This window comes from Rutidosis leptorrhynchoides, chromosome 4, assembly GCF_046630445.1.
Source record: "Rutidosis leptorrhynchoides isolate AG116_Rl617_1_P2 chromosome 4, CSIRO_AGI_Rlap_v1, whole genome shotgun sequence".
NCBI lineage: Eukaryota > Viridiplantae > Streptophyta > Magnoliopsida > Asterales > Asteraceae > Rutidosis > Rutidosis leptorrhynchoides.
In genome coordinates this window covers 100,444,231-100,516,319 of record NC_092336.1, presented here as the reverse complement: position 1 = coordinate 100,516,319, position 72,089 = coordinate 100,444,231, and the positions used below count along the sequence as shown (strand labels likewise).

The 72,089-nt window shown below is 30.9% G+C and overlaps 1 protein-coding gene across 1 annotated transcript; it reads right to left on the bottom strand.

The window, feature by feature from the left end:
- Window positions 1-14,879: 14,879 nt before the first annotated feature.
- LOC139840852 (secreted RxLR effector protein 161-like) lies at window positions 14,880-58,582 on the bottom strand. Its single transcript, XM_071831094.1, has 2 exons — window positions 58,372-58,582; window positions 14,880-15,355 (listed from the first exon to the last, which is right to left on the bottom strand). The coding sequence occupies exons 1-2, from the start codon at window positions 58,580-58,582 to the stop codon at window positions 14,880-14,882; spliced, it is 687 nt and encodes a 228-aa protein (XP_071687195.1).
- Window positions 58,583-72,089: the final 13,507 nt, after the last annotated feature.

The following is a 72,089-nucleotide window of genomic DNA, read 5'->3' as shown; positions in this document are numbered from 1 at the left end:
AATGAGTTATTAATATTTTATAATTTCTAATACTTACATATATAATTATATATATATATATATATATATATATATATATATATATATATATATATATATATATATATATATATATATATATATATATATATAGTTAGTTAGTTAGTTGTTTACAAACAATTATTCGTGAATCGTCGAGTACAGTCAATGGGTAAATGAACAGTTCAAAACTTTGAGACTCAACATTACAGACTTTGCTTATCGTGTCGAAATCATTGTAAGATTAAGTTTAAATTTGGTCGGAAATTTCCGGGTCGTCACAAGCGCGAAGCTCGTTGACTTCTTCTATTATTCCGGGATGTTTGGCGGTTCGAACGAGTGGATGAATAAGATCTAGAATTCTAGATATTATATATTCGTGACGGGATATCCTGGAAATGAGGGTGAAAATGGTGTTCCGGATTGGTTCACTGGTAAGTGCTTCAGGTTCTTTACCAATAGGACAATTTGATTGGTGAAAGGGATCTCCTTCTTCTCGCCTCCATTGATTAAGTCGACTACGAACCCATCCCCAATTCATCCAAAAAAGATGATGACTGATTGGTTCGTTCGTTCCGGTTACGCTGAGATTGGAGCTCAAGGAATCAAGTGAGAAATCCATATTATGTGGTTAGAATAAGGTTTGATATGAAATGGGTGTTGGATACTGAATGATATAATCGTCTTCTTGAATACGTATATATAGCAAAGAGATTTCCGTAATTTACGGAGGAAATTTGGGAAAAATGTTAGACAAAGTCTATTGGGATATATATGATAAGATATGATTTGTCTATACTCCATTTATGCAATAATTGCAGTATGACGTGTCGAGATAAAAATGATAAGTATGTAATCAGATAATCTTTCGATTAAAGACTTTCAATTCGTAATGGCCTATTCAGGTCTAGGGGCTTGAGCTATAGGATCCTTTAAATCGGTAATCCAAACCCTTCCGTTCTATAGTTTCGTAGACGCCATCCGTCAAGAAAGTTCAATGATAAAAAATAATGAGAAAGCAAAGATTTTGAAAGTAATGAATATGAATAGTAGAGATTTCAAGAATCATGGTTAACATTTCATGTAATACACAAAACCATGATAGATGACAAAGGAATGTCGAGAATGGTGTCGCATTTAAATGTGGTGGCGAAATTGGATAGTACTTAGGAGAGTGAGCAGAGTTCTTAGATTGGCTTGGCATTCTAAGAAAGATTAAAGAATTTAATAAGCATAGTTTCTAAGGTATAGTGTAGCATTTATCAATTAAAGGCAACAATTAAAAGCACTATAGTCAAGGAAAGTTGTAGTCCTACATTGCTAAGGTACCTAATAATATAAGGCACACTTAAAATGCAATCCTAGTTCTCTACAACAAACCTGCTCTGATACCAATCTGTCACACCCCCAAATAGGGCATGGGGTATTTGTGACTAATTATATCAAATCACAGTTGTATAAACGAGAACGACTCTATATGAGACGTTTTATTGAGTTTTGCAGCGGAAGATAAATAGATTACATTGTATTTAGAGCACTAAATGTGTTTAATTGATATGATATGTAATGAAGACTCCAAGCATAGCAAGCAATCATCATCAAAGCAGTAGATATACAGCGAAAGCAATATTTAAGTACCTGAGAATAAACATGCTTAAAAAGTCAATACGAGGCTGAGTGAGTTCATAGATTTATCATAAATCAATTGTTCAATATAGCATTAGACCACAAGATTTCAGTTTAAATTTGATTGATACCAATTATATCAATCTAAAAAGAGTTGATGCAGTTTGTAATATCGCTACTAGACAAAAGTTTACCCCGCGACACCTTGAACAGTCAGTGTCAGTTGAATCATTATTATGTAACCAAAGACCATTAGTCAAATAGTTAGAGACGTCACTCTCAGTAGCGCTATTCATAATAACTAAGTTTGCGTTCACCAAGCAATTAACGATATTACAGCAGGGATTTAGCATGACAAAGCACGTATTCAGCATAAATAATAACTGGGTACTTGTGTCTAAACGTAAAACAGTTATAAAAGTTGCGCATGTATTCTCAGCCCAAAAATATATATAAAAAGGGAGCTATGAAAACTCACGATACGATACGATAGTTTGTAGCAAATATGTGTATGATGGCACTGAACAAGTGCTGAGTTATCCTCGGATTCACGAACCTATATCAAGTATATATATTAACACATATACTCGTAATCGAACAAATTTATATATACATTTAGTTGTTATATATTTCTATATATATACTTTTATATATATATTCTATATATAAGTATTTATTTGATAAAATGATATTAATAGTTATAAATAAAAGTTGTATCTTTTTATGATAATAATAATAATAACTTAAATGAAATTTTAATAAAGATTATAACTTTAATTAAAATGATACTTTTAATAAGATGATAATAATAATAAAACGATACGAATACTAATATTAATAGATTGTGTTATTTTCATAATAATAATCATAATGATAATCTTAATAATGATAATAATATTTAAAATGATAAAATTAGTAATAATACAATAATAATACTACTAATAATAATAATATTAGATAATACTAATAATTTTTAAATGATAATACTTGTAATAATAATGATAGTAACAATAATAATACTAATACTTAATAATAATAATAATAATAATAATAATAATAATAATAATAATAATAATAATAATAATAATAATAATAATAATAATAATAATAATAATAATAATAATAATAATAATAATAATAATAATAATATAGAACAACTACCTTAGGAGCCCTTCTAAAAAAAATGCCACGAATCGGACTCGAACCCTTGACCTCTCGCTAACCCGCTAACACCCATAACCATTCTGCCAAGTCTGTTTTTCTGATTAAAACCCATATTCAGTTTTATTTAACCCGTATATTTTTGTTTTCTATTTCTTCTTCTTCTTCTTCTTCTTCTTAATTTATTCCAAGTACGAATCTTAACATCAATCAATCTAATAGTATGATTTATAATTCGTAAATGAAATATAAACAATCAGATTTTGTAGATTTAAATTACCAGAAAAAAATAAACACAACAGCAGTAGCTGAATACGCGAAAACTCAAGAACAACTCAAACCTCATTTTCGAATTTAAGACAGTTTTAGACAATGATTATAACATGAAAAAGGTGTTAAATCCTTATTAGAAACTTTCTGTAACCATAATTGAACTTAAAACATCAAATTGAACTCGAATTTTACGAAGAACAAATCAGTTGACTTTTTAAAATTTAAGTTTGACTTCAAAATTAAGAATCGTTACGAGAAATTGGGAGATCAAACTTTGCAGATAGTTTGATTAAATGATTCCGAACAAGACTGCAATATTAGATTTTTAAAAAATGAATCGAATTCGAGCTTTTGCAAAAACAATTACGCGTACAGAGTATTTATCTGTTTTACTTTTTTTTAACAAATTAAAAGCTAAAAATGGAGATTGAATCTGATAGTTGATAATGTGAGACTTGACTGGTATTCCATAATACTGAATTTATAATGCAAATTGTGGGTGTCCATATGAATATCACGATCAAACAAGATAATAAAAAAATTAAAAGCAGATGAAATAAAAAATAAAAACAGATAAAAACAGAATTATAACCAGTAGAAAATAAAATAATACATCACGAGATAAATAAATAATTAAAAGAAGATATCACTTTGATAAAAAAAATAGCTGATCACTAATAAGATTAAAAAATCATCGACCTAAATTAGGTATTAGGTTCTTGTCTTATAATTTAATTAATATTAATAATAAATAAATATATTAATAATAACAATTCTAATAATAATAATAATTATATTAATAATAATAATATCAAAATAATACTAATAATAATAATGATAATAATAATTATACATAATAATGTTAATAATAATAATAATAATAATAATAATAATAATAATAATAATAATAATAATAATATTAATATTAATGAAAATATTAATAAGTTGTTTTATAATGGTAATAATAATATTGATAATGATATTTCATTATATTAATATTAATGTTAAGTATTTATAATAATGATATTTATAATAATCTTAATAATTTTAGTAAAAGTGATATTACTAATAATAATAACAATAATATAAATTATGTTAATGATATTAATAATCATATTAATAATAATAATAATAATAATAATAATAATAATAATAATAATAATAATAATAAATGATGAATGTTAATAATAATAATTTTGATAATAGTAATATTAATAATAATGACAATACTGATAATGATATTTGCAACCAATGATAATATTGTTAATTAATAATAATAATAATATTAATATAATAAATTAATACTAATGCCTTATTATTTACGAATAATTGTTCGTGAATCGTCGAAATTTGTCGAAGTTTAGATAAATCATGTAAGGATTTTTGTTTAAATTAACTCGGAAATTTCCGGGTTATCACATATATTGTATAATTTTATATTATGTAGTAGTTGTCAGCTTAATTAATTATTTTGTATAATTACATAATTATACCATATACCATTATATATATTGCAATTATAGATTCGATCGAGTCGCTGACATAACTAGTATATCAAACTTTATTTATAGATAAATAGTTTCTCTAAATAAAAAAGCAGTAGTGATTGTAATCTCTTCTCCCTTATTGAGTTATGACATGGTTAAACAGAGCGAAACCCAAATTTTAAATTAGAGAATACTAGTTGATAAGGTAGTCTCTCAAAATTAAATTGTACATATTTTCAAATAAATGATTGACATAGCTACTTTGATATTTACACACATGTTATGAGTTGATAGATTATTATAAATATACTTAGGATTGAGTAACATAATAATTTCGGAGATCAAGTTTAGATTTAGATTTTATAAATATACTTTTCATATATTGTTGTATTGTATTGGATTTTGACCATAATTTCGTGTACTATATATTGATCAAAATACAGAAAATTCTAAAGGGTGCGAAGAATTATTTTCTAATATGATATCAGCCTTTCTACGATCCTTTCTCTATAAACCTTAACTCTAATTACACGATCCCCACTTTTCTTCCAAACTGTAGTCGATTCTCCACCCGATCATTGAGCAATCATGGCCATGATCGTACACTTTCTTTCTCTATCTCTATCTCTCAAACATAAACCCTTTGCCGAACAGTCTTTATTCTGAGACAGGGTCAGGCAATTAATCATCATGTCACCGTCTCTTTATTTCTAGACCGTGTCAGACCGTCTTCGTTTCACCGTCTCTTTACACTGTCGACGAATGTTCACCACATGTGTCGTTAGGATAACCTTAGAAGAAGCATCATCTGTTGTGCTCGGTTTGCATACCACTGGTGAAGTTAGGACATCATTTGAAGAAGCATTGTGCCTTGTCCGTTATTTAGGTCTACCAAGCTCTGAGTTGGTTCCCAACCTCTTCGTTTGAGGGGGTACTAGAGATATACTAAGGGACCAAATAACATAATAAACTTAAAGAACAAATTTAGGTTCAAATATTCTATAGATATAGATGTAATTTTCATATATTGTTGTATTGGGTTCTAACCCTAATTACTTGTATTATGTATTGATCAATATAAAACTTTAAAGGGTGTGGAGAAGTATTTTCTGTTACAAATTAAGTACACTAGGATTCATGAACTTGCAACAACAAGCAACATTTAACTGAGTATTCTTAGTAAGCTTCATGTCTGATTTTCTGATTCCGCTCTAATTACTTTAAAGTTGTAAGATGTTATATATTTTTTATATCATCTCAGCATCATGATTCATGACTTCTTCAGCTGCGTCTTTGACAGGGTTGAGCTTGCCTATAAGTCGCATGGGGAATGGCCCAGTGCTCCATACGAATAGGGGGCGCCATTATTCTCTAGCACACATAAAAAATTAGCTTCATTTTAGTCCAAATGCAATATTATTCAACATTAGAGTAATTGACCTTTAAGAAAACTTATTTTTACAATCTACAATATTAGCCAAAATTCAATGTTAGTCCACTATTTTATAATCAACATATATATTAGACGAGTCGCTAGCAACCAAGACCATTAACCTTTTAGTTAGATGGTCTTTTTGTCTATTCTCCCGTGTTCTATTTTTCTCTAATTTCATTATATTTTTGTTTAAACATTATTGAGTTATTATAAAATTGTTATCTGCCCGTGTTCACGACATCAAGTGCTTGAAATAAGACGAACAAGAGAAGTACATTATTAGCAAATTCACAAATTAATTGTTGATTTTTCTTCGAAAACTGCACAAAGACATTATTTTGGATGATGTATTTAGTTGTAACTGGAATTGATCTCCTCATATTGTAAAACTTTAATTAGATAACAACATTGGCGCGGGATTCCTTGTAGCCTTGACTAGATCCAAACACTAATCATAGTGTGTAATTTGTTTACAAGAGGGCATTTTTTCAGACTTGTTCCGGGCAAAAGATTACATCAGACCGGCCCTGATCTTTGAGTTTCTTTATTGAATCAGGGTTCCAAGTTGATATTTGAGACCATCGAGAATACTCGGGAGCAGACCCTCAAAGGAATGTAAGGTGGAAACGGAAACTCAACCTCATTTACTTATGTCAACCTCATTTACTTGTGTCACCACCGTACTAATTTTTGGACCAACTGTTGATTTTTCATCCTAGACACATGCATTTCCGTTTAATCAGATCGTCTATGGTATATTCTTATTATTAGTTTGTTGAAACAGTTGGTTTATATATCTTAGTCAAACACTTATAGTATAGCAGCAACATGTTTTTAATAAGATAATAATGCTTGCTAATGTTATGATTCTGTTTTCCTGATAATTAATTTACTAATAAAATGACACTAGACTTTATGAAGTCAGCCACATTTACTTTCCTTAAAATAGTATAATTGGGGTTCTGAGGGTTTCTTATATTGTCTTTTTTCCCATGCATTTTCTCATTATAGTAACTCTAGTAAGTCACTAGAGCAAGAAAATGATGCTAAATAGTTACGGAGTACATATCTAAATTTGACTTTAACTATCATAGTCTTATACTACACCGTATTATTTAAGATACAGGATAAAATTAAGATAAATAACATCCTATTCTTATTTTTCAATCGAATGAAACTAGCTTCATCATACATAGCTTTTGTTTTTCATAGGCTTTAATTTATTCAGAGCAAAATAGACGGATTACCATACATAGTCCCCGTTGATCTACAGTTCGTATGTTCTTCGTTGATGGATTACATACACTTCACAAAAATGTGACTTTCTAATATCCTATTACGAATGGAACAATGGATTGGACTAAGTGCATATTACTTGATTGTTTTCGTAGCTAGCTAATTTGAGAAACGAAAGGATATCGTCTGCCACTAGAAAAGTAAGTTTTGGCGCAGTTAAGGGGTATTTGAATTAGCGTTTGAAAATTGATTACTCATTTTAAATAATTAGAATCACACTTGTTTCAAAATGTGATTTTGATGAATAGTATTTAGTTTTATTTGTTGTTTGATATTGTAATTGTCTGATAATCATTTCTTGAGTGTTTATCGTATTATTTGATAGTTAATACGTAAAATTACTAAAAACGGCAATTTAAATATAAACAAATATAATTAATTTTTAATGAATTGCATATCTTCTCATGTAACATAATATAATATAATATAGTATATATGTAATATTATTATTATTATTATTATTATTATTATTATTATTATTATTATTATTATTATTATTATTATTATTATTATTATTATTATTATTATTATTATTGTGTTTTACTATACTGCATGTTTGCATGTTTAGCTGTTTATAGCAAACTATAATATAAATGTCAGACAAACAAAAATAGTACGGTAGACAGCTGAAGGAGTGATACTTAAAATTCACATTTTATTCATGGAAAATAATTTATAATATATCAAATTATCTTGAGAGATTTTCGTAATAATGTAAAACAACATACACACACACGCGCACATACACACACACACACACAACACACACACACACATATGTATATATATGTGTGTGATTATTTGTGATGACCCGTTCAAATCCACTTGGACGAATACATCATTCATTGATTTCATAGTGAGGTTTTGACCTCTATATGATACATTTTGTAAACATTGCATTCTTTTGAAAAGGTACACCATAAATGAATATATAAATCCAAGGTTTTTGACGTCTGATGATCTCTACGTATAGACAATCACAGTATATAATAGTTTACCATAATACATCCGTTGACAATGCAGTCAAAATAAGATACATGGTGATGATTTTGTGAATGCAAAGTTTTCTCGAATAAAGCATGTATGACTCCATGCACATATCTTGTATAACGTATAAGCAAACAGCGAAAGACTTCTATTAACCTGAGAATAAACATGCTTAAAAGTGTCAACACAAAGGTTGGTGAGTTCATAGTTTTAATGTTGCGCATAATCTGTATATAAAGATGGATCACAAGATTTCAGTTGTTTCATCCAGAAACGTTTATCAAAATATTCTACAAGATTGAGCACCCTGGTAACTAAACTTTAACGTCTATATAATAAGTACCCCTGTTTTAATATACATGCAACTAACATGTACAATACACGCAAACCAACGTGTACTAAACTCAAATAGCATACGTCTGTTTTATAGTTCAGGCTAGGGTTTCTATACCTGGAACAGACGGGGATGTCAAGCCCTATAGATCCATATACAACTACTCGTGCCCACCAGTTCTTATAACCGGCAGTTACTAGTTACCAAAGCTAATGGATTTTCGGTTCAAACTCAGTGTAGAATTAAGTATGTACTTGTATCCATTGCGTTTAAAATAAAGTGCATGTATTCTCAGCCCAAAAATATAGATTGCAAAAGCATTTAAAAAGGGAGCAAATGAAACTCACCTTAGCAGCACATAAATTCATTCACCGAAATGTGACCAAAACTCGGAATGCAAAATAACCGTAGATCTCAACCTAGAGAACATATGTTGGTCAATACATGTCTAATAAGATAGGTCGGGTCATAGTGTATCACAATCCTAATGCTCGAGACCGACATGCAAAAGTTAACAAAAGTCATCTCAAAAGTCAACCTGACCCAATATGATCTTTAAATCTATACATGTTTATTATCATAGTATAAGTCTTGATAATTGAACGAATTTATAGTTTATCAAGCTCAAAATATTATTTATTTCAGGAACTATATTATATTTGAATTATCATGGCAATCGAAAATATTTTATTATTTCACATAGCTTTCCAATACTTGTAAAATCAGATTATAGTGTTTATAAAGCTTTAAAACATGATAAGATAGTCAACTTTGACAATTGTTCAACAAAACGAGACGTGCTTTATATAGAAATTCATTTACTCGATTAGTAATATTTGAAAATCCAATTTATTAATCTCATAGACAAGTTGTTTACATATTAATTTACAGTTTCAAACACAATTTCAATTAACGTCAAACATAATTCAGTTGACCATATCTTTTAATCCGTTCATCGAAATCACGCGATTTCTAAATGAAAAGTTAATGATTTTTCGCCAGCTTTCCAAAAACATGCATATCATATACTTTATATCAGTAGCATATGTATCAAATTCGTGATTCATCATAAACTATCTAACGGCAAAATTAAAGCATACAAGTATGCATAAATATATATACTCGAGCACTAGACATGGATACACTATTAATATATAAAAGATAAGATATGAATGCTTACGTATCAATATTGTGATTCAATATTGCAGGAAAGTACGTAGACACTACGGAGATGATAAACACTAGGTTTGACTCACGAGCTATACCCTCGAACAATACCCATAACCTCTATAGCTATAACCTATAATTTCCTTAGTTCTATCCCTCTCGAAAATTCCATTTTTGTAAATATGCGAGCAGAACCTCGTCGTATTATTTTATGTATAATACTAATAATAATAATACTACTAATAATATTATTAGGATTAATAATAATAATAATAATAATAATAATAATAATAATAATAATAATAATAATAATAATAATAATAATAATAAAAATAAAAATAATAATAATAATACTTGTAATTATAGAGAGAGAGAGAGAGAGAGATCGAGAGATTGTAAGAATGAAATTGAATCAGAATTTGATCGAACTTTATAGCACCTTGCCTGTCCCTCACTGCCATGCGATCGCATGGAAAGCAAAGGGAGAAGCCATGCGATCGCATGGGCTTCATTTACAGCTCACACTCTTTTGTAAATCTCTGCCGACACTTATTATTTATTATTTTTAATATATAATATATTTAATCTTTAGAATTAATTAAATATTATATTATATTTACATGTATAGTTGATTTGTAATTTTTACACCGATTTGTAGTACATTGACCCTCTTCTCAAGTACCGATTTCGGTTTTTCGAACGCATTTTTGTATGCTTAGAAAACTTGTACTTTACATTTCGTGACGTGTACCTTTATCAATAATTAGACTTTTTTCACCAATGAGTATACTAATTAAAATGTAACTTATACTTTTGAGTGTTATGGTCATTTGCTTCCTAAAATCATCGTCCTAATATATATATATATATATATATATATATATAATAATAATATTATTATTTTAAATTTAAACGTTTTATGACTAAGTTATTATTATATTTTTATCACATTATAAAATATATATATATATATATATATATATATATATATATATATATATATATATATATATATATATATATGTATATATATATATATATATATATATATATATATATATATATATATATATATATATATATATATATATATATATATATATATATATATATATATATTCATGCCTAGTTACAAATATTTGTTCGTGAATCGTCGGTCAAAATCATATAAATTTTAAATTTAAATTTGGTCAAAAATTTTCGAGTTGTCACATTATCATTATTTATTATATATTTAATTAATTTTAATTTATAATCTCTATCTCTATTTCGATCATAACAAAAGTAATATTAGCAAATCATATTGCCAAAAATAAATCAAATTAACCATTGGATTGAAAAGTTTTATTAGATTATAACCATTGAATTAAGATTAATAGTATTATTTGGCAATATATGGAGACTTGGATATAATTGAATAACAATAGTTAGTATAGTATACGGAGTACTTGCATTTATTATTATAATTATTATATAATAATAATAATAATTATATTGTTATTGTTATTATTAATTATTATTATTATTATTATTAATTATAATATAATAATTATATTAGGGGACTCCCATCGGTAGTGTCCTCCTGTCCGCCCAGACCTCCGCCCAGGAGGATGTCGATGGCAGCAAAAGCGCCCAGGTGCCGACCAGGAAGCCGCCCTCCAGTTGGTCTCTTCATTCGTGCTTTTTTGACATATTTGAGGACGGAGGAAGGGGTATATTATGTAGCACTATTTGCTTTTAAACTTGTACATTTAATTAATTAATGGTAGGAATGAGTGTTATGGTTGGGAGTGTTTAGTCCTGGGTTTAATCCTGAAAAGGAAGTGGGAAGGAAGTGCTGATGTGGCGCTGAGGACTTAGATGGAGGAGTGTCTCCATTGGGAGCACTCTTATTATTATTATTATTATTATTATTATTATTATTATTATTATTATTATTATTATTATTATTATTATTATTATTATTATTATTATTATTATTATTATTAGAAATTATTTAGGTGAGTAACAGATATAATATACCTGTTGAGGTTAAAATTCGGCTCGTGAATTCATAATATCCGTTAGTACAACTCGCGGTGTTAGCCCGTGTTCTTATATATAATTACGCGTCAATATTAGTTATAATTGTATATTTGAACCAACTGCATATATTTATTAGTTTTACTGTTTATTGTTATGTTAGCTTTCTTTTATTAGATTGATACTATATTTTTTTTTATTTCGTGGATTGTTGGTATTCACGGATTACAAGTATGGGCGTAAAAATTAACATGTTAACAGGTACATAGGCCCCCACGGGTAAAGGAATTTGTTTGTAGACGGGCGTTGATATAAGTTATTTGTGTAACGCCGGTGCCATATACACAATACACTTAATACCAATTTATAAATGGTTCTAATAATTTACTCCAGTACTATAAATTATGACCATCAAAATCATCGTAAAAGAGTACTTGACCAGACTTATGACATTATTCATATACATTTCTTTTGAAAATTATGCGTTAAATCCCGAAAAAACGTGAGTTTTGAACTAGTTAATAATCAATTTCAAACACAAAAGTATTTGCGCTATTTAATAATTTTGTAACAGAATACTATAATTATATGTAGTGATTGAATGCAGTTCATCAATACGACAATAAGTAGAAATAAAATTTCGTAGGCTAACTTTAAAGAAAATTACTATACTATTCCATTGAAAATGAAATGTATTCTAAAACCGACGAATTGGTAGAATTTTGTAATTTAATCTATGAAAAAAAGGAAGTGGGTATCAATAATCAATCAATTGGTTTCATGCCCAAAAAGCTGGTTAGGTTAAATTTGGCCTTTGCTTCACGTGTAGTGAAATTATGTATTAGATTCTTATTAAATAGATCATTAGACCTATAATGCTCCCATAGTTGATAGATTAAAAAACTGTGTAATCATAACCCAAAATTTCATTTTATTCAAACAGTATTCCGCACAATAATACTTTATATAATATGAATTTTGGTGAAGAATTAATGTAACATATTTAATATTGTCAATTTTACATACAGGATCGAGAGTAATATCAACTTCACTGGATTAGTGCCCTAAGTTTCACCTAGAAGTCACGATGAAACTTATTAGTAACATACAACATTAAACTTATAAGAACTCAACTCAAACTTTATCTATACATCTATGTGGGACGGTTTTCTATATAATAATCTTTTCATCTAACAAAAAGAGGAATATTCATTTGAGTCCATAAATTAAGTTGAGATTCAAGGGACCAATGAGAGCGCGACACGTGTCGCGAAAATCACATGTGATTGAAAAAAATTCAAAAATTTTTTTTTAAAATTTTCGAAATTTAAAAAAAAAAAAAAATTAAAATTTTTTTTTTTTACAATCACATGTGATTTACCTGCACAATCACATGTGATTGAATTGTACAATCACATGTGATTGGATTTGCCATGCATAATCACATGTGATTAGGTTTACAATCACATGTGATTGACATGCATAATCACATATGATTTTTTTTTTTAAAAAAATTTTCGAAAAAAAAATTTTCGGAAAAAAACTTTGAAAAATAAAATTTTCGAAAAAAAATAAAAAAAAAAATTTTCGAATTTTTTTTCCCAATCACATGTGATTTCCGCGCCACATGTCGCCATCTCATTGATCCCTTTGTTTTCAAGCAAATTTATGGATGCAAGTGATTACAACTCCTAACAAAAAATGTTAACGTTCATTTCATAATTCGATAAAAACATAAAATACTCTCAGGTTTTTCTAACGACGGTAATAAGGATTGTCGTTAGTGCACATGACAGTTTATTTTGACTTTTGTAAGGTGTTTATTGAAGTTTATAAGCAAAATTCATGGATGGATATTTAATTTGACAACTATATATGTGTTTATAGTAGAGTTTAAAAACTTTTTTTATTTATTTATCAAAGTGTATATTTTTATATGGGAGGTGATCCGTACATCACCTCTATTTTGCCATACACCACTAAATAAATTTTTTGGACATTTTTACCCTTCCTTTTGTTCACCACCAACTCCCCTTAACTTCTCAAAAGAAGGGTAAAACTGTCTAAATAATTGTTTTAGTGGTGTATGGCAAAAACAAGGTGGTGTACAGATTAACTCCCTTTCTATATATACTAAAACACCAACCAAGTTTGGTCGTTTGACAAGCATTAAACGACAATAAATGAAAATTACAAAACATCTCCCTAAACTATGCTTAATTTTCAAAAAAAATTCGGGTAAAAAATGTAAAAACACTATTCTATTAAAGAAACTTAAACAAACTACACCCAAAATTTTAACGGGCTGTATCTTCCCGCTTGCCAAGAGTTAATTTTCTCTAACATTACCGTTCGATTCGAAATAATTTCATGAACGCAACGCAACTAACTACACGCGAAACGGACGCGTTTTAAAAAAACTAAATATTTCGGGCTATCTGCCGTACATATGTATACACGTATGATAAACAACTCAAACTAACTACATCATAACGATAACGATGGTTCCATCCCCCTTTTTACGCAATTTCCCGGCATCAAAAAAACGCACGCCATTAAGTATACTAGGTACTACCCACGTGTATCCAAACACACCCGCAACAACGCGTTTTTAATTCTGTAAATACATAACGCTACGTTAAATATGAATATGAAACCCGAAAGACCCCGCTGCATCGCGCGGGCCGATTCAGCTCTAGTTTTAACCAAGACAGAAGAACTATGTATGAATGGCAAGATATGTTATTTAAGAGAATTAAAGAGTTTAAATGTAATTGTAATGATCAGTATTATTTCATAAGCTTGAATTGTTACAGGTTACATTGGCCATGTGTTGCATATATGAACACAAAAGCTAACAGCTAATTCCTAAAAAGGTTAGGCTCCATAAATACTTTAGGAACCCCTTTATCATTTGAGGAAATGCTGTCTGATTTGGATCCGTTAGTTTGGCATATTGTTGTTGTTGAAGTAATCATGTGACTTGTCTAAACTGGGAAAAGATGAAACTAGTTTTCTGATCCCAAAAGTCAAATTACCAAATAAGTTAATTTGAATCTTTTATTGATGCATTCTAACACTCTACCTCAAGTTGAATAGTGGGGTTTTCAATGTTCAACTTGCCGAAAACTTCGCTAAAGAGTCTTCCGTTGACTGATTTGGTGAGGATGTCGGCTAGCTGATCTTCTGATCTGATTGATGGTAGAGAAATGATTTCACCATCTAACTTCTCTCTGATAAAGTGTCGATCAATTTCAACATGTTTAGTTCGGTCATGTTGAACAGGGTTCTCCGAGATGGCAATTGCGGCTTCATTGTCATAAAAGATTTGAATAGTTTCTTTTGGCGGGAATCCAATTTCTGTCAAAAGTTTCTTTATCCTCAAGGCTTCGACCATGCCTTTTGCTATACCTCTAAATTCTGATTCTGCACTTGATAGAGAAACAACTTTTTGTTTATTGCTTCTCCATGCAACTAAGTTTCCTCCGACTATTGTAAAGAAACCCGATGTAGATCTTCTATCTCCTTTTTCTCCAGCCCAACTTGCATCTGTATAAATTTGTGTTTCAAGATGCCTGATGTTAAAGCAGAGGGGTACGAAATAGTTATATTTTTATTACGAAATACTATTAAATATGATACAATTTTACACAAGTTATTTATTTATTTATAGAGTGGATATACCTAAACCTTGCTACAACACTTATAGGCAGTGTACCTAATCGTACAGTAGTGTAGTTTTTAGTAAGTCCGGTTCGTCCACAGGGAACTAACCAAGTTTAACGCTATATTTTTAAAACTAAATTTGTATATATATATATATATATATATATATATATATATATATATATATATATATATATATATATATATATATATATATATATATATATATATAAGTAGTATTATTATTATAAAAGGGGGTTTTTACTGATCAATCCTTAATTAGCCATGTTACTTAATTACGGATTGAGTGCAATAAGAATGTAATGGAGGATGGAATGTTTGATGATTATTTTGGGCCCCGATGATTGTTTTTCACTTTAACTATCAAGTGATCAACCACCCCGACCCGGTCTTGATTGTTAATTAGCTTAATTCACCTTTACGCGGTGTAAAAATCCCTTGGGCAAGATCACAAGTAGAAATTACAAAGGCTTAGGCAAAATGACAGAGAATCAACAACCTATAAATGAGAGGTCAAGCTCCCTATTTATAGGATTCGAAATATCCGCGGTCTGCGAGTTACTTAACTATCCACGGAAACTCAGCGGATTAAACCGCGGTCTTGCATTAATGCGAAAACATAACCGCTGCACTTATTTTCAGCGAATGTTGCATAGCTTTGCCTTTGGCCTTTAGCCAATAAAATATACATATACAATGCTATGTATATGATCATTTACCGTTTAATGACCGGTTTGTCGAATTTATGTCTTAAGTCGCAGTTAAAACCTAATGTAAAATATTAAAAATAAATATAACTTAATTTAAAACGTAAAGTAAATGACGATAAATAAAATGCGATAAAGTAAATGACGATAAATAAAATGACAGTAAATAAAGGTTGCGATAATTTAAAAGTACGATAATTAAAAGTGCGATAAATAAAATGACAGTAAATAAAAGTGCGATGAAATATGAAATAAAGAAATTATGCTTATTTAAACTTCCGTAATCATGATGTTTGACGTGTTGATTTTAGTTTATTACCATGGGTTAATTGTCCTTTGTCCTGGATTATTTGATATGTCCATCTGATTTTTGTCCATAACAGTCCATCAATCATAAATATAAAGTGCGAGTGTCCTCGTCAAATTATTCTTATATCCGAAGTCAACTATTCCAACTAATTGGGGACTTAAACTGTAATAAGGTTTTAATACTTTATTATCAATTACACCAAGTGTCCTTGCATGTAATCCACCCATGTTTTAATGAGTCCGTTGACTATTAATCCATTTACGTGTCCGGTCAAATGAACGATTATTAGTACTTATAAATATCCTGCCCATCGTGTCTGATCGAGTGTATATGGTTATTTATAGGTACGTCCAATTGTAAATCTTTATATTAAATTAACGAACTATCATTCAATTAAACAAATATAAAGCCCATTAATAGCCCATAGTTCAATTTTTACAAGTGTCGGTCTTTTGTCCAAACTCCAATTATGGTCCAAAGCCCAATTACCCCGTCTTTAATTTTTAGCCCAACATCACGATTACTTCAATTTAAATAAGCATAATAATAACTTAGCTACGAGACATTAATTTAAAAAGGTTGAACATAACTTACAATGAGTATTAATGGCGTAGCGTTACACGGACAGAATTTCGACTTACACACTTACAACATTCGCCAACATACCTTATTATTATTAATCTTAAATTAAAATTATAATATATATATATATATATATATATATATATATATATATATATATATATATATATATATATATATCGTGAGAGAGAGATTGAAAAAGGACTAAAAAATTCATCCAGAACTCGTGCTTTTTATAGAATGTGGGCAGCTACAGGACTCCATGCGATCGCATGGAGTTTCTTCTTTATGGCCATGCGATCGCATGGCTGCTTAGGACAGCTCATATTACTTTGTTTTCTTGTTTGCCGACGGTTTTAATATATAATATAATATATATATAATTTTAAGAGTTAATTATATATTATATTATATTCATATGCATAGTTGACTTGTAATTTTTAGTCCGTTGCGTCGCGTGTTGAGAGTTGACTCTGGTCCCGGTTCCAGATTTTCGAACGTCCTTGCGTACAATTTAATATCTTGTACTTTGCGTTTTGCGGCTCGTACTCTTGTAACTTTTAGATGTTTCTTATCAATAAATTGAACCAGTTGAATTGTACTTTGTACTTTTTAGCTTTTTGGTCGTTTGCGTCTTCAAATCGTCAAATCTGTCTTTTGTCTTCACCTTTTAATATTTAAATGAATATCACTTGTAAATAGAACAATTGCAACCAAAAGCTTGTCTTTCTTGAAGGATAATGCTATGAAATATATGTTTGTTTTTAGCATTATCAAATATTCCCACACTTGAGCGTTGCTTATCCTCAAGCAATATAGTCTTGAAATAAAAATACTAGAATCACTTATTTATTCTTGACACTTTGTACATCAGTGATTTTAATACGGCGGTATAAACAATGATAGTAACGTTGTGGTTTAGAGTCCCACATGACTATAAAAATTTAGATCCTTTAGGAAATTGGATCTTTATGAAAACATTTGATCTTTTTGAAAATTCAATCTAGATTTTAGCCTAGACAAGTTTTCCGGAATAACCCTTCACCGGTGTTTGCAAAATATTTTTGTGGGTTTTGTGGGTTTCAGATTTGAAAATTTTAGCTCAAAACTTATAGTTTTGTGTCACCCACTTACTAACCTTGTATTGGGAAAGCAACACGTCCAGTTTACTTGCTCCGTATATTAGCTTTTGGTAAACTACCGTCCGGTTGTAAAGGAAAGCGTTGAACAAGCAAATGTTAAGGCAATGTCCCGTGACATGCTTTTGATTATGGTCTATATCGTGTCGAATGCAATTACTATCCTTTGTAGGAGCAATAGTAAAGATCACCCTATAGTTTTTTGGTCTGGCACAAGGTCCCGTCTTTGACCATGCTATGCAACCAACGTTCTTACGGTTGACACCCGATTTGGTTCAGGTGACTTAATGAATTCCGGTGAATTCTTAGGATTTTACGTTCAATGGTAATGAACGTATTAAAAATGGGTTTTCAGAAAACAAATCGGTTTGTAATTTTGATCAAAATATTTTCTCGTTCAAGCTCGAGTTTAGATATCATCGAATTCCATGAGTTTGTAATTCTCAATCTTTAAGGTCAATCTCAAGGATTGAGTAATATCAGGCTTAAAAGCTGATTTTTGATCTTTAAGGAGATTATCCTTTCTGGGGGTCTGATTCATTAGTCTTATCAAGCGAATTTGCACGGCGCCCTCCCTATTTTACGAGACAGATCCTCTCATGGTTAGGATAAGTCTGACCACTTGGCGACCCTGTTTGATGCTGAGGTCCGTGGATTTTCAGCTGATTTTCGAGAAAACTTTTCAAGGTTTTTCGTAGACTCTACAACTGGTCTGGACGACAACTTCCTGACCTAAATCAAGAAGCGCGTGTCTTTTTCGGAAGACTTTACTTCCTTTTAATGATGGAATTGATTCATCGTGTAGATCCATCTTTCTTTCAAATATAATATAGTATATCGGGTAAAACTTATTAGTATTGTCCAAAACAAAAGTACCTACAATAAGCTTATACAAAATATGTGATATATGTTTTAAAGAACTTAGTAAATTCTTCTCACACTTAGCTTTTATTTATATTTTTCTTTGCCTTTTATTCTCCTCTATTCCATTCTTAAATGAATTCTAACGTTTTGGTTTGTTTCTCAATTTATGTCCTTTCCGAGGTAACAATAATTTCGGTGTTGACACCTAGTTTTATCATTCATAAATATGTATAAACATAATTTTTAAATTCATTTAGTTGAAATTTTTGAAAAATTTTACTAGAATTGGGTAGTCAGTATATATAGGACTAGGGCCGTTCTTTATTATCAGAGAGCACTAGATTCTAATACAACTACTGCGTTACTAGTATTTTTAATGATAACTTTAAAATTTTAAAAATCCGAAAGAATTTAACCCCTTCCCACATTTAAGATCTTGCAATGTCCTCATTTGCAAGAAATCAGTACAATTTAAATTATTGAGGGTGATTAGCGTAGAAAAATGATTAAATTTTACCAAAGTTTCCAAACATATTGGCGTTTGTTTGTTGAATGATAAATGGTGCACACCATTTGTTCATTCCGTCTTGTTGTTACATCACATTTGTTTTTCGTTTTGTCGTCAAAATTAGTAGCATTTGCTGAACTTAATGCCAGTCTTTGAAAGTTCGCTATTTTACCCTGTTGTGTACAATTGACAATATACATACATACAAATAATAACATGCATGGTAATTTTAAATGGGACTTAACATCTCACTTTCAAATTATAAATACGAAGTATTAGTAACAAAATAAAAAAAATTGTTAAATATTACATAAAAGTATCACAATATTATATGTTTTAAACATAAGTAAATAAAAATAACAAAAGATAAAAATCACCAACGGGAACTGTATCAATCTGGATAGGGGTTCCAGTTCATGTCGTCGGTCGGGTTCTACGATTGGTTATAGGTGTACTGATAGGCTTGGTTGGGGTCGTAGAGAGTAAATGGTGGTCGCATATCGAGCTGGTGTGGCTGATAGTAAGCAGGTCGGGTTGGTACGTAGTTATTTGGTACCTGAGGTGATAGCTGGCTCATGATCTGATGCTGATGATAGTGCCATCTGTCATGCTGTCGTTGCCTGGAATGCTCGTACACATTCTCGGCGTGCCACTGCTCGAACTGACTATGTCTAGCCTCGTTTGTCATTTCTACCTCATCTATACGCTGGTAAACGTCAGTAACATCCTCCCTAATGACATCTCTAATGTCATCTGGTTCCTCCATTTCCTCATCTGAACCTCTCTCTACCTGTGGATGACGACCCTCATATGGTACTGCCTGATTGCGCCTGATCTTTAATACCTTTGCACCCTGATAGACCCGCAATCCTAAAGTCTCAACCTGTTCCCTACACACCGTCAGTGGACCCCCTTGATTCCTATCTACGCCTAAATATTCTCCAATGATAATAACAAAAATACCCCCTCCTATTATTCCCCCGTCCTGTATTCCTTCCACCATTTTGGACAGATAAAAACTAACACAGTAGGGAATATTAACAAAGCTTCTAGTGTTTCGAATACACTTAACGTAAAATAAATCGTGTAGAGTCATTTTCTCCTTGTTATTACCTCTTTGTGTAATCGAATTAGCTAAAATTCTATGTATAATACGAAGCTCTGCTTTGTTAATATCTAAATAGGAGTGTCTTCCTCCCCGCGTAAAAACATTATAATTTGACATACGCCTCCAGACGGCGTCAGCGTCAAAATTCCTATCTACCCTTTCATCATGATAAATCAAATTTGTGCAATCAGGTAGTAGTAATTATGAAGGATGGTAAATCTGTAAAGCCCTGGCCATGTCCAGCATGGACATCCTATACATCCTACGGCCAAGTAAAAATATAAGAAAATTCCTATCGTCTAACCTAACTACATCCGTATCAAGTGATATAGTACTCATAAGCTCAACACACCATTCCTTACATACAGGCCTACGAATGGTAAAATAAACGTTCCCAATCGGGAAAAGAAGAGTTCCCATACCTTTGGATTAGATGCTGCCTAACTGAGTTAGCTAGTTGGACGCTTTCCAAAGGCTCCCAACCGATTACCCTCGGTACTTCTACATTTTTCGTTACCAGTTTAAATTTGTTACTTTGGTACGTCGGGTAATCTCTCCAACTTCGATCAAATCTCAAATTGGGATGCAAAACCTCTTCATGAATCGTTGGGTTTTCTATTATTGGATGAATTGAAAATTATATGTAGGCATTAACATATTCTTGTTGCGGATCATAATACGGTATGTGTTGATCATTATGATATTGTTGTTCCTGTTGTTGCTCCGGTTCGTGATATTGCATCTCTAGCTGTGGTTCCGGAGCAGGTTGCCTAGATGATGATGATGCACCATCAGTATCGGTATATCTCTACAAAACACATTAAACACAAAATTTGTGCATCCAAATATGCATTAGTGTTAGCAAAATAATAAATTACAATAACATGTTTAATTCATATTAAACTTATACTCATTTTCATATTTTTATCAAATATACATTTTTTCAAATAAGCATATATGAAAATGTTTACAAAGTTCATAAGCATTAAACTCAAATAACATGTCAAAATAATCATTACTAGCAATTAAACAAGTTTCAAATGACATTTATATCAAATTAATCAAGTTCATGAATTTTAGACTTAAAAAGTCTACTTTAATTCTCAAAAATCATGTTTAGGATCAAAGTTTGGATCATTTAGCTACCTAAACATGTTACATTACTTAATTTAGTAATAATTCATGACAAAAATTGGCCATAACCTGTTTTTATCAAAAAGCCCCAAATTGCTCAAGAACACAAACCCTATATTTCTAAAAATTTTGAAGTTTTTGGCTTCAAATCATGTTAAATAGCATCAATCTAGGTTATACATGCATAATATACTAACAATTTCACTCTAATTACACTAGCAATTAACAAAATCAAATTAGATAAAAATTAGCTCAAGAACACTATAATTCAAATTTAAAGAGTTTTAGGGGTGAAATCTTTACCTTCTTTGAAAAATTTCTGAACAATTTCATGATTAAAGCGGATTATAGCAAGAAATTTGATGAATTTTGATGAAAATGGCGAATTTTTAGTGGATTTGGGGTTTTACTCGTGTATATGTGTGTGTTTGTGAGAAGGCAGAAGCAACAGCTCGCTGGCCTTTTGTTCCTGATCTGTCCAGGGTTCCCATGCGATCGCATGGGTTCCCAGTGCAAACCCCATGCGATCGCATGGGTTCCCAGTGCAAACCCCATGCGATCGCATGGGGTTATTTCTTTTTCTTTTTTTTAAACCTTATACTTATTAAAACAAATAATAAAATTAATTTTAAAAATTTGTTTCTTTTAAGAATGAGGGCGTTTCGGATCGTTGTCCTAGTCCGTCCCTCGACAAAATTTTAAAATTCGTCATTTTTAAGCGTTGTTTTAAAAAGCAAAGATTTTTGGGTTTTTTTTAATGTTTTTGGCATACTTTAAATTAATAAGATTAAAAATAATGATAATAAAATTTCTCGTCCTTCCCTTGGGTAAAGCAATTTCAGTTCAATGACCTAGTCTTCAACTCACGACGAATTTTAAATATCAAATTTTTAACTTAATAAAATAAAGTACATTTTTGTTTTTAAATTCACACCAAACTTAAATTTAAAATGCATAAAATTTAAAAATTCATATAAATATCATTAATATCTTTATCCATTAATTTTACAAACTTATATTAAAAATATTAATTTTTAAAATTTTTAAAATATTTAAAAACTTAAATATATTGGTTCTAAAAATTTACAATATTAATTTTTTAAAACATGGTAAAGATAAAATTAAAAATCTTTTTGGTCTTTTATCCCACTTTAATTAATCAAATATTATTAAAAATATACGCCCCTCTTTTCGGTAAAGTAATTTCGGTTCCATAACCTAGTTTTACTCCTGGCGAATTTTTGAAATATTTTGGGTTGATTGATTAAAGATATTTATACCTTAAAAATAAACGGTAAATTTTGCAGTGATGTAATAAATTTTTGTATGATATCAATAATTTCGGTTTCGCATACCTAATTTTATTGAATACCAATTTAGTACTTTATAGCGAACGATTCAGCGTTTATTATCAAAAGGTTAAAAGCAATAAAAACAAATAAAAACTGTACATACTTACCTATGAGAAAGAATTCTTAGAGACCTGCTTTAGCCGACTCATAGGAGAGTCGTGTGATTTGGTTTTCCATAGCTACGTAGGCGTAACCTCGATTCTTCAATAACTTTTCTTCTAAACATATGAACGGTCCTTCTCTGCATAGAGTAACAAATTCGGTATTTGAATATGTTTGATTGTTCGAACATTTACCTTCGTGTGACCATTTTTCGCATTTATGACATCTTTCAAGGTGTCGTGCTCTTCTTTTTGTTGCGGATTTTGATTTTCTTTACCAAAATGTGTCTTATGATGATCTTTCCTGAGTTATTTTCTCACTTTGTCCATTTTTTCTCTTATGAATGATACCAGTTCACTCGGGAAAATGTTATTATTATGTTTAGTAATCATAGCGTGTAGTAGTAGACCATGGTTCAGATCAAATGAATTCTTCATCTCGTAAAACCTAAAAAAATAAAAATTTAGAATGGAGGGAGAAGACTAGTTCTTTAGGGTCTGCTAAGGAAAGACCATTTGGATTCCATTCACGGAAACTACACGAAAACAGAATATCTAACTCTAACAGAAATACATATTACCCTAAAAAGATTCGAATCTTCCCACACTTAGTTAGCTGTGGTGTCGAAATTGTGATTAACTTCATCTTCAACTTCCATTGGATTATCTATGTAATGTTTAACTCTGTGACCATTAACTTTAAATTCAATTCCATTTGAATTTATTAATTCTACTGTTCATATGGGAAAACTCTTTTGACTATGAATGGTCCAGACCATCTTGATTTCAATTTTTCAGGAAATAGCTTGAATCGTGAATTGAAAAGAAGAACTCTGTCTCCTTCTTTAAATTCTTTTGAACTTCTGATTCTTTTATCATGCCATTTCTTCGTTCTTTCCTTATAGATTAACGAATTTTCATATGCTTCATGTCTTAGTTCTTCTAATTTGTTTAGTTGACTTAACCGTAGACGTCCAGCTTCATGTAAATCAAGATTACATGTCTTCAAAGCCTAAAATGCTTTGTGCTCAATTTCTACTGGAAGGTGACATGCTTTTCCGTAAACGAGTTTAAAAGGTGTGGTTTCAATTGGAGTTTTGTAGACTGTTCTAAAAGCCCAGAGTGCATCCTCCAATTTCATGGACCATTACTTCGGATTTGGTCCTACGGTTTTCTCTAGAATACGTTTTAAAGCTCGGTTGGTATTTTCAACTTGTCCACTTGTTTGTGGATGATAAACGGTTGAGATTTTATGAGTTACTCCATATCTTTTGAGAACTTTCTCAAGTTGATTATGTGACGACCTGGAAATTTTCGACCAAATTTAAACTTAATTCTTATATGATTTTTACACGATAAGCAAAGTCCATTAAACCGAGTCTCGAAATGTTGGAACTATTTTTCATGAATGCATTTGACCTTGACTATTTCCGACGATTCACGAACCATTGTTTGTAAATAAATATGTATATATTATGTAAATATAAGTATATATAATAATTTGAAATTATTAAATATAAAAATAAACATAAGATTCAAATATGTAAAATAAGATACAAAACAATTAAGTAAAATTTAAAATAAATCTATATATATGATTTCTATAATTACTATGATATGTATATTGATAAATAATAAATATTCAATAAAAGTATTATATATTATATATCAATTAAAAATTTCATAATTAATAAATTGTAATATTAACGTATTAAATGTAATTATAAGTTTAATTCTAATTGATATATTATTATTACATTCATCATTATTATTAATATTAATATATGTACTATTAGTATATTTAAAAATTATTTTATGAAATTTAATACATATGAATTGTTATGTTATTATCATTATTGTAGTTATCATTGTTAATATCATCATTATTATAATTAGTAATTATAATTTTTATTAGTATTATTATTAAATATTACCACTATCATTAATTATTATTATTATTAAAAATTATTATCTTATCATTATCATTATTTTTACCTTTATCTTTATTATTATTATTAGTATTATATTATTTGATGTTATTAATTATTTTTATCATTAAGACTAGTATTATTTCTATTATTATTATTTTTAGTATTTTTTTATAATTATTAATAATATTATCAATATTATTATTAATAATATATTTATTATTTATTACTATTAATTAAAGATAAATTAAAATCTAGATCAATCATACATCACGATCGCTTACTGTAATTAATTTTGATTCCTATCTCTTAGTACAAATCTATAGCTGTAATCAAACCAACAAGTAATCGAATTTGTTATCCGTCATTATCTACTTTTATTTGTTTATTTATTTTTGTTATTTTTTTCTTCATGGGTACAAAATCTGTCGATCAAATTAGTATTACAAAACAAATGTAAACAAATCTAATACTGTGTTAATATCCCACTTGTGTTCTATATAACAGCCGGATAATGTAACTCGAATTAAAGGAGAGAAATTAAACCGCAATTTTAAAGAAATCGGTCGTATTACTTTGTTCTTCAACTTTTTAGCCAAGTCTCGAATTCAACTTTTATTTCAAAATCCTTAAATGCAGTTATGTTAGAAATCTTTCATTTAAACTATCTGCAAAGTTTCAAAACCCAATTCTTCATATCAATTCCGAATTTTTGAGTCAAAGTTATAATTTTAAAAGTCAAACTTTTGTTCTTCGGTTAAATTAGAATTTTCTATTAGTGATTAAGTTAAATACATGATTTCAGAAGTTTATATAAACAATTTAACACCTATTTTATGTTATAAGAATTAATCAAAACGTCCTTAAAATGAAAATCAAATTTTTTTTAGAAAATGCCACGAACAGCTCAGAATAGCTGTTTCTGTTCGTTCTGTTTATATTTTTTTTTTTGATTTCTATTAATACAATTAAATTAGCAATGGTTATATATAACTACTTAATAATTTAAATGAGTGTAAAAATTGAATGGAGAAGATATGATTCTCTGGTCGATTTATTTATGGAGAGAAAGAAGATAAACAGAAAATTTCGAGTTAAATATACATGGGTTATGAATTAAATCAGAAAAACATAGGTAGAGTAGATGGTTTGGTGTTGTTTGGATTTGCGGGAGGTTGCGGGTTCGAGTCCCGTCTCGGGCACTTTAATTCTTTTTAATGCTACAAAGGTATAACTTAATATTATTATTATTCCTATTATTATTATTCCTATTATTATTATTATTATTATTATTATTATTATTATTATTATTATTATTATTATTATTATTATTATTATTATTATTATTATTATTATTATTATTATTATTATTGTTATTGTCATTGTTATTGTTATTGTTATAGTTATTGTTATGATTATTGTTATTATTAAGTATTATAATTATTATTACTACTAATATCATAAGTATATGTATAAACATTAGGGACCATATTATCATTAGTATTAATAAGTATCATTAATATTATTATTCTCAATATAGTATTAATATCATTATTAGGGTTATGATTATTATTATTATCATTAATATTTCTATCATTAAAAATTAATATTTGTATCATTTTATGAACGGCAACATTATTATTAGTATTATTACGAGTATTGTAATTATTATTAGTAATACAATTATCATTATAAGTATCATGATCAGTATTATTATTATTATTATTATTACCATTAGAAGTATGATTATTTATATTATAATAAGTGTTATTAATATGTAATTACTAAAATCATTATGATAAGCATTATTAACCGAAAAATTTATATTTTACAATTATTATTATAAATATCATTATTAATATCATTAATATAATTATTAACAATAATACCTTATTTAGTAATATTAAGTCTTATGATTATTATCATTTTTATCGTAGTATTACTAAAATTACTATTTCTAACAAACAAATGATATATACATATATAAAAATACATTTAATACATATGACATAATGAAAAGTAATATTTTATATAACAAAATAAATATATGAAACATATATATTATTAATATAAAAAGTATATGACTAATAAATGTATATATATATATATATATATATATATATATATATATATATATATATATATATATATATATATATATATGTATTATTCGATTACAACTATGTATATTAATAAATATACAAATGATATAGGTTTGTGAATCCAAGGCCAACCCTGCATTGTTCAATATAGTCAAATGTATTTTTACTACAAAATACATTAGGTGAGTTTCATTACTCCCCTTTTAAATGCTTTTGCAATATATATTTTTGAGACTGAGAATACATGCACTTTTATAAATGTTTTACGAAATAGACACAAGTAATCGAAACTACATTATATGGTTGAATGATCGAAGCCGAATATGCCCCTTTTTCTTGGTAACCTAAGAATTAGTAAACCAGTCTACTAATTGACGCGAATCCTAAAGATAGATCTATTGGGCCTAACGAACCCCATCCGTTATAGCGGATGCTTTAGTACTTCGATGTTGTTTTATATCATGTCCGAAGGATTTCCCGGAATGATAGGGGATATTCTTATAAGCATCTTGTTAATGTCAGTTACCAGGTGTTCAATCCATATGAATGATTTTTGTCTCTATGCATGGGACGTATGTTTATGAGAAATGGAAATATGAAATCTTGTGGTCTATTAAAATTATGAAATGATTATTTATGATAAACTAATGAACTCACCAACCTTTTGGTTGACACTTGAAAGCATGTTTATTCTCAGGTATGAAAGAAATCTTCCGCTGTGCATTTGCTCATTTTAGAAATATTACTTGGAGTCATTCATGGCATATTTTAAAAGACGTTGCATTCGAGTCATTGAATTCAATAAGATTATTATTAAGTCAACTATAGTTGGATGTATTATAAAATGGTATGCATGCTGTCAACTTTCGATGTAATGAAAGTTTGTCTTTTAAAAACGAATGCAATGTTTGTAAAATTGTATCATATAGAGGTCAAATACCTCGTGATGTAACCAACTATTGTGAATCGTTTGTAATCGATATGGACTTCGTCCGGATGGATTAGGACGGGTCACTTCAGTTGGTATTAGAGCGGTGGTCTTAGCGAACCAGGTCTTGCATTAGTGTGTCTAACTAATAGTTGTTTAGATGCATTAGTGAGTCTGGACTTCGATCGTGTCTGCATGTCAAAAGTTTTGCTTATCATTTCGTGTCAAAAATTACCTGCTTATCAATCTTAGGGAATCACTTGCTTATCATTCTATTTCTAGACACATCATACTGCAATGATTGCATGAATAGTGTATAGACAAAAATTCATATCTTAGCGTATCTGTTATTGTTACCTTTGCCTGACAGATTCCGTAGATTCCTCCGTAACTTACGGAATTTTAGTATTATATATGCATATGTAAATTATGTATTGCAGGGTACTAACCTACATCCTATAGTCTATTTCTTATCGAAAATTCTTCATCTGATAGTACGGATGAATCCTTCAACCAGTTCGAGTCCCTCGAATTCCGATAGCTATTCCGATAGTTATTCCGACAGCTATTCTGACATGGACGTTCACCTAAGCTCTGAAAGCAGCGTCACCAGAATGAATCAACCAATCATCCATCCCCAATTCATATGATGAGTTCGTAGTCGACTTAATCAATGGAGACACGAAGAAGGCGATCCTTTTCACCCACCAACTAAATTTACCTCTTGGCAATGAACCTGAAGCACTTACCGGCGAACCAGTCCGAAACACCATTTTCACCCTCATTTCTCAAATATCTCACCACGATGGTATTTTAACTAAAATTCTAAACCTTATTCATCCGCTCGTTCTGACCGATAATCAACCCGGAATAATGGAAGAAGTCCACGAGCTTCGCGCCCGAGTTGTGGCTTTGGAAAATATGGTGCGAAATGTACCAGCTTCAACAACATCATCGGTACCAACAGTACCAGCAACATCAATACCAGTACCACCAACAACAACATCCGCATTACACACCTCAACACCACAATCTATACCTCAAACATAATCATCGTTCTACATGACGTTCTACATCATTTATCTTCGTTCGACATAGCAATTATGTAATCTTTAATGTTTTAGAGATTATATATTCTTGTTTTAACGGTAAATCAAATGAATTTAATATCATATTGACTCATTAAATCCATGATTGCATCTGAAGAAAATATATATGTACGTATATTTTCATAAAGATTGTAATTAAAAATTCTTTCGTACAAACTGTTAATGGTGAAAACATTTTAACGGGTAGGTAATACCCTAGAAATATTTAAATTTCACATTAATAAGTTACACTGTACATTCTTCCAAGATGATTTAACAGTCATTTACTATCCTACTTACAACCATCGATATACGTATCCGTTCACCTCAGAATAACCATTTTCATCCAATTTCATATTTGGATTTTGATTTACCAGAATTCAACAAGTGGCATAATGAAGAAAACATTGGACAAAATAAAATTTGTTAGAAACAAACCAATTAACTATGAGAAATTCTATTAAGAATCCACGCTAACAAAATCCTAGCTAACTGTTCCTAGCTAACTGTTAATTTCGTATTACCTTTTATTTATCGTAATTTATTTATCGTAATTTATTTATCGCATTTTTTTTATCGCAATTTTAATTCTCGTAATTTTATTTATCGTCATTTAATTTCTGTTATTTATTTTACGCACTTTAAATATCGGGACACGTATACAAGGTTTTGACATATCATATTGACGCATCTATATATATTATTTGGAATAACCATAGACACTCTATATGCAGTAATGCTGGAGTTAGCTATACAGGGTTGAGGTTGATTCTACAATAATATATATAGTTTAAGTTGTGATCGAGTCTGAGACATGTACACGGATCACGATACGTATTAATTAATTCGAATATTATATATTAAACTATATATGAATGATTGGACTGTTAACAGTGGACTATCGACTGTGGACGAATAATATTGGACAATTAAAATGAATTAAAATACTGATTATAATATATGAAACTAAATAATTCTTCAAGTTTACCACTTGATTTCATCTTAAACCTCATTTGTATCTTGACAATTACAATATGCGTTTAAACCATTCATGATTCTTGAAAACACCTCAATTGAGAGGATGAACCAACCGCACTTCATCTACGGAAGAAAAGATTGATGCATATAGTTATGCACCTGAAAAACTCTTGGAACCTGAGTAAACGTTTAACACGTAGCTGTGCTAATTCCTTTGGCGTTGTTATTACCAAAATTAACTTTGCAATTCCTTTCCAAAGTAGTCAATTTTGTCACAGCTTCAGCAAATCAACTTAGACTTTTCATTCGAATTAGCCTTATTATAACCTCGATATATAAGTTTCCTTTCGTCATCGTTACCGTGGAACTGTTTATATTCCACCACATTAGCCGTAAACTTACCAGCAACTTCATTGATCTTTGACTTTCTGAAAAATCACTATAATTATCGAAACTCCATCATATATACATCCGTACCTTGTAACAAGAATTGTCATACCAATTAACGAAAATCAGCAATCAGTATTTTGAATCTCGCAACGTTTCTACATCAACAGTCATATGTATACATATAACATTTATCTCTTAGAATTATGACCTTCCATTCTGAAACTCTGAAAAACACCCAGTATGCGAATCAATACTCGTAATGTTGAAAAAGCTGAATGAAGCAGCAAAAACCGTAAACGACCTTAACAGTCAAAAGTTTGATGATAAAGAATAGTATGTTGGTAAAGCTCAGAAAAAGTTTGAAACTGAAAAACTAATTGAGCAAACTACGAAGGAGTCTCTGAACAAATCACAAGGACAAAACTTGTACATTAAGAATCCTGATGATTCTATTTCTGATGAAATCTTTAGCGAATACCTTGTTTCTGACTCCAAACTCTTGCGGACAAATTTTCTTCACCATCCTTCGATATTAGAAATTCCAAGATATCATCTATCTTTCATTATAAATATCCTCCATATTTCTGAAGATATTTTCATAACTATTCTTATCTGAAATCATTAATCTCTTCGTGCTATCAGTATTACATCATATAGAAACTGTTAGTTTCTATATTGTGTAAACTTTCGAGCTTAAAATATGAATGTTATTGAAGTAATGTTGGGAACTGATGCATGAGTTAGTATAATATAATGACACTTGATCAACGTGATTATATTACAGTAAGTCATGCTGAGTTTCTAAATGGAACATGATGATTCACAGATTATAACGTCATCATGTGACATGTTACATGACTATTTCATTCTGATTAACTTCTGAACATATCAAGAAAATATATTCTTAATAGTTCTATTTTTAGTGATTCTAGTAATTTGACAAATCAAATCGTGCTATTACGTTCTTTCTCATTTAGAACATTAAGTTCATTCGAAACTCCATACTTACGAATTCTGGACCATTACTCGCTTTACTAGAGATCGAGAGGATAATAAAAAAGGCAAAGAGCTCCAAAATATAAGAGAAAATATAAATCCCAATAACAACACGAAGGTTACAAACTACGAATATTAATACGAATAACAATATAAAGAAACAGTATAATTAAGAATAGTATCATCCCAAGGTAATAGTATAAGTAAACAGATTTTTCTTGTGGAAGATTGAAAAGAAGGATGACAAAAATGATAATTAGGAAAATATCAAGGATTAGAATTGGATTAAGCATTTCCACAATCTTTTGGATGTATGAACTAAGAAAGAGAGTATAGGAATGGTGAGAATAATGGATGGAAATATCAGACAGAGAAATCGAGGCAGATCACCGTATTTAATTATAGAGATTTTAATTTCCTTATTCGCCGAAGAATCTAATCTTTTAGATTTCGAAGATTTTCTTTAAATCCCTTGAATTCCGGAATTCAACCAAGACAACGTCAAAGGTTAAGACGAAACTTTATTTCTTCAATTCGCTCTTTTAGGATAACTTCATTCGTACTCTTCGAATAATCGAATTGTTTTATCCATATTACTCAATGATGATAAAACTCTATTTATCAACTCATATTCGTCATGAAAACATTTTTATTGTTAGCCATAACCACCTCACTCAAATTTCGGGACGAAATTTCTTTAACGGGTAGGTACTGTGACGACCCGGAAATTTCTGACCAAATTTAAACTTAATTCTTATATGATTTTTACATGATAAGCAAACTCCATTAAACCGAGTCTCAAAATGTTGGAACTATTTTTCATGAATGCATTTGACCTTGACTATTTCCGACGATTCACGAACCATTGTTTGTAAATAAATATGTATATATTATGTAAATATAAGTATATAATAATTTGAAATTATTAAATATAAAAATAAACATTAGATTCAAATATGTAAAATAAGATACAAAACAATTAAGTAAAATTTAAAATAAATCTATATATATGCTTTCAATAATTACTGTGATATGTATATTGATAAATAATAAATATTCAATAAAAGTATTATATATTATATATCAATTAAAAATTTCATAATTAATAAATTGTAATATTAACGTATTAAGTGTAATTATAAGTTTAATTCTAATTGATATATTATTATTACATTCATCATTATTATTAATATTAATATCTGTACTATTAGTATATTTAAAAATAATTTTATGAAATTTAATACATATGAATTGTTATGTTATTATCATTATTGTAGTTATCATTGTTAATATCATTATTATTATAATTAGTAATTATAATTTTTATTAGTATTATTATTAAATATTACCACTATCATTAATTATTATTATTATTAAAAATTATTATCTTATCATTATCATTATTGTTACCTTTATCTTTATTATTATTATTAGTATTATATTATTTGATGTTATTAATTATTTTTATCATTAAGACTAGTATTATTTCTATTATTATTATTTTTAGTATTTTGTTATAATTATTAATAATATTATCAATATTATTATTAATAATATATTTATTATTTATTACTATTAATCAAAGATAAATTAAAATCTAGATCAATCATACATCACGATCGCTTACTGTAATTAATTTTGATTCCTATCTCTTAGTACAAATCTATAGCTGTAATCAAACCAACAAGTAATCGAATTTGTTATCCGTCATTATCTACTTTTATTTGTTTATTTATTTTTGTTATTTTTTTCTTCATGGGTACAAAATCTGTCGATCAAATTGGTACTACAAAACAAATCTAAACGAATTTAATACTGTGTTAATATCCCACTTGTGTTCTATATAACACCCTGATAATGCAACTCGAATTAAAGGAGAGAAATTAAACCGCAATTTTAAAGAAATTAGTCGTATTACTTTGTTCTTCAACTTTTTAGCCAAGTCTCGAATTCAACTTTTATTTCAAAATCCTTAAATGCAGTTATTAGAAATCTTTCGTTTAAACTGTCTGCAAAGTTTCAAAACCCAATTCTTCATATCGATTCCGAATTTTTGAGTCAAAGTTATAATTTTAAAAGTCAAACTTTTGTTCTTCAGTTAAATTAGAATTTTTTGTTAGTGATTAAGTTAAATACATGATTTCAGAAGTTTATATAAACAATTTAACACCTATTTTATGTTATAAGAATTAATCAAAACGTCCTTAAAATGGATATCAATTTTTTTTTAGAAAATGCCACGAACAGCTCAGAATAGATGTTTCTATTCATTCTGTTTATATATATTTTTTTGATTTCTATTAATACAATTAAATTAGTAATGGTTATATATAACTTCTTAATAATTTAAATAAGTGTAAAAATTGAATGGAGAAGATATAATTCTCTGGTCGATTTATTTATGGAGAGAAAGAAGATAAACAGAAAATTTCGAGTTAAATATACATGGGTTATGAATTAAATCAGAAAAACATAGGTTGAGTAGATGGTTTGGTGTTGTTTAGATTTGCGGGAGGTCGCGGGTTCGAGTCCCGTCTCGGGCAGTTTAATTCTTTTTAATGCTACAAAGGTATAACTTAATATTATTATTATTCCTATTATTATTATTATTATTATTATTATTATTATTATTATTATTATTATTATTATTATTATTATTATTATTATTATTATTATTATTATTATTATTATTATTATTATTATTATTATTATTATTATTATCATTAGTATTATTATTGTTATTGTCATTGTTATTGTTATTGTTATAGTCATTGTTATTATTAAGTATTATAATTATTATTACTACTAATATCATAAGTATATGTATAAACATTAGGGACCATATTATCATTAGTATTAATAAGTATCATTAATATTATTATTCTCAATATAGTATTAATATCATTATTAGGGTTATGATTATTATTATTATCATTAATATTTCTATCATTAAAAATTAATATTTGTATCATTTTATGAACGATAATGTAGCGACCCGACCAAATCATGTTTGACGGCGCCGTCTACTTAGGTCCCGTTACGTGGTCATAAGTCTTTAAGATAACGTTTGACCAAAATATGTCGCCTTCATTTCAAAATAAAGATTGTTTCAAAGTTTACAAGAATTGTTCAACCAAAAGTTAAGTTACAATGTTATAAGTACGATTGAAATCTAGGCGACACGGTTTAAAGTAAAGTCAAAAGACGCTCCATGAAATGCATGTATACTCGACATCCAATGCAAGTATCAAATAATGAGCGGAAGCATGTATCATGTATCGTTCAAGGACCTGAGAAAAACATAGAAATCTGTCAACGAAAACGTTGGTGAAATCATAGGTTTAAGTAAGTAAGTACAAGTGAACCACAAGATTTGCATCAATGAAATAATAGTAATACATTCCAAAAGTTTGTTTCACGAGCACCCAATTATCAAAGCTTAACATTCCTTCCATTGTATACCCCATCACTTAGTGCTAGAACAAACACTGATTCTCGAAAATATATTTCATCCGTAGACGGTAGCGAACCGTCAAAGATGAGGGTTGTCAACCCATATGGCCATATAACATAAGTTCTCGCTTACACCCGGCAAGTGTAACTAATGATAATCGAATTGAGGATTTTTGTTCTAAACTCGTATGTAGAATGTTTGTTTTCCCGTTCTTGTGTTCACTTAGTTCAAAAGAATCGTTTATGTTTTCTCATCCCAATATAAGTTCAAAAAGAGTAAAAGTGGGACTATGATCTCACCTTGAGTGCACGAGTAGTAAAGTACTTCACAAAATAACGTGTGCGAAGGATAGTGCTAGTCTTGACCTAAACAAATAGGTCGTATCAATAACGGTAAACACGATAGGTCAAAGATGTTCAATTAGTCCTATGGCTCATTACGACTCGATTATTTAGCATGTGAAATCAAATTGTCAAGTTTCATGCAAGATACAAGTATATAAACAAGTTAGGAAGGTTTCAAAATCATTTGGTTAAGTTTGACAAAAAGTCAAACTTTGGTCGGTCAAAGTCAACGAAAAAGTCAACACGTTCGGGTCGTGTCCCGAACTATTTTTCTGAGGTTTTTAATCATGTATGAGCATGCTAGGACAAGTTACATGTGAATCGGAGGTGCGTAGCATAGCAAACATTATTCGAAAATTGACCAAGTTGGACAGACCCAAACGGCGCGCCGCGCGGGTATATGGCGCGCCGCGCGGGTACCTGTGCAGAGAATTCTGGCAGTTTTTAAGTTTTATGCACGAACCTAACTTCAAACAATCACCATTTATGATCCGCAAACAATCAAGACAAGTATCTTATACCGTTGGGAAGGTAATTTGACGAGGAAAACAACTAAACACATTTCATCAATCAATCTACCTATTACAACAACCAAAACCGCATCTAATGCTTAACATTAACCGCATACAAGTTCATAAATGCAATTCAATGATTCGGGCAACCAATTTACATGAATGATATGCCGTTTCGAAGGTAATCAAGCATACAATCCAACTAAACACTTACCAATAATAATCCATGGCATTCAATGCATCAAAAGTCCATTTCAAGTTCATCAAACCCTAACCCAAATTCACCAAAATCACTAATCAAGTTCATGAAGTTTTCTAAGGCAACCTACACATCAAATTGAAGCTAGTGATGCTAGTAACACAATTAAAACATCAACTTTTAACATCTAACAACATATGATCATCCAAAATTCAAGAATAACACACCAAAATTCAAGTTCATGCTAGTTACACTAAAACAACGAGATCGAGCATATAAATCATATATTCGTGTTAGACTTGAGCCATAGACACTAATTAACACTTTTATAAGTTAAAAACATCAAGAACACAAAATCTAGTAATTTTAGAAAGTTACCCAAATGAGATGAAATTGGTATCAAGTCGAAGAGGATGAAGAGAGGATTCCAAATATGTAATTTGTTTTGATGTTAGCCTCCAAATCCGAAATTAGATGATGAATCTTGGTTGAGTTCTTGAGAGGAAAATGGAAGTATGAAAAGAGAGAAAGAGAGAAAATGAGAGGAGGAGGTTGAAGGTTTGACTAGTTGACCTAGTCAAATCTTTGGCCTCTTTGCAAGTTTAGTCCCTCTAGTTCGGGTGCGGGTGCGTGAATTAACCAAACGAATTATTTTGAATTACACGAGAGTACGAGAGATGTTAAAATCCAATAACGAAAATATTTTAAGAAGGTTAGCTAATGGAGGCTATGAATCGAGATACTGAGGATAATATTAAAATAAAAAGACGGGCGTTAAAATAATTTAACGGAAAAATGCGGGATGTTACATTACCCACACCTTAAAAGAAATTTCGTCCCGAAATTTAGTTGGAAGCAATAGTCGTTGCTTCCTACTCGAGACCTTACGTTGCCAATGCTATGAATAAGTGAAGATACATCTTTGGGCATTCCCACAAATTTTGACAGTCGAGATTTCAGTTTGTATTAAGACTTGGTTTTACGATCCAAAATTTCAACCAGTTTCCCATGAAGGGGAGTTTGCCATCAATAGTAAGTTTATCTAGGAGAGTAGCACGTTCCTGTTCCGTAGGACACGTCTCTAAGCTTGTTGCATGGAACGTAGAGTAAACGGAAATTTAATTGAGTCGGAAGTTCTAAACGGTAGGAGCGGTTCCAATACGCCCCAAGGTTTCAAAAGGATTAATATTTCGCGGTTTAAATTTCCCTGATTCCCGAAACGGATTTCACCTTTCCAAGGTGCGAGGTCTCAATATTACACGGTTACTGACTTGGAATTCGAGAGGTTTACGTCGAATATCGGTATAGTCCTTTTGGCGACTACGGGTCATCTTGAGTCCTTCTCAGACTTGGACGATCTCAACTGTTATTTCTTGAATGAGTTCGGATTCGGTGGTTTGCTTGCCACATGCTTTGATCCAACGAATAGGGGTATGACATTTGCGGTCATATAGGGTTTCGGAAGTGTGGCGTTAATACACGAATGGTAACTGCTGTGTGAGAGGAGACAACTAAAGGCAACAATACAAGTTTGTAACATGTCTTTCCAAGATGTGAAACGTATGTTTGTTTGGTCCGTTGATTGTGGATGATACACGGCATTCATGTTTAAACGTGTCCCTACAGTTCCTTGTAAGGCATCCCGAATTTAGAAGTGAGACGAGCATCCCGATCTGAAATTTTAATGGAGATGGTACGCCGTGCCGAGCTAGAATTTTCTTTAATACACGTTTGAACAGGTTTCGTTTCTCAAGAGGTCCGCACCGCGGAAGATCCATCGGTTCCCGAAAGTGGTTGTTAGGACTATTCACCATTGTGGCGAATACTAATATAATGTGAAGAGTTTCTCTCTCCATTGAGAAGTTTTATAAAAAGTTTCCTTACACGGAAATGCGAGCAATAAGACAGGAGTGAAATGAGAACTTAGAATAGGATGAGTTCACACCTTGAGGTAACCATGTCGTGCACTTAGTGGTCGAATGTTGAGGCTTGGTGGGATAACGAGATAGTACACGTAGTTGTATGATAAGTCAAAGAAGAGTGAAGCATCCTTGGATTGGGTGTTATCTTAAGTTCCAGTAATATCAGGCGGAAAATGGTGAAATAACAGGGCTATGTAACGTGGCACGTGTTGATGAGAAGGTTGATCGGGTCCATGATTAAGTATTCAAATTTATCGAGCAAATTAACGAATTTCAGTTCCCTTGATTTCGAGTCGAGAGAGTATGTCTTTCGGGCGTTCAAGTAGAAATATTTCCATATTTGAGTTCCAGTGTGCTAAACGAATTTAGCTAGTAAGGTTTGTGTGAAAGATCATGTTCAAAGTTCAGACACGGAGAGGTTTAAATTTTTCCCTCAGTGAGTTAACGAGTTTAAAGGTCGTGCAACACGAGAAAAGTCAGAAATGAATCTTCAGTGATAACCGGCGAGATCTAAGATTTTATGAATACAAGTCTGAGTCGTGAGGGTTTCCCGATTACGTGTGGTTCCGATTGCGAGATGTATTGAGATACTTTGACCACTAACAACATGGTCTAAAAATTGAACTTCGTTTAACCAAAATTCTCACTTGGAGAATTCGGTATAGAGTTGCTCTTTTCTCAAGTGTTCGAGCGTAAGTCGGAGACATTGTTCGTTTTCTTCTTCGCTTGAATAGGTTTAGAACATCAATTATAAGTACGGTAACGATTTGTCTAAATAAGTTTGCACACGCGGCTCCGGAGGTTTATGAATACAGACGGAGCCTTAGATTAATTGAACGGTACTAAGAGAGATTTACAACTAACGTAGCGAGTTCGGAAAGTGGCTTAGGAGACATCGTCTCCCTTAACCCCCAATTGGTGATAACCGGAACGGAGGTCGATTTGGAATATACGGGATTCGTGCAAATAATCATGAGGTCATGGATGCGAGGGAGAGGGTATCGGTTTACAACCGAAAATTTCTTAGTTCACAATAATCTATACATAAATGTAGGGCAACAATTTCTCCTTAATGAATAGGTTTTGAGTTCCTTAGTTCTATTGGTGTCGAGTTAAATTTCTTAACGTATATCCTCCGATAATATTTATAGGCACACAATATTTTTCCGTTGGTCGCTTAAATTGCCTAAGTAGTGTCTAGGGAAAAAGTGGAGTGCAAAGAGCACGAGTCAAAGACTTGGTTATAAAACGTCTAACGGTAATGAAATCGAATAAGTATGAAGTATACGGTTTGTTGTGAAGAAACGTACCCGTTACTAGTCCATCGTCGTTCCGGGCATCCTAGGTGTCGATGTTGAAGGTTCAACGGCGTGCGTTGGGGTTGATTTTCTTATTTGGGCACACATTCCTAAAATGACCCAGTTGGCCACATTCGAAGCAAGCACCCGTTCTGTGTGCGTTGGGCTTCTTTCGAGCGACGGGTCCTTGGCGCCGGTGGTGAAACCTGCCACATCCTTCAAAGTGATGCTTGTGGCATTCGTTACAAAAAGGTAGTTTTCCGGTATAGCCTTTCTTGTCGTTGGAGGCGAAAGGCTTCTTGGCGGGGTTGTTGTTATTGTTGTTCGATGGAGAGGCTTCCCATTTTCTTTTGTTGTTACCCGGTTGGTCCTCGGCCGTAGGTGTCGGCGCTTTAATTTCAGTCACCGTTTTTATAGATTGGCGGGCCATCGTTAAAGCCTCTTGTAGGTTGGCGGGTTTGGATGACATTAACCCGTGTTGAAGGCTCTTCGGGAGGCCATCCATGTAAAGTTCGACTCTTAGGGATTCGGGAGTCATGAGATTTGGACACATTAAGACTAGTTCGGTAAACCGTTGATTATAAGCTTCGAGGTCATTCCCGACCGTTTTTAAATTCCTTAGACCCTGTTCGAGCCTTCGAGTCTCGTCGCGCGGGAAGTATTCGGTGATCATTCTTTCTCTTAATTCGGTCCAAGAGAGTGTGTGGGCTTCATCGCTCCCCACCAATTGTACATACGTGTTCCACCACGAGAGAGCAATGCCGGTGAAGGTGAGGGTGGAAAACTTGACCTTATCTTGGTCTCGACAACCGCTTGTGTTAAAAACGGTCTCCATTTGTTCAAACCATCGGGTGAGAGTAACCGGTCCTCCGGTCCCATCAAAAGTGGGAGGATTGTACTTCATGAAGTTCTTGTAGGAGCAACCCTCGATTGAATTACCGGCTCCATGATTGTTGTTGTTAGAAAAGTGATCGGCCACGGCCGTACCCACGGCGGTGGTTATCATTCGTTGAAGAGCTTGTTCTAGAGTTTCGAGAGGAGTATTGTGTTGACCTTGGTGAGCCATTGTTCCTTCATGAGACAAGAATATCGTTGGTTAGTATTTTCAACAATACTAACCGGGGTATGGAAATAGGATAAAGAGGAAATTTTTCCTTGACTCGCCTTAAATTCTTTACGTCATAATGTCGGAACGTCCATGTGGATCACCGTAATATAATCCCTGAAATTATATTACCCTGATTCTCATGTGCATTTAACATTACTTCATAAAGTCAAGGTGGCGCATCAACAAAATTTATCAACGTAAGATCAAGATCGAATACGAGTTAGATATGATAGAAGAGTTCGAGTATAAATGCACAATTAGTCAAATAATTCCTACTTCAGTCTATATGCCGGTTGTAGTCTAGATTCACCTATGTACCCTATGACTCGGGGTGGACACAAATGAACTCTAAATCCCTACAACCAAGGCTCTGATACCACTTGTAGCGACCCGACCAAATCATGTTTGACGGCGCCGTCTACTTAGGTCCCGTTACGTGGTCATAAGTCTTTAAGATAACGTTTGACCAAAATATGTCGCCTTCATTTCAAAATAAAGATTGTTTCAAAGTTTACAAGAATTGTTCAACCAAAAGTTAAGTTACAATGTTATAAGTACGATTGAAATCTAGGCGACACGGTTTAAAGTAAAGTCAAAAGACGCTCCATGAAATGCATGTATACTCGACATCCAATGCAAGTATCAAATAATGAGCGGAAGCATGTATCATGTATCGTTCAAGGACCTGAGAAAAACATAGAAATCTGTCAACGAAAACGTTGGTGAAATCATAGGTTTAAGTAAGTAAGTACAAGTGAACCACAAGATTTGCATCAATGAAATAATAGTAATACATTCCAAAAGTTTGTTTCACGAGCACCCAATTATCAAAGCTTAACATTCCTTCCATTGTATACCCCATCACTTAGTGCTAGAACAAACACTGATTCTCGAAAATATATTTCATCCGTAGACGGTAGCGAACCGTCAAAGATGAGGGTTGTCAACCCATATGGCCATATAACATAAGTTCTCGCTTACACCCGGCAAGTGTAACTAATGATAATCGAATTGAGGATTTTTGTTCTAAACTCGTATGTAGAATGTTTGTTTTCCCGTTCTTGTGTTCACTTAGTTCAAAAGAATCGTTTATGTTTTCTCATCCCAATATAAGTTCAAAAAGAGTAAAAGTGGGACTATGATCTCACCTTGAGTGCACGAGTAGTAAAGTACTTCACAAAATAACGTGTGCGAAGGATAGTGCTAGTCTTGACCTAAACAAATAGGTCGTATCAATAACGGTAAACACGATAGGTCAAAGATGTTCAATTAGTCCTATGGCTCGTTACGACTCGATTATTTAGCATGTGAAATCAAATTGTCAAGTTTCATGCAAGATACAAGTATATAAACAAGTTAGGAAGGTTGCAAAATCATTTGGTTAAGTTTGACAAAAAGTCAAACTTTGGTCGGTCAAAGTCAACGAAAAAGTCAACACGTTCGGGTCGTGTCCCGAACTATTTTTCTGAGGTTTTTAATCATGTATGAGCATGCTAGGACAAGTTACATGTGAATCGGAGGTGCGTAGCATAGCAAACATTATTCGAAAATTGACCAAGTTGGACAGATCCAAACGGCGCGCCGCGCGGGTATATGGTGCGCCGCGCGGGTACCTGTGCAGAGAATTCTGGCAGTTTTTAAGTTTTATGCACGAACCTAACTTCAAACAATCACCATTTATGATCCGCAAACAATCAAGACAAGTATCTTATACCGTTGGGAAGGTAATTTGACGAGGAAAACAACTAAACACATTTCATCAATCAATCTACCTATTACAACAACCAAAACCGCATCTAATGCTTAACATTAACCGCATACAAGTTCATAAATGCAATTCAATGATTCGGGCAACCAATTTACATGAATGATATGCCGTTTCGAAGGTAATCAAGCATACAATCCAACTAAACACTTACCAATAATAATCCATGGCATTCAATGCATCAAAAGTCCATTTCAAGTTCATCAAACCCTAACCCAAATTCACCAAAATCACTAATCAAGTTCATGAAGTTTTCTAAGGCAACCTACACATCAAATTGAAGCTAGTGATGCTAGTAACACAATTAAAACATCAACTTTGAACATCTAACAACATATGATCATCCAAAATTCAAGAATAACACACCAAAATTCAAGTTCATGCTAGTTACACTAAAACAACGAGATCGAGCATATAAATCATATATTCGTGTTAGACTTGAGCCATAGACACTAATTAACACTTTTATAAGTTAAAAACATCAAGAACACAAAATCTAGTAATTTTAGAAAGTTACCCAAATGAGATGAAATTGGTATCAAGTCGAAGAGGATGAAGAGAGGATTCCAAATATGTAATTTGTTTTGATGTTAGCCTCCAAATCCGAAATTAGATGATGAATCTTGGTTGAGTTCTTGAGAGGAAAATGGAAGTATGAAAAGAGAGAAAGAGAGAAAATGAGAGGAGGAGGTTGAAGGTTTGACTAGTTGACCTAGTCAAATCTTTGGCCTCTTTGCAAGTTTAGTCCCTCTAGTTCGGGTGCGGGTGCGTGAATTAACCAAACGAATTATTTTGAATTACACGAGAGTACGAGAGATGTTAAAATCCAATAACGAAAATATTTTAAGAAGGTTAGCTAATGGAGGCTATGAATCGAGATACTGAGGATAATATTAAAATAAAAAGACGGGCGTTAAAATAATTTAACGGAAAAATGCGGGATGTTACAGATAACATTATTATTAGTATTATTACGAGTATTGTAATTATTATTAGTAATACAATTATCATTATAAGTATCATGATCAGTATTATTATTATTACCATTAGAAGTATGATTATTTATATTATAATAAGTGTTATTAATATGTAATTACTAAAATCATTATGATAAGCATTATTAACCGAAAAATTTATATTTTACAATTATTATTATAAATATCATTATTAATATCATTAATATAATTATTAACAATATTACCTTATTTAGTAATATTAAATCTTATGATTATTATCATTTTTATCGTAGTATTACTAAAATTACTATTTCTAACAAACAAATGATATATACATATATAAAAATACATTTAATACATATAACATAATGAAAAGTAATATTTTATATAACAAAATAAATATATGAAACATATATATTATTAATATAAAAAGTATATGACTAATAAATGTATATATATATATATATATATATATATATATATATATATATATATATATATATATATATATATTATTCGATTACAACTATGTATATTAATAAATATACAAATGATATAGGTTTGTGAATCCAAGGCCAACCCTGCATTGTTCAATATAGTCATATGTATTTTTACTACAAAATACATTAGGTGAGTTTCATTACTCCCTTTTTAAATGCTCTTGCAATATATATTTTTGGGACTGAGAATACATGCGCTTTTATAAATGTTTTACGAAATAGACACAAGTAATCGAAACTACATTATATGATTGAATGATCGAAGCCGAATATGCCCCTTTTGCTTGGTAACCTAAGAATTAGTAAACCAGTCTACTAATTGACGCGAATCCTAAAGATAGATCTATTGGGCCTAACGAACCCCATCCGTTATAGCGGATGCTTTAGTACTTCAATGTTGTTTTATATCATGTTCGAAGGATTTCCCGGAATGATAGGGGATATTCTTATAAGCATCTTGTTAATGTCGGTTACTAGGTGTGTTCAATCCATATGAATGATTTTTGTCTCTATGAATGGGACGTATGTTTATGAGAAATGGAAATATGAAATCTTGTGGTCTATTAAAATTATGAAATGATTATTTATGATAAACTAATGAACTCACCAACCTTTTGGTTGACACTTGAAAGCATGTTTATTCTCAGGTATGAAAGAAATCTTCCGCTGTGCATTTGCTCATTTTAGAAATATTACTTGGAGTCATTCATGGCATATTTTGATATACGTTGCATTCGAGTCATTGAATTCAATAAGATTATTATTAAGTCAATTATAGTTGGATGTATTATGAAATGGTATGCATGCCGTCAACTTTTGATGTAATGAAAGTTTGTCTTTTAAAAATGAATGCAATGTTTGTAAAATTGTATCATATAGAGGTCAAGTACCTCGCGATGTAACCAACTATTGTGAATCATTTGTAATCAATATGGACTTCGTCCGGATGGATTAGGACGGGTCGCTTCAGATTATTACAAAAATGAGTACCCCGATCACTTATTAAAGCTTTCGGTGTTTCGAACCTAGCAAAAAGACGTTTTAAGAAGTTGACTACAACTCGTGCATCGTTAGTTGGGAGAGCTTGTGCTTCCGCCCATTTAGATACATAATCAATGGCAACGAGAATGTAGAGAGTATTATGAGATTTTGGAAATGGACCCATAAAGTCAATACCCCAAACGTCAAATACTTCACATACTTGAATGACATTTTGTGGCATTTCATCACGTTAACTTATTTTTCCGGCCCTTTGACAAGCATCGCAGGGTTTACGAAGAAGGTGTGCGTCTTTGAAAATTGTAGGCTAATAGAATCCAGCGTCGTAAACTTTTCTCGCTGTGAGTTGAGGCCCATAATGCCCTCCTGTTGGTCATGTGTGACAATGGTTTAAGATTTGACTAGCTTTATCTCCGAATACGCATCGGCGTATTATTCCATCGGGACAACTTTTAAACAAATGTGGATCTTCCCAGAAATAGTGTTTTATATCACTAAAGAATTTCTTTCATTTTTGGTACGACAATCCTTTTTCAAGGAATCCACATACTAAGTAGTTTGCATAGTCTGCGAACCATGGAATTTCATTATAATCGATCTTCAAAAGATATTCATCGGGAAAGTTATCTTGTATAGCCGATTCATTTAGAACTTCTAATTCGGGATTTTCAAGACGAGAAAGATGATCAGCGGCCAGATTTTCTGCTCCCTTTTTATCTCGGATTTCAATATCGAACTCTTGTAAGAGTAAGATCCAACGGATTAATCGTGGTTTGGCATCTTGTTTCGAAAATAGGTATCTAAGAGCAGAATGGTCGGTATAGACCACCGTTTTTGCTAGAACGAGATATGAACGAAATTTGTAAAAAGCAAAGACAATAGCAAGGAGTTCTTTTTCAGTAGTTATGTAATTCGTTTGTGCTCCTTGTGATGTCTTACTAGCGTAATAAATAGGTTGAAATCATTTTTCAATCCTTTGTCCTAAAACGGCTCCCATTGCAAAATCACTTGCATCGCACATGAGTTCAAATGGTAGATTCCAAATTGGAGTTATCATGATCGGCGCATTAGTGAGTTTTTCTTTAAGAATATTAAAAGATTTGATGCATTCATCCGAAAAGATGAATGGAGCATCCTTTTCTAGGAATTTATTTATAGGAGTGGCAATTTTAGAAAAATCTTTTATGAAACGTCGGTAAAAATCGGCATGCCCTAGAAAACTCCTAAATCCTCTAACATTGGTGGGATGTGGAATTTTAGCAATTACATCTACTTTAGCTCTATCCACTTCAATTCCTTCCTTTGAAATTTTATGACCAAGAACGATGCCTTCTTTAACCATGAAATGGCATTTCTCCCAATTAAGAACTAGATTTGATTGCTCGCATCTAATAAGCATTCGTTCAAGATTAACTAGACATGATTTAAATGTATCACCGAAGAATGAAAAGTCATCCATGAAAACTTCCATGCATTCTTCTATCATGTCATGAAAAATCGCCATCATGCACCTTTGAAAGGTTGCAGGGGCGTTGCAAAGTCCAAATGGCATGCGTTTATAAGCAAAAGTACCGTAAGGGCACGTGAATGTGGTTTTCTCCTGGTACTCGGGTGCTATAGGAATTTGAAAATATCTGGAAAAATCGTCAAGAAAATAATAGTAACTATTCCCAGCTAATCTTTCCAACATTTGATCAATGAAAGGTAAGAGAAAGTGATCTTTTCTGGTGGCGTCATTTAATTTTCTATAATCAATACAAACACGCCATCCTGTTACAGTCCTAGTAGGAATAAGCTCATTTTTTCATTTGTGATGACAGTCATGCCACCCTTCTTAGGTACGCATTGAACTGGGCTTACCCATGGACTATCAGAGATTGGATAAATTAACCCTGCATCTAGCTGTTTAATAATTTCTTTCTTAACAACATCTTGCATATTAGGATTTAGTCTTCGTTGACGTTGCACATATGTTTTATGACCTTCTTCTATAAGGATTTTATGTGTGCAATACGAAGGACTTATTCCTTTAATATCATGAATCTTCCATGCAATAGCTGGTTTATGAGCTTTTAGCACAGAAATGAATTGAGATTTTTCATTTTCCGTAAGAGAAGATAATATTATTACAGGTAATTTAGACTCACCATGTAAATAAGCATATTCCAAATGGTTTGGAAGTGGCTTTAACTCTAATGTCGGTGGTTCTTCTATCGATGATTTATATCGATATCTGTCTTCCTCTTTTAACATTTGAATTTCTTCTGTTGTTGGTTCATATCCAACAGCCATAGGTGTAGCTAACATTTCAGCTTCATCAATTGGTTCAGTTCCTTCTCCTAAAGAACATTCTCCTGTTCTTTGTAATTCTGAAAATTCTTCTAACAATTCTGCATGTGAATCTATAGTTTGAATATAATAACATGTATCATCTGCAGATTGCGGTTGTTGCATGGCTCTATCCACAGAAAAGGTAACACTCTCGTCCTCTATACTTAGGGTTAGTTTCTTACCGAACACGTCTATTATTGCTTTAGCCGTGTTTAAGAATGGTCTTTCTAATATGAGAGGAACTCGAGAATCTTCTTCCATGTCCAAAATAACAAAGTCTACTGGAAATACTAAAGTACCAACTTTAACTAGCATGTTCTCCATTATCCCCCTAGGATATTTTACTGATCGATCTGCTAGTTGTATGCTTATTCATGTTGGTTTCAATTCTCCAAGGTCTAGTTTAGCATATAATGAATACGGCATTAAATTTATACTAGCATCTAAGTCTGCCAATGCTTCTATTGAACTAAGACTACCCAGAAAACATGGAATTGTGAAACTTCCTGGATCTGATAATTTTTCTGGTATCTTATTCAACAGCACTGCAGAACAATTTGCATTCATAGTAATCGTCAAAATTTCTTCCATTTTCTTTCTATTTGTGATTAGATCTTTCAAGAATTTAGCATATCTAGGCATTCCTGATATCACATCAATGAAAGGAAGATTTAGATTTATTTGTTTAAACATATCCAAGAATTTGGATTGCTCGGCTTCAAGTCTTTCTTTTCTCATTTTACTCGGGTAAGGAAGTGGTGGTTGGTATGGTTTAACATAAGTTTTAGCCTTAACTGTGTTATCTTCATTAACCTTTTCAACTACCGGTTCTTTTTCCTTATCTTGATCAGATTGTGGTTCTTGTGGAGTAGGAATAGAATCATCAGAAATTACAGGTATTTCAGGTGGTTTAAGTGTGATACCACTTCTTGTGGTAATGGCTTTAGCTGTTTCATTTCAGGGGTTAGCATTTGTATCACTAGGTAGACTTCCCGGGTTTCTTTCACCTATCAACCTTGCTAGGTTGCTCACTTCTTGTTCTAGATTTTGAATAGAAGCTTGTTGATTTCTAAATGCTTGAGCATTTTGTTCATTGGTTTATTTCTGAGATGTGAAAAACTGCATTTGAGATTCAACTAGCTTCGACATCATGTCTTCTAAGTTTGGCTTTTTATCATCGGTTTGTGATGGTTTATTTTGAAAAATAGGTCTTTGCTGATTGTAAGTATTGTTGGATACTTGTTGATTGCTAGGACCTTGTTGGTTGTTGTATGGAACATTTCGGTTATAATTCTGGTTTTGATTGTAGATTGGTCTTGGCGGTTGATAATTATTCTGATAATTATTTCCAGGCCTTTGGTTCATGTATGAAACATTCTCTCTTTGTTTCATTATTTGTTCAATACTGAGACAATCTTTTGTCAAATGTGGTCCTCCACACTGCTCTCAACTAATTCGTATTGAGTGAATATCTTTAGTCATCTTTTCCATTCGTCTTTCGACATCATCTATCTTTGCAAAAATGGAATCAAAGTCATGGCTAGAATCGGCTCTAGCTGCTTTAGATGATCTAACGATATATTTTTCTTGATGCCACTCATGTGAGTGGGAAGCAGTGTTATCAATAATTTTGTAAGCTTCAGTTGCGGTTTTCTTCATAATGGAACCACCAGCTGCTATATCTATGTCTTTTCGTGTAGTGATATCGCATCCTTGGTAGAATATTTGTACTATTTGATAAGTGTCTAAACCATGTTGCGGACATCCTCTCAATAACTTTCCAAATCTTGTCCACACCTCATATAGAGTTTCATTTGGCTTTTGTGTGAACGTAACAATTTCTCCTTGAAGTTTTACGGCTTTAGATGCTGGAAAAAATTGTTTAAGAAAATTTTCAACTAAAACATCTCATGTATCAATCGCCCCTTCAGGTAGCGATTCTAACCAATATTTGGCTTCTTCCTTTAAAGTCCAGGGAAATAACATGAGATAGATCTGTTCATCCTCCACTTCTCTGATCTTGAATAGAGTACAAATCCTATTAAAGGTACGAAGATGTTCATTTGGATCTTCCTTCGGCGCACCACTAAATTGGCATTGATTAGTTACCATGTGTATGATTTTTCCTTTGATTTCATAATCTGGCGCATTAATGTCTGGTTGAGTAATTGCGTGACCTTGGCCAGTGCGTTTAGCTCTCATTCGGTCTTCCATACTTAGAGGTTCCAGATTTTTCATGATTGAATTTGTTGAATCTGAATCACTAGAGGATTCTGACTTAATGGTTTCTTCCTCGAAAATATCTGGATGAGTGATTTGTGGTTCAGGAGGAATGATTAGTGGTTCAGGATCTCTGAATTGTCCCTGAATATCCTCCGGATTCTCAATTGTGAGGTCGGGTTCAAAAAATGGATTATCGGAAATTTTAATTGGAGTACTTGGTCGACTAGATGACGATTCTAAAGAAAAATCAACGGCGACAATATTGGCTAGATGTCTTGATCGAGTTACAGGTGGTGAACGTATGAAAGGTGGTGAACGTTTTGCTCGGTGCATTCACTGAATATCCTATTAGTTATAAAAGATAAAAATTATATAAGTTAGCAAATTAATAGACTTTTCTGATTTTGTCCACGTTTCGAATAGCCAATAGATGCAGCAGGTAACCAGGACCCTTTAAATCAGAAGCCCACAACTCGCCACTAACAAATCCAACTATTACTACGAACCAGAAAATTTTGGATGTCTATCAATTTAACCGCTTAAAATAATTTTTTGTTTTGAAATTTTAGAGAAGAAATAGAAAATTCTATGTCCTAGAAACTAGAGCGTCGAGAAATAAGAAAGAAAAAGAGTGCGTCGGAAAACGTCGAAAAATAAAAGGTCGAAAAATAATAAAAAGAACGTAGCTCGTCGAAACTTAAAAGTCTAAAAACTAAGAATTAAAAGTTGCGTATAAAGGTATTACAGCTTAAAAGGAATTCTATATCTAAAACGGGAATAACTTAAAAGTCACTAAAATCTATAAAATATTAAGGCGATGAGCGACGTCGTAAAATTCTAAAGCGCCTAAGTCTTAATCTAAAGAAAAAGCACTTAAAGGATTTTACGGCAAAGCCTAAAAATTTAGAAAAAAAATAAAAAAATAACTACGGCAAAAACTATATCTTAAAACTAATTACGAACGATAAAAATACAAATATTACGAATAAAAAGATATAAAATATAAAAATAAAACTTAAAGTTATAAAAATACAATTTTTATAAAAATATTATTTTTATATTATTATTTTATAAAAGTATTAATTTATTATATTAATAAAACTAATTATAACTTAAAAATACAAAATAAATAAAACTAAAACTAATTAATATAATAATTAACCCTAATTAGGGTTTAATAATAATAATAATTATAATTATTAACCCTAATTCGATTCAGCTGATGTACCAGGCCTGTCAAATCAGCTCATGCGATCGCATGAGCTGGGTGTTATAATACCATGCGGTCGAATGGCTTCGGATATCAGGCCACTTGTTGGGCTGCTACAGTGTAGCCCGTTTACTTTTACTTATACTTTTTTTAGTTTTTAATTTATTTATATAAAATAAATAAAAACTTAATTTTTAAAAACTAAAATAGAAATAGAAAAACTTTATATTTTAAACAAACTCTTAAAAATATATATATTTCATTTTTCTTTTTATATTTTTTTATATTTAAAACGTATTTTTACAAAAAGAAATTAAAACTTAATAAAAATCTTTTTTTTATATATAGCGTTTCGCTTCCGGCGTTTAAGAAGTCCCCGGCAGCGGCGCCAAAAATACTTGATGTTAAAGCAGAGGGGTACAAAATAGTTATATTTTTATTACGAAATACTATTAAATACGATACAATTTTACACAAGTTATTTATTTATTTATAAAGTGGATATACCTAAACCTTGCTACAACACTTATAGGCAGTGTACCTAATCGTACAGTAGTGTAGTTATTAGTAAGTCCGGTTCGTCCACAGGAAACTAGCCAAGTTTAACGCTATATTTTTAAAACTAAATTTGTATATAAATATATATATATATATATATATATATATATATATATATATATATATATATATATATATATATATATATATATAAAAGTAGTATTATTATTATTATAAAAAGGGGTTTTTACCGTTTAATGACCGGTTTGTCGAATTTATGTCTTAAGTCGCAGTTAAAACCTAATGTAAAATATTAAAAATAAATATAACTTAATTTAAAGCGTAAAGTAAATGACGATAAATAAAATGCGATAAAGTAAATGGCGATAAATAAAATGACAGTAAATAAAGGTTGCGATAATTTAAAAGTAAGATAATTAAAAGTGCGATAAATAAAATGACAGTAAATAAAAGTGCGATGAAATATGAAATAAAGAAATTATGCTTATTTAAACTTCCGTAATCATGATGTTTGACGTGTTGATTTTAGTTTATTACCATGGGTTAATTGTCCTTTGTCCTGGATTATTTGATATGTCCATCTGGTTTTTGTCCATAACAGTCCATCAGTCATAAATATAAAGTGCGAGTGTCCTCGTCAAATTATTCTTATATCCGAAGTCAAATATTCCAACTAATTGGGGACTTAAATTGTAATAAGGTTATAATACTTTATTATCAATTACACCAAGTGTCGTTGCATGTAATCCACCCCTGTTTTAATGAGTCCATTGACTATTAATCCATTCCCGTGTCCGATCAAATGAACGATTATTAGTACTTATAAATATCCCGCCCATCATGTCCGATCGAGTGTATATGGTTATTTATAGGTACGTCCAATTGTAAATCTTTATATTAAATTAACGAACTATCATTCAATTAAACAAATATAAAGCTCATTAATAGCCCATAGTCCAATTTCTACAAGTGTCGGTCTTTTGTCCAAACCCCAATTATGGTCCAAAGCCCAATTACCCCGTCTTTAATTTTTAGCCCAACATCACGATTACTTCAATTTAAATAAGCATAATAATAACTTAGCTACGAGACATTAATTTAAAAAGGTTGAACATAACTTACAATGAGTATTAATAGCGTAGCGTTACAAGGACAGAATTTCGACTTACACACTTACAACATTCGCCAACATACCTTATTATTATTAATCTTAAATTAAAATTAAAATTATAAAATATATATATATATATATATATATATATATATATATATATATATATATATATATATATATATATATCGTGAGAGAGAGATTGAAAAAGGAGTAAAAAATTCGTCCAGAACTCGTGCTTTTTATAGAATGTGGGCAGCTACAGGACTCCATGCGATCGCATGGAGTTTCTTCTTTATGGCCATGCGATCGCATGGCTGCTTAGGACAGCTCATATTACTTTGATTTCTTGTTTGCCGACGGTTTTAATATATAATATAATATATATAATTTTAAGAATTAATTATATATTATATTAATGTGCATAGTTGACTTGTAATTTTTAGTCCGTTGCGTCGCGTGTTGAGAGTTGACTCTGGTCCCGGTTACGAATTTTCGAACGTCCTTGCGTACAATTTAATATCTTGTACTTTGCGTTTTGCGGCTCGTACTCTTGTAACTTTTAGACGTTTCTTATCAATAAATTGAACCACTTGAATTGTACTTTGTACTTTTTAGCTTTTTGGTCATTTGCGTCTTCAAATCGTCGAATCTGTCTTTTGTTTTCACCTTTTAATATTTAAACGAATATCACTTGTAAATAGAACAATTGCAACCAAAAGCTTGTCTTTCTTGAAGGATAATGCTATGAAATATATGTTCATTTTTAGCATTATCAATGCCCATTCTTTTTTAATATAACTCCGTGACCTGGTGTTTAACACCCCGTCAAAAACCATTAACGGCGATATTAACTCTGGTCCCAGTGCTTGGCTTGACATCTATGTAACAGCAAAGTTTTACAGTGGAAGCAAAAAGTACCTGAGAATAAACATGCTTAAAAAGTCAACACGAGGTTGAGTGAGTTCATAGGTTTGTCATAATTAATGATTTTAATGATAGTAATAGATCACAAGATTTCAGTTTCCATAAATAGCCTTACACCGCAGTGTAATAAAAAAGATTCTACAACCATGGGCACCTGGTAACCAGACTTAACGATAATAATATAATAATGAATACCCCTGATGTCTATAGAGCACCGAATCAAGTGCGATAAATACCCTCGAAGTACTAAAAATCCGCTGACTGCTAGCGCGACTAGCCCGGATGGGGTTGTCAAACCCAATAGATCTATCAATAGGATTCGCGCCTACGGTACGGAGACCAATAGATTACGTTACCAAGCTAGGGGAATATTTGTGATTCTAACCCACGTAGAATTAAGTTTAGTACTTGTATCTATTTTGTAAAACAGATATAAAACATTGCATGTATTCTCAGCCCAAAAATATATATAAAAAGGGAGCTATGAAAACTCACGATACTGTATTTTGTAGTAAAAATACATATAACGGTATTGAACAAGTGTAGGGTTATCCTTGGAATCACGAACCTATATCAAGTACATATATTAACACATATACTTGTAATCGAATAAGCTTATATATATTATTTCACTTGTTATATAATTCTTTATATATATACTTATATATAATATATATATATATATATATATATATATATATATATATATATATATATATATTCTATATATAAGTATTTGTTTGATAAAATGATTTTAAAAGAGTTGTATTATTTTGTAATAATAATAATAATAATAATAATCATAATGATATTGGTAATTTTCATAATGATACTAGTAATAATAATTGATGTTTTAGCAGAGTAGTATATAAAATAGCTTATATTTTTGCAGGAAATACTATTAAATACGATACAATTTTACACAAGATATTTATTTATTTATAGAATGGATATACTTAAACTTTGCTACAACACTTATAGGCAGTGTACCTAATCGTACAGTAGTGTAGTTTTTAGTAAGTCCGGTTCGTTCCACAGGGAATCTTTTTAAACAAAGCTTAACGCTATATTAATTTACTTTTATAGAAATACATATATATATATATAAGTAATATTATTATTATAAAGGGGGTTTTTACCGTTTAATGACCGGTTTGTCGATTTTAAAACTTTAGTCGCAGTTAAAACCTAATGTAAAATATTAAATAAATAAAAGACTTAATTTAAAGCGTAAAATAAATAACGATAATGAAATTACAATAAATAAAAGTGCGATAAAATAAAATTGCGATAATTAAAAAGTACGATAATTAAAAGTGCGATTAAATAACAATAAATAAAAGTGCGATAATTAGAAGTGCAATTAAATATAAAATAAAGGAAATTAAATATGAAATAAAAGAATTATGTTTATTTAAACTTCCGTAATCATGATGTTTGACGTGTTGATTTTAGTTTTATGCCCATGGGTTAATTGTCCTTTGTCCTGGATTATTTAATATGTCCATACGGATTTGTCCATAATAGTCCATCAGTCATAAATATAAAGAGCGAAAGCCTTCGTCAAATTATTCTTATTCCCGAAGTCAAATATTCCAACTAATTGGGGATTCGAATTGTAACAAGGTTTTAATACTTTGTTTAATGAATACACCAGGTTATCGACTGCGTGTAAACCAAGGTTTTACTACTTTGTTAACAATTACACCAATTACCCTTGAATGTAATTCACCCCTGTTTCAACAAGTTTATTAACTATTAATCCAGTTCCGTATCCGGTAAAATGAATAATTATTGGTATTTATAGATATCCCGCCCACCGTACCCAGTCAAGCGTATGTGGTTATATATAAATACGTCAAATTATAAGTTTGTATATTAAATTAACAAGGTATTGTTTAGTTAATATAAAACCCATTAATAGCCCATAGTCTAATTTCCACAAGTGTCGTTCTTTTGTCCAAACCCCAATTATGGTACAAAGCCCAATTACCCAATTTTAGTAATTAGCCCAACATCATGATTACTTCGGATTAAATAAGCATAATAATAACTTAGCTACGAGACATTAAATTAAAAAGGTTGAATATAACTTACAATGATTAAAAATAGCGTAGCGTTACACGGACAGAATTTCGACTTACACCCTTACAACATTCGCTAACATACCCTTATTATAAGAATTATAATTAAAATTAAAATATAAATTAAAAATATATATATATGTATATATTTTACGTATGAATGAGGAGAAGAAGAAAAAGATGATGAAAAATGCTCAGAATTCGGTTGGCTTTATAGGCAGTTTCTCATTTTGGGGGTCCGCGACTCGCGGCCAATTTTGCCTTCAAACTCCGCGAGTCGCGGAGTTTACTTTTACAGCTCACCCATGTTTGGAGTCTTTCTTGCCGACGATTTATTTTATATATATAATATATATATAATTAATATAATTAATTATATATAATATTATATTTATATACATAGTTAACTTGTAATTTTTAGTCCGTTGCGTCGAGCGTTGAGAGTTGACTCCGGTCCCGGTTCCGGATTTTCGAACGTCCTTGCGTACAATTTTATATTTTGTACTTTGCGTTTTGAATCTTGTACTCTTGTAATTTCGAGACGTTTCTTATCAATAATTGGAACCTCTTTGATTGTCTTTTGTACTTTTGAGCTTTTTGGTCGTTTGCGTCTTCAATTCGTCGAATCTATCTTTTGTCTTCACCTTTTATTATTTAAACGAATATCAATTTTAAATAGAACAATTGCAACTAAAAGCTTGTCTTTCTTGAGGAATAATGCTATGAAATATATGTTCGTTTTTAGCATTATCAATAATAATAATAATAATAATAATAATAATAATAATAATATAGTGGTAATGATAGCAAAAATGATAATTTTTGTAAAAATGATAATAATGATAATACTTTTTAATAATAATAATACTAATAAAGATAATCATATTAGTAATAATAATAATAATAATAATAATAATAATAATAATAATAATAATAATAATAATACTTTTTAATAATAATAATAATAATACTAATGATCATACTAATAATAATAGTGATAATATTAATAATAGTATTTATGATAATAATAATAATAATCTTAATATTTAAGAAATGATACTAATACTAATTTTTATGAAAATAATAATAAGTTGTTTTGTTTTCATAATAATAATAATATCGTTTGGGCGGCCGGAAGGTTACCACGAGTAAGTCATTTTGGGGGACCGAAGGCAGTTCTCCGTGGACCGGACTATAATTCTAATCAGAATAATAAAAATAATATTTAAAATGATAATAATAATGATAGTTTTAATAATAATACTAATGATCTTAATGATACTATTAATAATAATAATTAAAATCATAATAATAACAATGATAATAGTATAAATTATATTAAAGATAGCAATAACAATTATGGTATTAGTATTAGTAATATTGATAAGTAATTTAACAATAATAATAATAATAATAATAATAATAATAATAATAATAATAATAATAATAATAATAATAATAATAATAATAATAATAATAATAATAATAATAATAATAATAATAATTGAAAACTACTTTAGAAAGCCCTTTAAAAAAAATGCCACGAACCGGGCTCGAACCCGAGACCTCACGCTTACCCGACACCCCTCTTAACCATCCATCCGAATCTGTTTTTCTGTTTTAACTCACACAATAAAATATATAGCTCGTTTATTTATTATGTTTATATTTCTTCTTCATCCTCACAGATTTAAATTGACCCAGGAATGAATCCAACTAATTAACGAGTTACTAATTTGTTTTAGGATTTAAAGTTTATACATAATCGTTTACTAGTTGATTAGATTATTTAAAACAAAACAAAAAAACAAAAAAAACTGTACAGCTTGCTGTACACGATGATGAACTCAAAACCCAATATCAATTTCTAGATCGTTTTAGATAAAAATTAAAACATGAAATATGTTAGAAAACATTCATTGAAACTTTAGAAAATATCAATTTTACCTTAATCATAACATGTAACTCGAATTTCTTCAAAGAAGGATCGTTTGACTTTTTATATTAAATCTTTGACTCGAAAATTTGAATTCGATAAAACGAATTGGAATTTGAAACTTTGTACATAGTTTAAGTATTAGATTTCTAATAAGACTGCACTTACGGATTTTTAAAATGGATTTCGTTTTCGTGATTTTGGAAGAATGAGCAAGAACAGAGATGAACGAGCTTTTATTTTATAAATATTTCTGTATAATTCAATTAAACTGATGTAATTCGATTTATAGGATTTGGAAGTCGAAAGGACAATTTCAAAACCAGTAGAACAATTAAAAATACATCACGATGATAAAATGGCCGGTGGATCAAGATATATAAAAAAAATAAATCACGATAGTATTAAGAAATATAAAGCAGATCACGATATTGTTTAAAAATCAAAAGCAGATATACCTAATTACCTTTTTTATAAAAATGAAACCAGATATCCTAAATTAGGTATGTGTCGACTTCTTTATTTATTTATTTATTTATTTTTATTCTTTATATTTTTAGTATTAATGATTAATAAGTATTTTAATAATAATACTAATAAATATATTAATAATATTAATACTAATAATAATAATTATTATATGAATAATAATACTACTTTTAATAAAAATAATAATAACACTAGTAATAACAAAAATAATGCTAATTATCAAAAATAATGTTGATAATACTAATGTTATTTATAATAATTTTAGTAATTTTAGTAATAATGACAATACTAATAATATTAATAATGATATTAGTAAACAAATAATTATATTAATATTCTAACAATAATGATAATAATCGTTATAAAATGTTATTAATAATAATGATATTTCATTATGTTAATTTAAATGTTAAGTATTAATAATAATGATATTAATATTAATAATATATTAGTAATTATATTAATGATAATGATGATAAGTATAACTATACTAATAATAAAATTAGTAATAATAATACTAACAATAATAATAATCAAATTCATATTAATAAAAATGATAATACTGATAATAAAGATATTAATTATTGATATATTATTTAAAAAGATACTAATAATAATAATAATAATAATAATAATAATAATAATAATAATAATAATAATAATAATAATAATAATAATAATATTAATACATAATTATTTACAAATAATGGTTCGTGAATCGTCGGAATTAGTCGAGATTAAATGAAATCATATAAGAGTTAGGTTTAAATTTTTGCCGTAAATTTCCAGGTTGTCATATGGTGTCTTCTTTAGATATCGGATAATCCTCATTGCAGCTTTCAAATGATGAACTTGTGGGTGATGCATAAATTGGCTTACAACTCCTACTGCATGTGCTATATCTGGTCGAGTGTGAGCAATATAAATGAGTTTTTCCACTATCCTTTGGTATTGTCCTTTATCTACTAGCTCAACATCATCTTCCATAAATAGCTTTTAATTTGGAATCATTGGAGTCTCAGCTGGTTTACAATCAATCATTCCTGTCTCTGCAAGAAGATCAAGAATATATTTCTTTTGACAGATAAATAATCCCTGTTGGGATCGTAATACCTCAATCCCCAAAAAAATTTAAGTCTGCCCAAGTCTTTCATTTCAAATTCTTTAAATAAGTTCATTTTTAATTTTGAAATTTCCTCTTTATCATTTTCAGTTATATTCATATCATCAACGTAAATGATTGATAATGCTAAAAACGAACATATATTTCATAGCATTATTCCTCAAGAAAGACAAGCTTTTAGTTGCAATTTTTCTATTTAAAAGTGATATTCGTTTAAATAATAAAAGGTGAAGACAAAAGACAGATTCGACGAATTGAAGACGCAAAGGTCCAAAGAGCTCAAAAGTACAAAATACAATCAAAGTGGTTCCAATTATTGATAAGAAACGTTTCGAAATTACAAGAGTACAAGATTCAAAACGCAAAGTACAAGATATTAAATTGTACGCAAGGACGTTCGAAAATTCGGAACCGGAACATGAGTAAACTCTCAACGCTCGACGCAACGGACTAAAAATTACGAGTCAACTATGCACATAAATATAATATAATATTTAAATAATTCTTAAAATTATTTATATATTATATTTATATTAAAAATCCGTCGGCAAACAAAGAGCCAAAGCTGGGTGAGCTGTAATTTCAAACTCCGCGTGTTGCGGAGTTTGAAGGCAAAAAATTACGCGACTCACGGAGCTTCCCTAGACTAAAATCCCTATAAAAGCCAACGCAGTTCGATCATTTTTAATATCAAAAAATCAATCTCTCTCTATATATGTATACGTAAATATTTATATTTATATTTTAATTTTAATTTTAATTTTAAATCCTAATAATAAGGGTATGTTAGCGAATGTTGTAAGGGTGTAAGTCGAAATTCTGTCCATGTAACGCTACGCTATTTTTAATCATTGTAAGTTATGTTTATATTATTTTCATTAATGTCTCGTAGCTAAGTTATTATTATGCTTATTTAATACCGAAGTAATCATGATGTTGGGCTAATTACTAAAATTGGGTAATTGGGCTTTGTACCATAATTGGGGTTTGGATAAAAGAACGACACTTGTGAAAATTAGACTATGGGCTATTAATGGGTTTTATATTAACTAAACAATACCTTGTTAATTTAATATACAAACTTATAATTCGACGTATTTATATATAACCACATACGCTTGACTAGGTACGGTGGGCAGGATATCTATAAATACCAATAATTATTCATTTTATCGGACACGGAACTGGATTAATAGTTAATAGACTTGTTGAAACAGGGGTGAATTACATTCAAGGGTAATTGGTGTAATTGTTAACAAAGTAGTAAAACCTTGGTTTACACGCAGTCGATAACCTGGTGTATTCATTAAACAAAGTATTAAAACCTTGTTACAATTTGAATCTCCAATTAGTTGGAATATTTGACTTCGGGAATAAGAATAATTTGACGAAGGCTTTCGCTCTTTATATTTATGACTGATGGACTATTATGGACAAATCCGTATGGACATATTAAATAATCCAGGACAAAGAACAATTAACCCATGGGCATAAAACTAAAATCAACACGTCAAACATCATGATTACGGAAGTTTAAATAAGCATAATTCTTTTATTTCATATTTAATTTCCTTTATTTTATATTTAATTGCACTTCTAATTATCGCACTTTTATTGTTATTGTATTTTATTGCACTTTTATTTATCGCAATTTCATTCTCGTTATTTACTTTACGCTTTAAATTAAGTCTTTTATTTATTTAATATTTTACATTTTGTTTTAACTGCGACTTAAAGTTTTAAAATCGACAAACCGGTCATTAAACGGTAAAAACCCCCTTTATAATAATAATATTACTTATATATATATATTTGTATTTTTATAAAATAAAACTAATATAGCGTTAAGCTTTGATTAAAAGATTCCATGTGGAACGAACCGGACTTACTAAAAACTACACTACTGTACGATTAGGTACACTGCCTATAAGTGTTGTAGCAAGGTTTAAGTATATCCATTCAATAAATAAATAAATATCTTGTGTAAAATTGTATCGTATTTAATAGTATTTCCTAGTAAAATTTAAGCTATTTTATATACACCTCGCATAACATCAAGTATTTTTGGCGCCGCTACCGGGGAACCATCTAGCTTAAAAGCCGGAAGCGCAACGCTAATATAAAAAAAAATTACGCTTTTGTAAAAATACGTTTTAATATATTCGAAAATATAAAAAGAAAACAAAAATATAATATTTTTAAGAGTTTGTTAAATATTTAAGTTTTATAAAGTTTCTTTATTTTTATTTTATAAAAATATAAGTTTTATTTAAATATTTTGTTTTTATTTAAAACATAAAATCAAAAACCGAAAAAATTTTATATATAAATCTAGTTTTAAGATTTTTATTTATAAAATTGTAACATATTTTTATTTCTATTCTAGTTTTTAAAATATAAGTTTTATTTAAATTATATAAATATTTTAATTAAATTAAAAACAGAAAAATAAAAAAATATATATAAATAAAATTACGTTGAACCTGTCAAACGAAGCAACCTGATCTGAAATTTAAAACCCCGCGACTTGCGGAGTTTTCCAGCTTCGAGAACCGCGACTCGCGGAGTTCTCTCTGACACGTGACCAGAAACTCTAATCTGCATCATTACGTAATTATTATTATTATTAATAATTAAAAACCCTAATTAGGTTTTAATTTTTAATTAATTAAGTTTAGTTTATTTATTTAATTTGTATATTTAGTTTAATTAATTTAAATAAATTATAAAATTAACACTTTTATAAAATAAATAATATAAAAATAATATTTTTATAAAAATTGTACTTTTTACAACTTTTAGTATATATTTTTATATTTTGTCCCTTTTTAATTGTTTTAGCTTAATTTTTGTATTTTTCGCTCATTTTTAGTTTTAAGTTATAGTTTTTGCCGTAGTTATTTTTATTACTAGATTTTTAGGCTTTGCCGTAAAATCCCTTAAGTGTTTTTTTTTATTTTGACTAAGATTAAAGTGCTTTAGAATTTTACGACGTCTTTTTAAGTTTTAGTACCTTTTTAAGTTATTTCCATTTGGGATATAGTTTTACTTGTAAGCTTTAATATTTTTAGACACCTTTTACCTATGTATCAATTATCATTCCAATTAGTAATCTCAATTTGCGATTATAATTTTAAGTTAGTGGTAGTAATAAGGTTGGGTTAGGCAAGTGTTTTAAAGTTTTATAAGTCACTCTTTTTATTTCTTATTTTTCGACGCCTTTTATTTTTTCGATCTTTTCTTTTTTGACCTTTTTCGACGCACTCTTTTTCTTTCTTATTTCTCGCTATTCTAGTTTTAGGACATAGATTTTTTTTTTCTACTTCTTATCTAAATTTCTTAAAATTACGAAAATTTATTTTAAGTGGTTAAATTGATAGACATCAAAATTTTCTGGTTCGTAGTAATAGTTGGATTTGTACGTGGACCGGGTTATTGGAGCCAAACAGTCCTCAATTATATTGAGACCAAACGAATCCTGCCCCTCTGCTGCATCTTTTGGCTATTCGAAACGTGGGCAAAATCAGAAAAGTCTATTAATTGGATAACTTATATAATTTTTTCTTTCCTTTTAAAAACTAATAGGATATTCAGTGAATGCACCGAGCAAGACGTTCACCACCTTTTGTACGTTCACCACCTGTAACTAGATCAAGACATTTAGCAAATATTACCGCCGTTGATTTTTCTTTAGAATCGTCATCCAGTCGACCAAGTACTCCAATTCAAATTTCTGATAATCCATTTTTTGAACCCGACCTCACAATTGAGAATCCGGAGAATATTCAGGGACGATTCGTAGATCCTGAACCATTAATTTTTCCTCCGGAACCACCAATCATTCAAACAGAGATTGTTGAGGAACGAACCATTAAATCAGAATCCTCTAGTGATTCCGATTCAACAAATTCAATTATGGAGAATCTGGAACCTTTAAGTATGGAAGACCGAATGAGAGCTAAACGCACTGGCCAAGGTCACGCAATTACTCATCCAGACATTAATGCGCCAGATTATGAAATCAAAGGACAAATTCTACATATGGTGACTAATCAATGCCAATTTAGTGGTGCACCGAAGGAAGATCCAAACGAACATCTTCGTACCTTTAATAGAATCTGCACACTATTTAAAATAAGAGAAGTTGAGGATGAACAGATATATCTCATGTTATTTCCCTGGAATTTAAAGGGAGAAGCCAAAGATTGGTTAGAATCGTTACCTGAAGGGGCGATTGATACATGGGACGTTTTAGTTGAAAATTTTCTTAAACAATTCTTTCCGGCATCTAAAGCCTTAAGACTTCAAGGAGAAATTGTTACGTTCATACAGAAACCGAATGAAACTCTATATGAGGCGTGGATAAGATTTGGAAAGTTATTAAGAGGATGTCCGCAACATGGTTTAGGCACCTGTCAAATAGTACACATATTCTACCAAGGATGCGACATCACTACAAGGAAAGACATCGATATAGCAGCTGGTGGTTCTATTATGAAGAAAACCGAAACTGATGCTTATAAAATTATTGATAACACTGCTTCCCACTCACATGAGTGGCACCAAAAAAAAGATATCGTTAGATCATCTAAAGCAGCTAGAGCCGATTCTAGCCATGACTTAGATTCCATTTCAGTAAAGATAGACGTTGTCGAGAGACGAATGGAAAAGATGACTAAAGATATCCACTTAATACGAATTAGTTGTGAGCAGTGTGGAGGACCACATTTGACAAAAGATTGTCTTAGTATTGAACTAACAATGGAACAAAGAGAGAATGTTTCATATCTAAACCAAAGGCCTGGAAATAATTATCAGAATAATTATCAACCGCCAAGACCTATTTACAATCAAAATCATAACTATAACCGAAATATTTCATACAACAACCAACAAGGTCCTAGCAATCAACAAGTATACAACAATACTTACAACCAGCAAAGACCTAATTTTCAAAACAAACCACCACAAACCGATGATAAAAAGCCGAATTTAGAAGATATGATGACGAAGCTAGTTGAAACTCAAACGCAGTTTTTCACATCTCAAAAACAAACTAATGAACAAAATGCTCAAGCATTTAGAAATCAACAAGCTTCTATTCAAAACTTGGAACAAGAAGTAAGTAACCTAGCAAGGTTAATAGGTGAAAGAAAACCGGGAAGTTTACCTAGTGATACAAATGCTAACCCCCGGAATGAAACAGCTAAAGTCATTACCACAAGAAGTGGTACAACACTTAAACCACCTGAAATACCTGTAACTTCTGATGAAGCTATTCCTACTCCACAAGAACCACAACCTGATCAAGATAAGGAAAAAGAACCGGTAGTTGAAAAGGTTAATGAAGATAACACAGCTAAGGATAAACCTTATGTTAAACCATACCAACCACCACTTCCTTACCCGAGTAAAATGAAGAAAGAGAAACTTGAAGCCGAGCAATCCAAATTCTTGGATATGTTTAAACAGATAAATGTAAATCTTCCTTTCATTGATGTGATTTCAGGAATACCTAGATATGCTAAATTCTTGAAAGATCTGATCACGAATATAAAGAAAATGGAAGAACTCTCGGCTGTTACTATGAACGCTAATTGTTCAGCAGTGCTGTTGAATAAGATACTAGAAAAATTATCTGATCCAGGAAGTTTCACAATTCCATGTTTTCTGGGTAGTCTTAGTTCAATAGAAGCATTGGCAGACTTAGGTGCTAGTATAAATTTAATGCCGTATTCACTATACGCTAAACTAGACCTTGGAGAATTGAAACCAACAAGAATAAGCATACAACTAGCCGATCGATCAATAAAATATCCTAGAGGGATAATGGAGAACATGCTAGTTAAAGTTGGTACTTTAGTATTTCCAGTAGATTTTGTTGTTCTGGACATGGAAGAAGATTCTCAAGTTCCTCTCATATTAGGAAGACCATTCTTAAACACGGCTAAAGCAATGATAGACGTATTTGGTAAGAAATTGACCCTAAGTATAGAGGACGAGAGTGTTACCTTTTCAGTTGATAGAGCAATGCAACAACCGCAATCTGCAGATGATACGTGCTATTATATTCAAACTATAGACTCACATGCAGAATTGTTAGAAGAATTTCCAGAATTACAAGGAACAGGAGAATGTTCTTTAGGAGAAGGTAATGAACCAATTGATGAAGCTGAAATGTTAGCTACACTAATAGCTAATGGATATGAACCAACAACAGAAGAAATTCAAATGCTAAAAGAAGAAGACAGATATCGATATAAATCATCGATAGAAGAACCACCGATATTAGAATTAAAGCCACTTCCAAACCGTTTGGAATACGCTTATTTGCATGGTGAATCTGAATTACCTGTAATAATATCATCTTCTCTTACTGAAAATGAGAAGTCACAACTCATTTCTGTGTTGAAAGCTCATAAACCAGCCATTACATGGAAGATTCATGGTATTAAAGGAATAAGTCCTTCGTATTGCACACATAAAATCCTTATGGAAGAAGGTCATAAAACGTATGTGCAACGCCAACGAAGACTAAATCCGAATATGCAAGATGTAGTAAAAAAGGAAATTATTAAACTGCTAGACGCAGGTCTAATTTATCCAATCTCTGATAGTCCATGGGTAAGCCCAGTTCAATGCGTGCCTAAGAAGGGTGGCATGACTGTCATTACAAATGAAAAAAATGAGCTTATTCCTACTAGGACTGTAACAAGATGGCGTGTATGTATTGATTATAGAAAATTAAATGACGCCACCAGAAAAGATCACTTTCCCTTACCTTTTATTGATCAAATGTTGAAAAGATTAGCCGGAAATAGTTACTATTATTTTCTTGATGGATTTTCCGGATATTTTCAAATTCCAATAGCACCTGAAGATCAAGAGAAAACCACATTCACGTGCCCTTATGGTACTTTTGCTTACAAACGCATGCCATTTGGACTTTGCAACGCCCCTGCAACCTTTCAAAGGTGTATGATGGCGATTTTTCACGACATGATAGAAGAATGCATGGAAGTTTTCATGGATGACTTTTCAATCTTCGGTGATACATTTGAATCATGTCTAGCTAATCTTGAACGAATGCTGATTAGATGCGAACAATCAAATCTAGTACTTAATTGGGAGAAATGTCATTTCATGGTTAAAGAAGGCATCGTTCTTGGACATAAAATTTCAAAAGAAGGAATTGAAGTGGATAGAGCTAAAGTAGGTGTAATTGCTAAACTTCCACATCCCACCAATGTTAGAGGAGTTAGGAGTTTTCTAGGGCATGCCGGTTTTTACCGACGTTTCATAAAAGACTTTTTTAAAATTGCCACTCCTATGAATAAACTCCTAGAAAAGGATGCTCCATTCATCTTTTCAGATGAATGTATCAAATCTTTTAATATTCTTAAAGAGAAACTCACTAATGCGCCGATCATGATAACACCAAATTGGAATCTACCGTTTGAACTAATGTGCGATGCAAGTGATTTTGCAATGGGAGCCGTTTTAGGACAAAGGATTGAAAAACGATTTCAACCTATATATTATGCTAGTAAGACGTTACAAGGAGCACAAACAAATTATACAACTACTGAAAAAGAACTCCTTGCTATTGTCTTTGCTTTTGACAAATTTCGTTCATATCTCGTTCTAGCAAAAACGGTGGTCTATACCGACCATTCTGCTCTTAGATACCTATTTTCGAAACAAGATGCCAAACCAAGATTAATCCGTTGGATCTTACTCTTACAAGAATTCGATATTGAAATCCGAGATAAAATAGGAGCAGAAAATCTCGCCGCTGATCATCTTTCTCGTCTTGAAAATCCCGAATTAGAAGTTCTAAATGAATCGGCCATACAAGACAACTTTCCTGATGAATATCTATTGAAGATAGATTATAATGAAATTCCATGGTTTGCAGACTATACAAACTACTTAGTATGTGGATTCCTTAAAAAAGGATTATCGTACCAAAAACGAAAGAAATTCTTCAGTGATATAAAACATTATTTTTGGGAAGATCCACATCTGTTTAAAAGCTGTCCCGATGGAATAATACGCCGATGTGTATTCGGAGATGAAGCTAGTAAAATTTTAAACCATTGTCATACAGGACCAACAGGAGGGCACTATGGGCCTCAACTAACAGCAAGAAAAGTTTATGATGCTGGATTCTATTGGCCTACAATTTACAAAGACGCACACCTTCTTTGTAAATCCTATGATGCTTGTCAAAGGGCCAGAAAAATAAGGCAACGTGATGAAATGCCACAAAATGTCATCCAAGTATGTGAAGTATTTGACATTTGGGGTATTAACTTTATGGGTCCATTTCCAAAATCTCATAATAATCTATATATTCTCGTAGCCATTGATTATGTATCTAAATGGGCGGAAGCACAAGATCTCCCAACTAACGATGCATGAGTTGTAGTCAACTTTTTAAAACGTCTTTTTGCAAGATTTGGAACACCGAAAGCTTTAATAAGTGATCGGGGAACTCATTTCTGTAATAATCAACTTGAGAAAGTTCTTAAAAGATATGGAGTAACTCATAAAATCTCCACCGCATATCATCCACAAACAAGTGGACAAGTTGAAAATACCAACCGAGCTTTAAAACATATTCTAGAAAAAACCGTAGGATCAAATCCGAAGGAATAGTCCATTAAATTGGAGGATGCACTCTGGGCTTTTAGAACAGCCTACAATACTCCAATTGGAACCACACATTTTAAACTCGTCTACGGAAAAGCATGTCATCTTCCAGTAGAAATTGAACACAAAGCATTTTGGGCTTTGAAGACATGTAATCTTCATTTACATGATGCTGGATGTCTATGATTAAGTCAACTAAACGAATTAGAAGAATTAAGACATGAAGCATAAGAAAATTCGTTAATCTATAAAGAAAGAACGAAGAAATGGCATGATAAAAGAATCAGAAGTTCAAAAGAATTTAAAGAAGGAGACAGAGTTCTTCTTTTTCAATTCACGATTCAAGCTATTTCCTGGAAAATTGAAATCAAGATGGTCTGGACCATTCATAGTCAAAAGAGTTTTCCCATACGGAACGATAAAATTAATAAATTCAAATGGGATTGAATTTAAAGTTAATGGTCACAGAGTTAAACATTACATACATGGTCCGATGGAAGTTGACAATGAAGTTAATCATAATTTCACCACTCAAGAAAACCTTCAAAATGAAAACATAAATATGTTATCAACAACATATGAAAAATCAAAATTAGAATATAAGGAGGATTCAAATTTGAGTGATGAAGAAGAATTCTTATACAAACCTTCCATTCCAAAAAACGAAGAAAAATGTGAACAAGAAATTCAAATAGAAGTGAAAGAACCAAGGAAAGAACACCCGAAAAAGGTTTACAAACCAACTCGACTTACTAAAGCAGGAGACCCGGGTGAATTTATCATTTCTTGCTTGCTTAATGATGGTGCTGTATATAATGGACTCGCAGATTTAGGAGCAAGTGCAAATATTATGCCTCTTTCCTTATACAAAAGATTAGGCATGGGTAAATTAAAACCAACCAAAATAGGTGTTCAATCATTTGACCAAACCATTAAACACCCGGTTGGAATAGCAAATAATTTACTTGTTAACGTGGGAAGTTTGACCTTTGTTGCAAACTTCATAGTGATTAGTATGGAGGAAAACCTTGATATTCCTCTAATTCTAGGTCGCCCATTTTTAGCAACCACCGAGGCATTCATTGATGTAAGAGAAGGTAGAATGACACTTAGGGATGGTGATACATCGATCACCTTTGTGAACCGAAAGTTTAGATCTCCACCAACCAAAACTGTTAAACCAATAAAAACGCATAAGTGTGGGGAAGATGGAGAAACACTTAATGATGATCCAATCACAAAGAATGCCGTTGATGATACGAAATTAGATGAACCTATTTTTAACAGTTCAACGAAGAAACTTTGTAAACGGATTCACAATGCTAAGATTAAAGGAAACTTTAAGTTATATAACCAATTAATATCCAATTTATCGTCAAAAGCAAAGGCAATGTTAGTTGAATTTGTGAAAGTTACGGAGGAAATCAACAAATGGATTGAAGTAAAAGTCAAAGATATACAAGTTGTTGATGATTCAATTGAAAATAATGTTAATCACAATTTCAACTAAGTATAGGGAGGTTTATGTATTTCTGTTAGAGTTAGATTTTCTGTTTTCGTGTAGTTCTCGAAAATGGAACTCGAATGGTCTTTCCCTAGCAGACCCTAAAGAACTAGTCTTCTCCCCCCATTCTGAATTTTTATTTTTTTTTAGGTTTTTACGAAATGAAGACTTCCTTTGAACTAAACCATGGTCTAATGCTACACGCTTTAATCACTAAACGTAATAATGACACACTTCCGAGTGAACTAGTATCAGTAATCAGAGAAAGATTGGACGGAGTAAGAAAAGAATCCAGATGCGAAGATAATAAGTTACAATTTGGTAAAGGAAAATCAAAATTCGCAGCGAAAAGAAGAGCACGACCCCTTGAAAAATGTCACAAATGCGGAAAATGGTCACATGGAGGTAAATGTTCAAATAATCAAACCTATTCAAACACCGAATTTGTTACTTTATGCAGAGACGGACCGTTCATATGTTTAGAAGAAAAAACACTGAATGCTCGAGGTTACGCCTATGTAGCTATTGAAAACCAATTAAACCGACTATCTTATGAGTGGGATAGATCGTATCACTAAGAATACTATCTCACAGGTAAGTCTGTACAGTTTTTATTTTTTATTTTTATTTTTAACCTTTTGATAATAAACGCTAATTTATTCGCTATAAAGTATTAAATTAGTATTGAATAAAATTAGGTTTGGCGACCGAAATTATTGATATCATACAAAAAGTTTATTACATCACTGCGAAATTTAACGTTTATTCTTAAGGTATAAATATCTTTAATCAATCAACCCAAAATATTTCAAAAATTCGTCATGAGTTAAATTAGGTCATGGAACCGAAATTACTTTATCGAAAAGAGAGGCGTATATTTTTGATAATATTTGATTGATTAAAATGGGATAAAAGCCAAAAAGATTTTTATTTTTATTTTTACCATATTTTTAAAATTAATATATAAATATTAATTTAATATTGTAAACTTATTTAAAATTGAAAATATTTGAATATTTAATATAGGTTTGTATGTATAAAAACACAAATATAAATTAAGTTTGGTGTAAATTTATAATATGAATTTTTAATTAAGTTTGGTGTGAATTTTTAATTTTATGCATTTTAAATTTAAGTTTGGAGTGAATTTAAAAACGAAAATTTACTTTATTTTGCTAAGTTAAAAATATGATTTTTAAAATTCGTCGTAAGTTGAAGACTAGGTCGTTGAACCGAAATTGCTTTACCCGAGGGAGGGACGAGAACTTTTATTATCATTATTTTTAATCTTATTGAATTAAAGTATGCCAAAAACATTTAAAAAAAACCCAAAAATCTTAGCTTTTAAAACAATCGCTACAAAAAGACAAAATTTAAAATTTTGTCGAAGGACGGACTAGGACATCGATCCGAAACGACCTCGTCCTAAAACAAAGGAAAACAAAATTTTAAATTTATTTTATATTTGTTTTATAAGTTAAGGCTTATTTAAAAAAAAAAAAAAAAACAACATCACCGCGACTCGCGGAGTTTGAAGTGAAAAACCACCGCGACTCGCAGAGCTTGCGAAATTCAGAAAAAAATAAAAACGCTGGAAACAGATCAGTTGCACACTACTACTCACAAAATACTGCGAAAAACACCCAAAAACACACACGAAATTCGCAAATTTTCACCATTTTTCATCTAATCTTTCACAAAATCATGTTGAGAAGGATGCTATCAAGGAATTACTCAAGAAAAACGGTAAATTTCTACACCTAAACACCATTTAATCCAAAAATTAGTGTTCTTGAGCAATTTTTTACCCAATTCGATTTTGATGCGTTTTAGTGTAATTATGCTTAAATTGCTTGTGTATTATGCTTGTATAACCTAGATTGATGCTATTTAACATGATTAGAAGCCTTAAACTTCAAATTTTGAGTAATCTAGGGTTTGTGTTCTTGAGCAAATTTGGGCTTTTTTGATATAAACAGGTTATGGCCGATTTTTGTCATGAATTGTTGCTAAATTGAGTAGTGTAACATGTTTAGGTAGTTAAATGATCCAAACTTTGAGCCTAAACATGATTTTGAGAATTAAAGTGGACTTTTTCAAGTCTAAAATTCATGAACTTGATTTTTGAGAGATAATGCCATTTGAAACTTGTTTAATTGCTAGTAATGATTATTTTGACATGTTATTTGAGTTGAATGCTTATGAACTTGGCGAACATTTTCGTATATGCTTATTTGAAAAAGTGTAGATTTGATAAAAATATGAAAATGAGCTTATGTTTGATATAAATTGAACATGTCATTGTAATTATTTTGATTGATGATTTTGCTGACACTAATGCATATTTGGATGCACAAAAATTGTGTTTGATGTGTTTTGCAGACTGAAAGGGGTGAATCTTCATCCCAAGCTCGCAATGCTCCTGCTGAGAATACGGAACAACAGGAGGTGGATAACTACTACAAACAAGATATACCTCATCCAGTCATGACATTTTCAGATATGCACTTGGAAGATTTGCACCCGAATTTGAGATTTGACAGACGTTGGATAGATTATCCAAAATACCAAAGGGGCTTGCATACTCTTCATTCTAAAGCTGTTGAAGTACCTAGGGTAATAGAATGGGGACCATTAGAAGCTGTAGAATTGACCGGGCCAATTAGAGAATTACTTACACAGAGGTATGGTAATTCTACTTTTAACGATTGGGTACGTTTATTCAACATGCGTAGACCTGTATATAAAGTATGGTGTGAAGAATTGTTGTGTAGTATAGAAATAAATGATTGGGTAGCTAGTTTAACCGATCAATCTTTTATTAGATTTTTGTTAGGAGGTTCGATGCGCCACATGTCTTTACTAGACATGGCTCAGGCCTTACATATATATACGCCTGAGGAGCTAGCATCTGCCGATTGTAGAGGGTTGATATTGAACGGTAGGAAAATTGATGAAAATTTTGATACACATGGTGTATGGAGTCAAATGACTAGCCATCACCGATTTAAAGGGGGAAATTACTCTTATTTGGATATAGATAGAGCAGAGTTAAGAGTAATTCATAGGTTTTTAGCTAATTCGATTACACAAAGAGGTAAGAATAAGGAAAAGGTAAATGAACAGGATTTGTTTTACCATATGTGTATTCGAGACCCACAAAGCACTGTAAGTATACCGTATTGTGTGGGTTATTATTTATCAGCTATGGT

Bases quoted from the DNA above. Each gene is read 5' to 3' on its own strand.
- LOC139840852 (XM_071831094.1), bottom strand. From the start codon at position 58,582: ATGGAAGATGATGTTGAGCTAGTAGATAAAGGACAATACCAAAGGATA. The intron at 15,356-58,371 runs GCAAAAATTTAA...AAATTTATACAG, and splicing joins TGACAACCTGGAAATTTACG to ATGCAAGTTGGGCTGGAGAA.